Here is a 72,089-nt window from a genome sequence, read left to right on the forward strand (position 1 = left end):
TATTTCCATAAAGTGAAAGAGATGTGTTTAAATAGATTATTACTCAATCAATTAACAATTCAAGTTCTGACTTCTAACTTTGTAACAATGACTAACAACATAAAAACAAACTACTTTTAGTTTTTATGGTTGCCTAGTGGTTAGAGCGTTTGGCCAGTAACCGAAAGGTTGCTTCAGCAGTGATAAATTCATGAACTTCTTTGACAAAAAGATCATGATCATTAGAAAGCAAATTACAGACTCCACTTGAAATCTGCGAATTCCTCCAAAGCTCAGTTGTCCTGAGTCTGCACAACTCTGCCAGGACCTAGGATCAAGGGAGACACTCAAGATATTTAATACTATACAGTATCTCTTGACGCATTGATTAAAATAATCATGGACTCTAAACCTTCAAGCTGCGTACTGGACCCTATTCCAACTAAATTACTGAAAGAGCTGCTTCGTGTGCTTGGCCCTCCTACATAATAAACGGCTCTCTATCCACCGGTTGAGTACCAAACCCACTAAAAGTGGAAGCAATAAAACCTCTCTTGAAAAAGCCAAACCTTGACCCAGAAAATATAAAAAACTATCAGCCTATATCGAATCTCCCATTCCTCTCAAAACAATTTGGAAAAAGCTGTTGCGCAGCAACTCACTGCCTTCCTGAAGACAAGCAATGCATACAAAATGCTTCAGTCTGGTTTTAGACCCCATCATAGCACTGAGACTGCACTTGTGAAGGTGGTAAATTACATTTTAATGGCGTCAGACCGAGGCTCTGCATCTGTCCTCGTGCTCCTAGACCTTAGTGCTGCTTTTGATACCATTGATCAGCACATTCTTTTGTTTGGAAACCCAAATAGGTCTACATGGACAAGTTCTGGCCTGGTTTAGATCTTATCTGTCAGAAAGATATCATTTTGTTTCTGTGGATGGTTTGTGCTCTGACAAATCAACCGTAAATGTTGGGGTTCCTCAAGGCTCCGTTTTAGGACCACTATTGTTTTCATTATATATTTTACCTATTGGTGATGTCATTCGGAAATATAATGTTAACTTTCACTGCTATGCAGATGACACACAGCTATACATTTCGAAGAAACATGGTGAAGCCCAAAAATTGCCCTTGCTGGAAGCCTGTATTTCAGCCATAAGGAAGTGGATGGCGGCAAATGTTCTACTTTTAAACTCAGACAGAACAGTTCTAGGTCCAAGAAACAAAGAGATCTTCTGTTAAATCTGACAGTTAATCTTGATGGTTGCACAGTCGTCTCAAATAAAACTTTGAAGGACCTCTGTGTTACTCTGGACCCTTATCGCTCTTTTGACGAACATATCAAGACTGTTTCAAGGACAGCTTTTTTCCATCTACGTAACATTGCAAAAGTCTGAATCTTTCTGTCAAAAATTATGCAGAAAAATCTATCCATGCTTTTGTCACTTCTAGGTTAGACTACTGCAATGCTCTACTTTCCGGCTACCCAGATAAAGCACGAAATAAACTTCAGTTATTGCTAAACACGGCTGCTAGAATATTGACTAGAATCTTGAAATGTGATCATATTACTCCATTGCTAGCCTCTACACTGGCTTCCTGTTAAGGCAAGGGCTGATTTCAAGGTTTTACTGCCAACCTACAAAGCATTACATGGGCTTGCTCCTACCTATCTTTCTGATTTGGTCTTGCCGTACATACCTACACGTATGCTACGGTCACAAGACACAGGCCTCCTTACTGTCACTAGAATTTCTAAGCAAACAGCTGGAGGCACGGCTTTCTCCTATAGAGCTCAATTTTTATGGAATGGTCTGCCTATCCATGTGAGAGACGCAGACTCGGTCTCAACCTTTAAAAGACTCATCTCTTCATTAGGTCCTATGATTGAGTGTAGTCTGGCCCAGGAGTGTGAGGGTGAACGGAAAGGCTCTGGAGCAACGAACCGCCCGTTCTCTCTCTCTCTCTCAGCCAGAGAGAGAGAGAGAGAGAGAGAGAGAGAGAGAGAGAGAGAGAGAGAACTTAAAGACAGGAGAAATACTCCAGATATTACAGACTAACCCTAGTCCCCTGACACAAACTATTGCAGCATGCATACTGGAGCCTGAGACAGGAGGGGTCGGGAGACACTGTGGCCCAGTCCGACGATACCCCCGGACAGGACCACCCCTCATAGCCTGGTTCCTCTCTCCGTTTCTTCCTAGGTTCTGGCTTTTCTATGGCGTTTTTCCCAGCCACCTTGCTTCTACACCTGCCTTGTTTGGGGTTTAAGGCTGGGTTTCTGTACAGCACTTTGTGACATCAGCTGATGTAAGAAGGGCTTTATAAATACATTTGATTGATTGATTGATTGGTTGCTGGATCAATCCTTGAGCTGACAAGGTAAAAATCTGTCGTTCTGCCCCTGAACAAGGCAGTTAACCCACTGTTCCCCGATAGGCCGTCACTGTAAATAAGAATTTGTTCTTAACTGACTTGCCAAGTTAAATAAAATAAAAAATGTGTTAGTCATTGTTACAAAAAGTCTTAGGAGACATTTTTTCGCCATATCCAGTAAGGGGAGCAGGCCACACCCAGACAAATTGGGCGTGGCTTCCTGCCCTTTCGGGAAGTCGAGAATAAAGTCTTCAAAGAGTTTATAAAACTCAGGCAAGCCAACAAAGCGGTGAGTGTTGAGATAGCGACGAAGAAAATAAGTATTACGAATTTATTAAATGTAACGAGTTTGCGAGCTACAGTAGTTGTAAAAAAATATATAGTTAGCTAAACAACGAAGCTAGCGTTAGCTGACTCTTAGTCAATGGCTAGCTAACTTAACGTTATCTAGCTAAATTAATTAACGTTAGCATCTAGCAAGGGAACATTAGAGACATAATTATTGAATGGCACATGTGTTTAACTTTCAAATGAATCACATTTATGTCCCGGGAAGCCACCATGGCTAGTAACGTTGCTAAATTAGCTGTGTTTACATGTAGCTACCATGTTATCTAGTGATAGTTAGCCGCAGTATAAATTGTTTGTCTTGACCGACTAACGTGGTAGCCAGGTAAGGGCTAACGTTTAACTAGATTGACAATGGTAAACTAACGTTTAGCTAGTTAGGTGGCCAAATAAGTTTTAAAAGCCAGCTTGGGTCTTGTCAATAATCAATTGTAGCTAACTTACCATTATGTGTTTCAGTTGCGTTAACTAAACATGTATGTTGCTGACCTTTATGGAGATGCAGCTGGATTATACACTAGCTAACTAGGTAAACCTTCCACATCCTGTTATATCCCTGCCACCTAGCTAAATGTTATGTCTCGTCTCTCAACACAGGGGCAAAGATGCACTACTATCGTTATGGAAATGAAGAGGTCAGCTGCTGCTACAAGTACCTCATGTTTAGCTACAACATAATATTTTGGGTAAGTAGCACTAGCGGTAGCCCTGTAAAACTTTTAAGGTAGGCAAATGTTTAGCCTCTCTTTAGAACCCGAGAGTGTGATACTTACTCATCTCTAACATGTAGGCTCAGCATTCCCGAACAGTCCTATTACAAGTCAGAATGTTGAACAGACTTCACTTCAACTTACTTTACCTATTGTCTGCTGCTTTTCTCTGTTGTCTGAAGTAATCTGAGACAAAATATCCACAGGGAAGTGTTATCAACCAGACTGAGTACGCTGGCTTGTATTTCTGGTTGTGTTTTCAATACTGACAAAACAAACACATGCATGATATGGCCGAACCACAGACCGAACCTGTCCCATCCCAATCAGCTGGCAAACTTCACAAACACTTCAAGCTGATTGTGAGGAAACGTGCTTCGGTTGACTATGTTCTGGTAAATTCGGCTATTGGTTACATATTGTGCAATGTGTCAGGAGCGACAGATACTACCAGCACCGCAAAAAGTTGAGTTAACACATTATCCTGTGGATACCTTATCTCTACCACCTACCGTCAAAAGCACAGACAACCGGTTAAGTAAGTGTAAATATAATTGTATTCAACATTCTGGCTTGTAGACGCCTGCTTCTTTTTTAGGCAGACCTCTTTCCTCTTGAATATAGGCATACAATCACTATGACACCCCCATGTCTCATTTGGTGCTAAGCAATGAATGTAGCTATGAATATACTGTTGGCCATGAGCTATGAGTCATCCATGAACAGTACCTAAATCAGATACTAGAATACTGCAACAATAGGGTGGTGCCCATTGTTTTCTTTTCATGCAAGAATTTCTAGGAATCCCATGTAGGAAACACATTGATTCACTTCAACCATTTTCTGCCCTGGAGGCCAGATGGCAGCCTCTGCAGGCTGACCCGGTGCCACTGTCTATCTACAGAGTACTTTTTCCATAGCCTCTCCCTCTGATAAAATCCTCCACTGGTAACAGCCATGGCTTTGGTTTATTTTGTCAATTAAAGAATAGTGCAAAATATTGCTTTGTGCTGTCACTTTACAGATTTCTATCAATTCCCTGCCAACATCAAGTTGAGAATGAACATTGAGAGCCCATACTTCCTGCTTTAGAGTGAACAGGACTCAGTCTGATGGGTGCTAGTTTCCTCTCTTGGTGTCAACAGGAAATGTAGAAATGTTTCAGTTTGTTTTCTGGTTAAGTGTTACTTTGTCTCTTGATAGGGAAGGGGGTGTGGTAACCATTTGTGACTACTCATCCTGTTTTTAAAAATGTATTAATTATGTTGCTCCCCCTTTGTAATTAAAGCGGTTGTCAGTGTTTGTGGTCAGCAGGATTCCTCTTTTTCTATTGTATATATCTACGCTTCAATGTTCTTTAGTGTGCAGAGGTCTACCTAATGCCCTGGTTAAATACAAGTAAACACACCTGATGTAAATAAATGAACACACCAGGAAAAAAAGTTTCTATGCTTCTTTCCTCAGCTGGCTGGAGCAGCATTCATTGCCATTGGGTTCTGGGCCTGGAGTGAGAAGGTGAGTTAGCAGCTTCTCCCATGGCCCTGTGAATGTGTCACCACTGGACAGAGACAAATGACTGTTTGTATAATTGTGTTTGAGATTGACCTTAAACACAGGCTGTATAATACTTAAGCCAGGAATATCCAGTCACTTCTCTTCACAGCTTTTGAAAGCTTCACAATTATCAAATTAAAATGTAATTTCCCCTCTTGTTACACATGGCTTAACTTTAGCTGATAAGGCATTTTAATGTAAATGTCTGTCTAGGGTCAAACCGCTTGACTACATTAGAGGTTATTCCAATGCGTATTGGACCTATTAATTTTACTAGGTAACACATAAGCTTTTAATCACAGGTACGCTGTGATTTATTCAATGTTTGAAGTAATGCCTGCATGTTGATGCTATTCTTGAAATTATATCAGTCTCTGTGTCATCAGTGTTTAGTGCTGAGCGATTAGTGCTTTTTTAGGCCTGTTTCAGTTTGATTATTAAAAATCTGTTTTCAGTTTCTATTGAAAAAAAGTAAACATTAAATGCATTTTGTTGAATGCTGTCCCAACACAGAATAAAACAATTAATGAAATTCCAATGATGTTAGTGACTGCCCATTACTGCTTATCACTTATGAACAATTTATTCACTTTAATACAATATTTAAATTGTGTATATTACACTTGTTGGTCATCTAATCTCTAGCCTATGCTGTTTGACAACATCACTATTGTTTTAGTTCTTTAAAGTATATATGGTCAAACTTGTCACTGCTGGATACCAACCATGTATTTTCAGGTAGAGAGACCTTGTGAAGCAACAACTCTCTACCCCCTCGCACATTCTAACCTAATTTAGCAGTCCTAAAAGAGAAACCGGACAAGTAGATGGATTGTAGTTAATTACAACATTTTCTGCACAAAGTTATATAGGATATTGGCTGGTTGGAAACCATTACTCCCTACTACATCGCACAGTAAAGGCTTGATGATTTATATGATTTATATCTATATCTAGCTGTGCCACCAGAGACTCTGGGTTTGCGCCCAGGCTCTGTCGTAACCGGCCGCGACCGGGAGGTCCGTGGAGCGACGCACAATTGGCCTAGCGTCGCCCGGGTTAGGGAGCTTGTCGCCCGGTTTAGACACCAGCTTGTTAGCAAAGAGCAATCATTTTGTTAGGGCTGTTTTGGGAGTGGGGAAAACTAGCTGTTATTGTAAGATGTTTGGAACTTATTGGTCTAAACTAATTGTGACCGCCTGATGATGTCACCGTTGAAGGCCAAACCTCCATCTCACCAAAACAGGCATACTTTTCAAACAGCTCTTGGACTTAAAGAGCATTATCATTTTTGCAATACCACAGTATTATTCCAACCTCATTGTGTGGCTATATCTATATTTTAGAAATCTCATCTTTGACTGCACTAGGCCTTTAACTTGACTGCTCTCTCTCCTATAGGGTGTGCTGTTGGACCTGACCCAGGTGACACGGCTGCATGGCTTTGACCCTGTGTGGCTGGTGCTGGCTGTGGGAGCGATCACCTTCATCCTGGGCTTCGCAGGATGTGTAGGTGCACTCAGGGAGAACATTTGCCTCCTCAAATTTGTGAGTACCGCACCCCTTCAACAATCCTTTTTCTCTGTGTCTCATAGCATACTGGTAAATATATTTTAGCTACCCTTACAAACATGCACCTCTGTTGGCCCAGCTTGTGCACCATGAGTCAGACATGCTCCACAGTTGATTCCACATCCTATGACTAACAAGGGGTGTCTATCTTAATGAGTGGAAATCTATGAATAAGGGATTCCTTCATTCACCACATCCTGCATTGTAGTGTTGCACGTAAATATTACAGTATCGAAATATCACGATACCAACTCTTAAGAAAACCGTAGTAAAGTTTCATGTGACAGTACCACATTTTTCAGCCCTACCAAACTAAAGAATCTGCTGGCGCCTGTTATAAAATGTTAAGTGTTTTATAAATTCAGTTGGATTTTTTTTAAGCAACGCTAGTCTCTAGAATGCCCCAGTCCAGTAATATCCACTTCACTTTCATGCATATATCAGGTGTGGGAGCTGTAATCAGCCAGCCGGCAGCCACATCCCCTTCCAGCCACCACTCACCTGTTTCTCTGTCTGCGCATCTATTCCGCAATCAGTTTTTAAAATATAATTTAGCGGTGATGGCGAGTGGGGATGCACACCCTGATGAGTCTTCTGTTACATTGGAGCAGTGCAAGCAAAGTTGATACAATGTATCATTTCATAAAGCACATGCCAGTCTGGGTAGGCTGTGCAAGTTCACTGTCAAGCAGCCTTCGAATGCCAGAGGTCAAATACAGCTTAGTGACAGGCATACTTGCAGCTTTACAGCAGAGAAATTATTTTCTCTAGCTCAAATGGCAATAAACCATTACCCGTATTACCGGAGCAACCTTTTTTAAATTTTCTGCTCGATTTAATGCATATTTGATATACACTGAACAAAAATATAAACACAACATCCCAGAGACTTTCTATACGCACAAAAACCTTATTTCTCAAATTTTGTGCACAATTTTGTGTAATTGGCATGCTGACTGCAGGCAATGTTCACCACAGCTGTTGCTAGAGAATTTAACAGGTAGGCCTAGTGTGTGGGAGACGGAGGGAGCATCTGTCTGTTTTTAATGACGAGGTAAAGGTTTCATGCCGCGTTTTCCCCCTTATTGCCACAATGATATTCAGATCATGATGCATGTGTATTCCTCCAGCCAAAACACAGGTAGGCCCTTGACAATGTGAGAAAATCAGCCATTCTAGCCAGTATTATGTTAGTGTGATGTTGAATACTATATGTGTTGAGTGGGAGTGTGAATATCAGTGAAAGGTTGTTGATGTAGCACATGGGCATAACGTTTAGAAAACAGGAACAAGTATCACAGGGACTTGGATGAACCGGGTGCTAGGCCACTCAGAATTGTTTTCCTCTGTGGTATCGCTTTTCTTGGCCTGGTATTGAATCATTAGTAACATTTTGGTATTGTGATAAACTACTCTATTGATAGGGGTATGCAATTGTTTTTTTTTTTTTTTGTCTACTCGTGCTACCACGAACACGACTGTCCTGTCTTTGTGTCTGACTCGGATGCCCCTCTATTAGTCTCTCACCACGGGTAAATGGCTTGTTTCTGTCCTTCAGTTCTCAGGGGTCATCGGGTTCATCTTCTTCCTGGAGCTGACGGCAGCCGTGCTGGCGTTCGTCTTTCAGGACAACGTCAGGGAGTGGATCAATGACTTCTTCCTGTCCAACGTCAAGGCCTACAGGGAGGACATTGACCTGCAGAACCTCATCGACTCCCTGCAAAAGATGGTAGGAGAGAGGGAGAGCTATGCAAGGTCTGGCTGTGGGGGTGGCTAATGGGATATAGAGGCAGAGAAAGGGATTGTGAGACACAAGGTGATGTTTTAACCAGTGCCTCTTTCCCCTCCCTGATAATGTATTGCTGCTGTTTTGTTTCATGCTGTCTCTCACATCCTTTCTGTCACATTGTTTCCTTTCCTCCTAACCGCTGAGATTGTTCATACATTCCAGTGTTAGTGTGTGCTTGTTTTCACAAGTCTTGCTGCAATGCCCTGTTGTTCTCTGGGGACCTGATGAGACCTGAACTGTTGTCTACCTAATGTATATGTACTGTATGCTCAGTCCTACATTGTCAGATGTGTGGTATGAAGATGCTTCAGTGTGTTTGGTTAGTTAGAACCATCTCTGACTCAAACTCCCCTCTACTGTCTGTCCTAGAACCACTGCTGCGGAGCCAAGGAGCCTGATGACTGGAACCTGAATCTTTACTTCAACTGCACTGTCAACAACCCCAGCAGAGAGAGGTGTGGAGTGCCCTTCTCCTGCTGCCTCAGTGACCCTGCAGTAAGTACTCTCTGCCCGTCTCTCTTTTATGCTGCTATTCCACTGTTACACTAGTGTATACACCCTTATGTTATACTAGGGAAAATGTGTTTGTATAGCTAGGGCTGACCGTGAGGACTTGTGAAGAGCAGAATCAACAACCTCTGCATAATCAAAACAGCTGCTTTGTTAGATGGTGTTAAAGTTCAATTAGCCATTATGTAAATGACATCTGAAAAGTACCAGTGGCCTGGGCTTTGGCCCCAAGTGTGACACCGGGTGCTGTGCTGCGTAGGTTGAAACTGAAAAGCCTGATTTATTTTGGGTGAAACACTGGTCAAATCCGTAATGGAAATACGTCATTGGTGTCATTGCTCCTTCAGTATTTGTCTCTGAATAAATCCCTCTGTTCTCGTGTTACAACTCCCACTGTCATACTCATTTTTAGGTATGCTTCTTATTAGTCCTTGACACTGCCGGTACTAAATCAAACTGTTTCTCTCTCCTCAGGACACCGTTTTAAACACCCAGTGTGGATATGATGTCCGTCAAGGTCCAAAGGTAAGACCCTATCCAGCGCACACATCACATACATGTGTTCATAATATATGTTATTTAGTAGATGCTTTTATCCAAAGCTTTTTCTCTTCATTATATCATACTGCATGTCTTTTTAAAGGGATACTTCAGGGTTTTGGCAATGAAGCCCTTTATCTACTTCCCCAGAGTCAGATGAACTCGTGGATAAAGTGTTTGTCTCTGCGTTCAGTTTGAAGTTTCCAACTAGCGTTACCGCATTTGCTAACTAGTGTTAAATAAAGACAGTTCGGGATATGTCACCTATATATGCATCCATGTCTACTGTTTGCAACAATCTGCCTCTGTACTAGCTGTATTAAACTACTGCTGTGAAAGGAAAACATTTTGTATTGTGAGCAAATGTTTAAGGGGCAATTTCAGTGCAGAAAGAACTTCCATTTCTTAAGGATAGATGATACAGGCTTTAGTGGCAGGTCATTTAAACTCTTTATTGACGGTGTCTTTGCTCCCCATTACCCAAATGGGATAAACACATGTTGTGGTTGGCTCCCTTCTGCCCATGTGAATCTCTGTCACTACGGAGAGCGGCAGGCTGAAAATAAAGTATTCTTCATCTAGATTTTGGCCTAGTGTTTCAGTGGTCGCTCTCCAAGTTGGGGTTTAAATCTGGTCCCCTGGCTCAGAATGATCTATTTGTCTTCATTGTTATTAGTTTGGGAGACGGAAGAACCATACAGGGGTTTACAACAAGGTTAAGGCAGACTTATTTGTCGTCTTTGTTGATCAGGAAGGACGTCTTAGACACTGCAGATGCGCATAGATAAATGTTTTATTTTATGCTGAACATGAAAAGAAAAAGTCAGCTCTTCCATCATAAATGACTCAATTCATTGCAGAAGAACCAAATATTTGCCAACATTGACCTTTCCTCTGCCCTTTATGGTGCTCTATCAATTTCACTAAGATTTGTTCATACATAGGCTGTCATGGATGAAGGCTACACAATAGCAGAAAGTACTTTTTTGTTCAAATTCTGGAAACTTCTTGACAACACACACTTGGTGTTAAATCTTTAGTATTTGAAAAAGCAATCTGTTGGATCTAGCCTTTATAAGATGCATTAAGTGCACCAATGGTTGTAGTAAGGGGATTTGAGTAAGCCGGTATATACGAAGGTATGGAAGAGCATTCTATATAGCTGTCATTTCCTGTTGCAGGGGGTCTGGAGTAACGCCATTTACGTCAAGGGCTGCATCCCAGCTTTGGAGGAGTGGCTGCCTCGGAATATCTACATAATAGCTGGAGTATTCATCGTTATATCTGTACTCCAGGTAAATATAAGTATATCCACGTGTAAATGACAGACTACATGTGGATATGTTCTAAGCTAATGCTGTGATTTTTTTTTTTTCTCACTTCTCAGATGATGGGCATCTTCTTTGCTCGGACACTGATCGGTGACATTGAGAAGGTCAGGTTTAACTACTACTGAGTGGTGTGGTGAAATGCATAGGCCTACAGAGGACAGTACTGGGACTATCCACCATTCCTCCCTATCTCTGATCTCTCTCTGAGGCATGGCAAGGGACAAGAATACGTCTATACCCGTGGCTTGTTATCTTTGGACTGTTCTGTCAGTCTCTGGAGATGGGATACCTCTGCAGAGCCTGCACAGTGGACATTTAATCCGCCTTATTCAACACAAGACTCTTATGTGCCTTCTCTCACAGGATTGCAGTCGGACTTAAAAATACACCCTGGGTTTCCCTTTGTTTATGTAATTAGATACATTTTTGTATGGTTTGCCTCAGACACAGTGAATGTTTGCCTCTTTCCCGGCGACAGTCTTAACCAATAAACCCAGGTAGATTCCTGGGTCAATACATCATACCTCAATGATCCAAAAACAACAATTTAAGTCGCCGCACAGGTTTAAAGGGTGTGTTCTCTAGCCTTCAGCGTTTCATGAGTAGAATGGTAGCATATCAGACTGGAGGAGGAGGAGGAGTAGGAGGAGTTTACCACGTCAGTGCAGCTGCAATGGCTCCGTTATAAGACCTCGCCCTAGAGTTCAATCTGAAACAACAGGATTTCGGCACTGTTATGTGACAGGCTTTCAACTGGCACCACCATTGTCCCTTACCTCAGCTAAACTTGAGAAATGCAGCTCTATTTTAAAGGTAGACTCAGTAGATGCAGACAGTAAACTGCATGGTGGGTCTATTTCCACAACAAAGTGTGAGCCTCAACTTTAAATTCTCTACCTACAATGCTGTAACAGAGTGAAGTGAACCCGTGCAGATACTGTGTTGAGCACAAAGTATTGCATCCTGCTCATCTCAATATCTGTGGTGCTGCTCGTGGCAGTCATCTAGCGGAGTCTACCTTTTTAAACCATTAGAATCAGTCTGCAGCTGGTCTAAACCAAAAGTGCATAGCTGAACCTCTGACCTATTGTCCATCATGCCTTGTCTTTTCTAGCAGTCATGTGTCTCACAACTTGTCATTCCACAATGTGTACTGCATCATGCCAACTAGTGTTGCGTATCGGTCATGTAGACATAACTTAAGGGAAACAACTGTTGACGCAATGTGTGTGTAGATGACATGCTTTATTTTGATCAGTCTTAGATGACCCCTAAGTGAAGTATTAGTTGTTAGCTTGTTGACTCAAGAGTAGCTGAGTTGGATTATTTTACTGTTGTGTTGACTCCAGCCAAGGAAGCTTGGGCAAGTGCAGCAGTGGAGACAGAGCCCGGTGTCTCTCACCCAGACAAACAGGGAGACATAGAGCCGGTGTCTCTCACCCAGACAGTGAGAGACAGAGCCGGTGTCTCTCACCCAGGGAGACATCCAGAGCCCGGTGTCTCTCACCCAGGGAGACATCCAGAGCAGCATGGGCCACTTGAACCACAGGTGAGATCTGATCATAGCGCTCACATCCCATCAACCTATAGCCGGGATCGTGCTGTGATCACATCACTCGACCTGGTTATCTGCCTGCATGGTGAAAGTTTTGATTGAGAGATTGTATTCACCTATAATGTCTTGAATAATTTTTACTGTCTTATCTTGATCTGTTTTTCTAAACACATTCACAAACGCAAACCCAGTCTGCGCCTTTTTAATTTTAGCTTGAAAATGTGCTGAGCTGTTCCACTCTGCTCTTGTTAGATATTAAATACAATGCTGTCTGATCGGGCTGCCCGGAGGCACTTTATATAGAAAAGATACAATTACAACTGTACGGGATGTCTTGATGCCCAACTCGTGTCTCCTCTGCTCAGCCTTTACACCTCAACAAGACACCCAGCCCACATCCAAGTGACCTCTGGCCACAGAATGAGCACAGACTTCCTGAAACATTACTCCAAGCCTTCTGAAAGCGTTTTCAGCGGCGGTGTTTGCTGCAAGCTAGATAACTGCCAGTGCCTACACACATTGAGCTTGCTTTACCTTCATCCTGTCCAATGATGCCCTGCTCATTCCCCCTCCACTGCTGTCCTCATACCAGAATGGGGTGCGTTACAGAGCCATCTATGGCAGGTAGCCTAGCGGTTAAGAACATTGGGCCAGTAATCGACTCTCCAAGCCTGCTAGGTGAAAAATCTGATGTGCCCTTGAGCAAAGCACTTAACCCTAATTGCTCTGTATAAGAGTGTCTGCCGATTGACAATGTAATTGTTGAATGAGGATATCTTTACAGCTGATGAATGCTATACTTGAGCTATATGTCATACATTACAAGATCAAATTAAAGTGCTTTCATTCAGGCCTTCAACTCCCATTTACACATCTGATGGTCTAGGTCTTTTATGTAGTTTAACAATTTTGGGTGCTTGTGTTAGATTGCTTCCATGCGATCATGGCAGTGTTTTTAACAAAAGGGACTGTTTTTTTCCATATGTAGATGTTCTCTGTTTTACCAAATGACATTTTGTAAATGTGAATTTTCTTAATTCTGGATAGGTTTTTATAAGCAATAAAGTATGTTGTCCATTTTTGTTAAATTTCCCTGTGTAATTAATCATCATCACAGATTAAAATGGCTGTTTTTACACAGACACCCCAATTCTAATATTTTCCTCCCACTATTTGATCTTTTTACCAATCAGATCAGCGCTTGGCAATAATTGGGCAACATTTCAGAATTGGGCTTCCTTTGTAAACACAGACATATTGGCTTTGCCCCCAAAAAACAAAGGCTACTTTATTCTGAAAAGTACTGACTTCATTGTGTTTTAGAGCCCTCTTGTGTTCATAATGGGAAATTACCAGAAGTCCTGAACAGCCTTCATGTAAGAGTTATTAACATTTATTTTGGAATCTTGCAACATTTTAGACAGTGTAGATATTACACTAAATTGATAGTCATTGTTTTGTTCAAGCCCTAGAATTAGCTTGTTATCTTTAGGGTGTTGGCAACTACTTAATTGTGGCAATTATGTGAAATGTGACTACCATAATTTTGGTAATTGATTCCCCCAAGAAATTCTCTACAAGTCAAGGCAGTATACTATTCTCAAAGCAACATTTATACAATGTATATGGTCTATCCCTTATCTCAACGAAGATGAAAGTAATTTATCGCATGAAATAACAGATCTGTGTAATTTGCTGGTGACAGTGTCGCTTGCCAATTTCTGTTTCTGACCGTTTGCGTTTTGTGTCATTTCTGTAGAATGTGCTGTGTAAAAACAACGGCCACAATAGTACAGGAAGGACAGTCCAAACAATTTAGAGCAGTCTGGCAGTAACTCCATATACAGCTATTGCCTACCTGGGAAAGGTGTTGCCTGATAGGAAAACATCCCTCTATATTGGACAAGGTGTTTTATTGTTTTTGGGGCAAAGTAGTAGGAACAATTCCATCTTTGATCCCTCCCTTTGATGCCCACGGGACCTTTTTTCTGTTTTCCACAGGTTGATGAGTGACAGACTCTGATGAAGTTGATATTCAGTGTAGCTTTGTGTGTCTGTGGCTGACTACTTACTGGCTGCTCTAAACAGACTGGCCACCTAGCTCACTGATTAATGCTGGACCAACTGCTGAGAAACTGACACCTAAAGCTGGACAAAGGCTGCCTGCCACACAATCTCTCCTGCTGCGTTACTACAGCAGCCTATCTATACTAGCCAGGAAAATGCTGCGTCCCAGTGTTGTGGAAACCTGAGCTTATAATTGACTGTGTTTGCGGGGTGGGTGGGAGTGTGTGTTGATTATGTTAACTGGGGGGTGGCGGCATTAGCATAGTGCTGTTTAGTATAGGCTGTTCTAACTGCCGAATGATTCTGGCCGTAGGAAAAGAAGAGCTCTGGTTACCCACTCGGGTCCAGTGAGGCTATCACTTGCATGGAAAAAGCTGTCAGTGCTTCGACAGCACTAGTCTTGTATCATGAACAGGAGGGCAGTTGCTCCATTCATTTTAAAGATTGGTGGACCTCAAGGAATTATGAATACTTCCTTCTTATAGTACCTTTAACTGGGAGGAGGATGTGCATTCATTCGGTATATGTAATTTCTATGTCAGTGATTTCTATGCAAATTTTCTCCTTCAACTGCATTATTGCCCAGGAACAAAGCCCAATCAGGATGACAACAGATTCCCAATAGGAATGAGTGCATAAAAACAAGTCCTCTATGACTCCACTTTGAAGCTTTAGTACTCCCTAAAAGCATAACATCTGAGACAACCTTTGTTTAATCTGAATGTGTTTTGTGTCTCAAGTGGGGAAGTAGCTCTTTCTCTCTTATCATAAGTTTGCATAAGTACAAAGTGAAAATCTTTGTCTTCAACAAGAAATAGTGTCAATAGGAGTGTTTGACAGATGCAAGACACTTTGAACAATCCACCTCTGTTCCTTGTTGCCTCTGGTGTCTAGGTTTCTGTCTGCTTACCCGCGTACAAAAGTCTGCTCTTTCCCTAAGAGCTTGATCTTGTCCTGAATTGCACTGTTGCTCAACATTTGTGTAACTTCTTAGTTAGAAACAATGTATATCCCAATGGCTCACTCTTCTCTCGTGTTAGACAGTTTCCAGTTTCCAAACAGCTTGTAGCAGCAATTTGTTTACCAATAATTCCCCACTGCAACACCTAGTGGCAAGGCGCATGCAAGATGCTACTGGGGGAACGGATGTCTGTAAACAGTCCTGTGGAATGGTTAGAGTCTGAAGACATGGCGCCATGCCTGGAGAAAGACGGTTCACTCGGTGTGAATCCAGGTGGGGGAGGTCAAAGTAACATTGCAGGGAGCAGAAAGGGGTTCATAGTGACCTGACAGGGTGGGGGGGGTCATTGGAAGAGCCCCCCATAGTCCGTGGCTGAGACTGTACGTTTACATGCCTCCTGCAGAAGCTCTCCTCCTGATGTGGTGATCACCTCCTCCTAGAGACAGTCAGACAGACAGACATCATCAGAACAAACCCTACAGCAGTGTAATTCATTATTTTTTTGTAAGGCGGCCACTTTGGGTTGAGACAATCATTCAGAGGGCTGCACAGATCTTTAATTTGTTGTACTTTTTCTTCCATTATCATCAATTGAGAGCAAATTCAGAGCAATCGAGCACATGCAATTGATTTGATGTACAGCACATCACATAGGCTACATCACATGTATAAGACCCATATTAAGGGTTATCTCATTAGTTGGATAAGCGGAAATGTCCCTTCTGCTCCATGACTGAATTCATTCTACATTTATAGTCTGTAGTTGCTATCCTTGTGAGGCAATCCAGGTGTGCATTGGTCAGACTGTTTCTCTGTTTTTGTTTCACAATATTCAATGTTAAAAATGTTGATTCACATGAATAAGTGCTGACATAAAATGTCACCTTTTGCACACACTGCTTCAGAAGTGGATACTGTGTCTGACACAAGGCTCCAGAAATGGGTAACACCTGATCTTAGTTCACCTTGCAATGTGTCATTTGCCTGTAGCTCCACTATCTCACTGTATTCCAGCACTGTCAGGACAGAGGGCTGTGATGACTGGGGTCAGAGATGACACTGGCACATGAAAGGGGTTCTCAATGATGTTGAAAACCTCCTTGTACTCCATGATATCCTTGAATCTTGCCTCAAACTCCTCCAACACACGCACAAATGCATCATAGCTAAAATGTTGCAGTATGTCTGGGTTGGATGTGGTGACTGCTGAGTTTGGGGAAATGAACAAACTGTCTGTCAGGTATGAACAGTGTGGTGATTTTATTTTGAAATGCTGTGACCACATGCATCATTTTGCCCAGAGTTTTAGCTTTCCCTTGGAGCTGGAGATTCACCGTGGATCATCCAGTTCTGCCTCCTCTTTTCAAAACTCTGCCACGAGACAGCCATCTCACCTCATTGTGAAATATCAAGTCACCATATTCAGTCTAGTATTCCTCCAGCAACTCGCGGAATTTCAGGTGATTCAGTACCCTCGCAATAATAATATTCACTACGAGTACGACTTGCTGCATCACATTCTGTAAATCTCAGTCTTTGAGTTTAGCCACAAGTGCTTCCTGATGAATGATACAATGAAACGTAACAAATTCGGGAACATCCTCTCTCTTTCTCATCAGGCCTATGAGTCCCTTCTTATTCCCTAACATGTTTGGGGCACTGTCAGTGCACACATATGCCCGATTTGACCAGTCAATATTATTATCAGCAACAAATGTAACAAGGGCTTTCAGAATATCCTCTCCTCGTGTTTGCCTTGAAGGGGCAGAAAACATAAAAGTTCCTATCCGAATGACTCTTTTTGAGGGAAACGGACCTAAACACATAATTGGGGAATGTCACTTACATCAGCGCTTTCGTCAAGCGCAATACTAAAACACAGCGCCACGGATGTCAGTCATCAATTGCTTGCCGATGTCTTTTATGTGTCTTGTTATGGTCGAGTCTGAGAGTTGCAGTCCCTTAATTTGCTTTAAAATAGCTTCCTTGTTTGTAAAATCAGCATACAATATTTTGGCTGTGAGCCAAAAAACATTATTTGACAATCTCTGAGTCTGTGAAGGTCCTGTTTCTTGCGAGTATCCAAGCAATCTCATATCTTGCCTCTGCAACAGTGCAAGAACTGTCCATAATTTGTTGTTGTCCCTTGAGCTGTCCTTGCGCTATTTTGTTGTTTCTGTGTTTGCTTTGTTGCAGATATGTTTTGTCAAAGGGGGCATGGTGTGACTGAAAATGTCGCTCTAAATTTGCTTGTTTAAAACAATTGACTGCCTTCTGACAAATAAGACAAAGTGGGCTAGTCCCATTATGCAGTACAAAAAATACTTGTCTGTCCATTTCTTTTGGAACTTTCTGTGTTATTCTTGAATCACCGTATCCTTTTCTTAGCCATCGGAGCCACGTTAGCTAGCTGCATTTCCCCGCCGCCATCTTCATGATTTTCCTGATTCTCCGGTGGTTCGTTCATAGCTGTCACAATGTTCTCCAGCTCTTCCCCCACATTTTCATTGTCAGATTTTTTATTTTTTACATATAATCGATCCATGTCGACCAGACTGCAAAATTAGCTAGTAGCAAACTAACATGTGTCGGTCGCTGAAGCGGAGCAGTTTCGTTATATTTCGGCCTTTCTGTTCAACTGCTGCGCTATACTGCCATCTATCTGCCGTACAGGGACAACTAGATATATGGTTCTGGCCTTCATTTAAGTGGTTCTGGCCTGCATTAAACACCTTGAATTGAAATTGCATCATTACTACGCATTATGAATTGAAAATGGAAAATAGGAATATCACCGCACGCCACAAATGAAGGGCTCGCGCAATGAGTACCACTGCCCTACAGTCATTACATGACTGTCTCATGTCTGTGCTATACATTTTTATCAACAGCTGTTGTTTGTCTGTTGGTGTTTACTGCTTGCATATTACGTCTCTACAGTGCATTCGGAAAGTATTCTGACCCCTTGACTTTTTTCCACATTTTGCTACGTTACAGCCTTATTCTAAAATGGATAAAAAATATATATTCTCATCAATCAAAACACAATACCCCATAATGACAAAGCTAAAACAGGTTTTTAGACATTTTTGCAAATTTATTAAAAATTAAAAACAAAAATACCTTATTTACATAATTATTCAGACCCTTTGCTATTAGACTTGAAATTGAGCTCAGGTGCATCCTGTTTCCATTGATCATCCTTGAGATTGTGGCAGACCAGGGGGTTGGGTCAAAATGTTTACACAGATCAGACACGGACAGAGTAGGATTAGATCCTGCTCGATGACCTTCCGCAGCATTTGTTTGAGCATTTTATTGAACCGCTCGACGAGCCCCTCCGTCTGCGGGTGGAAGACAGAGGTCTGGATCTGCTTGATCTGCAGGAGAGCACACAAGTCTTTCATTAGGCGGGACATGAACTCAGTACCTTGGTCTGTCAGGATCTCGTTTGGGATTCCCACCCGGCTAAAGAGGTGGAACAGCTCCAGTGTGATTGCCTTGGATACCTCCGCCCGTAGGGGAATGGCCTCGGGATACCGGGTGGCATAGTCCACTATTACAAGGATCTACTGGTGTCCTCATGCTGTTTTACCAGGGGTCCCACTATGTCCATGGCGATTCATTCAAAGGGCACCCCGATGATCGGTAGGGGGACCAGTGGGTTTCGGAAGTGTGCCTTTGGGGCAGTCATTTGACACTCCGGGCAGCTGTGACAGTAATCTTCCACGGTCCTCCTCATCCCGGGCCAGTGTAACTGGGCGGCAATCCGTTCCCAGGTCTTCTCCATTCCCAGGTGCGCCCCCAATAGGTGGGTGTGGGACAAGAAGAACGGTTCCCATGTACCGGTTCCCACGTTCCCATGTACCGTTGGGGCAGCAACAATACCTCTCGAAGTTCCCCCTGTTGGCGCGACACCTGATACAAAAGGTTAGTCTTGATTTGGAAATGGGGGTATTGCCAGTCACTCACCCCTGGAAGTAGCTGTCCATCCACTGCTATCACTTGGACTGCAGCGGCTTTCAAGTTAGGATCCTCCCACTGGGCCGTGCCGAATTGTCGCCTCAGTTGGCCCCCAAGGGGTATCTTGACTGGCCCCTCGAAATCGAGGAGGGGAGGCTGGGCTCTTCCTCCCATGGTTCACCAGGGGGGTCGGGTTCCAGCCCCCCCTCCAACTCTGGACCCGTAGATACAGGTTGATTAACCGTTTGCTTCCGGGCTGCACAGGTGATGGATTGTCCTCGCTCTCGTCCTTGGACGGCTCGTACCTTCTTCCTCAGCTCGTGCCCCTACAGGGCCATGAACAGTGGACAATCTCGTCCCACTAGGAGAAGTATCGGCAACTCTGGTACTGCACCCACCATCATCTGGCAGTTCCCTTGTGGCGTCACGATGTCACGATACGTCACGATACGGTTGGATACCGCTTTGTGTCCCCGTGAACCCAGGAAATGGACATCTCCCTGCCATGTTTGGTATCCTGGTCCAGCAGGCTCGTGGTTATGAGGGTAACCATACATCTGGAGTTGTCGTTTCCGTCAACCTTCACCGGGACCATGGGTGCAGTTGATTCGTGGTGTGCCCAACAGGAGGTGACATAGTTCCCTGCGTGACCCACCTCGCCTCCGTGGCTTGCTGATGGCATCGACTCCTCTCGAGTTGGGTAATTCCAGGCAGTGTGGCCCCGGGCACCACACTCAAAACACCTCCTTTGGTCTCCATCTACCTGGGGTCATGGGTGGCGGGTCGACCCTATCCCAGCCCTGCTGACTGTCGGTTCAGGGTACACAGCATTGGGGCTGTCCTTCCGACTCCCCGAACGGGTCACCGACTCGGCCTGGCTCCCACTCAGCTGGGCCTGAGTGTTCTGATGTATCTCCACTGCTTCCAGGAGGCCCTCCAAGGTCTGGGGCGCGCCTAGACTCGCTGCCCTCTTCATGTCGTGGGGTAGTGCCCGGAGGAAGCGATCCAGGAACACTTTGGACGGAGAGGGTGGATACGTCGGTTAGGCTGGTGACGCGCAGTGGGTCGCTCATCTGGGCTCGGTGGGATGCGTCGGCTATGAACCTCCATTCGAGAGTAGTTGAGCCCGATGGGCCAGGCTGTACCCGTAGCGGCTGAATATCTCCTGTTTTTAGTTCGCCGCCTGTTCATCGTTCAGGTCCCAATACGCATTTTGGGCATTCCCAGAGAGGAACGGGGCCAGCAGACTGGTCCACTTCTGCCTTGGCCATCCTTCCCATAGTGCTGTCCGTTCAAACGTACAGAGGTAGGTTTTTATGTCGTCATCTTCTGTTAGCTCCTCCTTGTAGCTTCCTGTTTTCCTCAATGAACTTTTTGTAGCTGCTGTTCCTCCAGCGTTCGTTCTTGAACCCCTTTTGGGCTTGTTGGGCCCGGACGAACTGAGCTATCAACTCGTCCATGCTGATGCTGCATAAAGGTCAACCCTGATCTGACCACATTATCAGAATGCCCACATTCTCCACCACTTGTGGCAGACCAGGGGGTTGGGTCAAAAGGTTTACACAGATCAGACACGGGCAGAGTAGGATTAGCTCAGTTTCAAAGGTGTTTATTAAAATAAAAGTCCAAAGAAAAGAATAGGTATCCCCCAAGAAACCCTCTCCGGGATACTGTCTTCTGGGCTCCGGGTCTTGCTGTATCCTGTGGGGATCAAAAACTGAACTCCCTCCTGTTACCTCTGGTGCTGTCCCCAACTATACGGGATTCCTTTCCTCCCCCAGCCTCTCCCCTGTGTGCTGCCCTTCTGGCAGATTTATGGGACTTGTACAGCTGGTGAGCAATCAGCCCTTGATTACTCACCAAGCCCAATTAGTCCTGGCGGGAGAGCCCGTCGAGACCTGGCATGTCCAGCAGATGGAGACATCGCCTCGTGATGTATACTCCGTCTGTTACCAGGCCTCGACGAGTCTCCCCCTGGTGGCTGACCTGCTGTGCGCCACAAGATGTTTCTACAACATGATTGGAATCCACCTGTGGTAAATTCAATTGATAGGACATGGTTTTGAAAAGGCACACAACTGTCTAATATAAGGTCCCACAGTTGACAGTGCATGTCAGAGCAAAAGTCAAGCCATGTGGTTGAAGGAATTGTCTGTGGAGCACCAAGACAGGATTGTGTTGAGACACAGATCTGGAGAAGGGTACCAAAACATGTCTGCAGCATTGAAGGTCCCCAAGAACACAGTGGCCTCCATCATTCTAAAACGGAAGAAGTTTGGAACCACCAAGACTCTTCCTAGAGCTGGCTGGCCAAACTGAGCAATCGGGGGAGAAGGGCCTTTGTCAGGGAGGTAATTGCTGCCAAAGGTGCGTAAACAAAGTACTGACTATGGGGTCTGAATACTTCAGTAATATTTCAGATTTTAGATTTTTTTGTAAATTTGCAAAAATTGCTAAACCTGTTTTTGCTTTGTTATTATGGGGTATTGTGTGTAGATTGAGGGGGGGGGACAATTTAATCAATTTTAGAATAAGGCTGTAACGTAACAAAATGTGGAAAAGGTCAAGGGGTCTGAATACTTTCCGAATGCACTGTATATAGTAACAGAATGGTTTAATGTTCCGTTTTTACAGATTCAATGTGATGATCTGTGGTGAATCATATTCAAACTGTTGGTCAGTATGCTCTATCTGATCAGTATACAGTGACTCCATGTTATACTCTATGTGTGTGTAATGCCAAAGAGACATGCAAATTCCTGAAGACCAATGTGCACCCTTCTCACATTAGCATATAACTAATGTCACAGATAAACAGTTCACACATTCAGTTCTGTCAGCCTCTGCATCTGAGAATATGTTTCCATGGTAAGTAAGTCAGCGTTATTGAAGATAACGCAGTTCAGCCGTGCTTGTGATTGGTTGCTAAAATAGTTGATGTGATATGAAAAGATCACGGATGTATATCATGGAGCATTTGATTAGACTTACTCCCAGATGTTTGCTGGCTGTCACTTTGATGTTGAGTTACTAAGTAACCATTTAATCTGATTTCCACATGGAGTCTCTATGCTGACACTGACATTACTGATGTATATAGCATGCTAAGTGTCTGACCCAACCCCTGCAGTTCACTGTGTGAAACCCTGTACATACTGTAAATTGCCTGCCCACCTTGTGGAAGTCGATGAGGTCAGCCAAGGTGGCGTGGCGGTTCTGGTCCACACCCAGGAAGCTGTAGTAGTCTCCTGATGCGTCGATCAGGAAGTGTTTGAAGCCGTCGGCTGTGCGATAGGACAGCGTGTATCCCCAGATCCTGTCACTCACCCTCACCAGGAAGGAGCCCTCTGCTGTGTTCATCAGCAGGGTCTCTGACTCCTGTCTGGAAATCAGACCTGGGGAGGGGAGCGGGTCTGAGTGGTTAAATCAGACCTTAGGTCAGGAGGAGGGAGAGTCTGACAGTAGTTCAATTCGACCTGAGGAGGAGGGAGAGTCTGACAGTAGTTAAATCCAAAGCAAAGAGAAGCCCAAGGTTCTTGCACAATATTCTTGAATTTTGCCCTAAATGATTAAAGGAAAAATCCACCTGAAACTACACATTCCTATAATCAGGGTCACTAACGTAACTTTTGGTTTACCCAAACTCAGTAACGTAATCTGATTACATTCAGTTACTTTTAGATTACTTTCCCTTTGAGGCATTATTAGAAGACAAACATGTATGTTACCAATTGAACGACATCTATTGCAGGATAAATCAATGTTGAACTTTACATAGCTGGCCATATATGGATGTTAAATTTACTTTATGGCTTGGTTATGTAGGCTTCTTTCAACCCATCGCTTTCTACTACATATAATACGATTAAATTATGTATTTACATTTAAAACCAAAGTTTATCAGAATTCCAGTCATTCCAACAAATGTTATACTTGATCTTCAAGAATAGGATTTGGAAATATGGAAGTATAGATTAGCCAAATTGTTTACTTGAGCATAAACCTAAAACTAAGGACTTAATAGCCAGCCCTACACTGTTTATGATTTTGTTGTCATAGAGGACTTATTGGGCTCATTGATTCATTGATTTCTCAAGTTAGGAATATCGCAAATATATGATCAATGGCTCATTCGAGACAAGACCTCCCACGTTATGACATCAGACAGTATTGAAATCTGACCTGTCTGATAGCCGTTTTTGCAATCTAAAAGTAATCTTCCTATTAACTTCCCATGTAGTGAGAGCAACTTTTCACAATGCCACGTCATACCGGCCTGCGTAAATGGAATGAGTTCAGATACACATGAAAACATAGTTGACCCCGGGAATCGATAAAACCTTGCTCGGAGATGCAGAAATACTAAAAACATTTAAAATGCGTGAATATGCCCTTTTAATGTTGTGTAACGTTGTTACTGACAAAAGTAATCTCAGTGACAGAGAGATGATGACAGTTGCCTGAATGCATGATTTGGGAAAACGGTATTAAACTGGCATCTCTTCAATATAAAGAGTGGGTTTGGGTGTGCTCACATTGTTTAGATGCCTGATACCCTGTCTCTGCATGATAGCATGAAGTGCATGTTGCACCCCTCTTTCCAGTGGAATGTGCCACTCATAGGCCCATTCATCTGGGCTTTTGTCACTTAACCAGGAGCTACACACTGTGACCTATTATGGAGAGAGTTAGGGCTCAGGGCCACTCGCCAGTAATTAGTCTAGGGTGGCCTATTTATTATTGAAGAGCCTCATCCCTCCAGCCACACACCCTAGCATGCACGAACATACTAAAACTTCCCTTCAATGCTCAATTCCTGAGAATACTTTTTAGTTAGATAGTTTGCATGTGGCAGTGGAAGTGAAGAAAAGTAGATTGGTGCAAGAGGGGAAGCTTGGAAGGATCCACGATTGATCAAGATAACAACTCAGCACTGACCGTGGAACCAGGGGGCGATGGTGGTGCTGTTGCGCTCATAGCCAGCCTGTTTGGGCGTCTGCTCTTCTTTGAACCACAGCAAAACACACTCTCTGGAGCTGGGCCGGGGGGCTCTCACCCAGGCAGGACTGGAGAAGACAGAGAAAAAAAAAGAGAAGGGAAGCAAGACATAAACACATCATATATCATAATAAGCATTTAAGCACAGATTGCCCTAAGCTTTTTAATGCTGCCATGATAAAGGTGCATAATGCTTTAGATGAGTTCCAGGCACAAAAAAGCATGGCGGGCCTATCGGGTCTGCTTCTGTGTATCACTCAATATACAGTATTTTATATACATTTGTTCTACTTTAACACTCTATGCATCTGATCTGTATATTGATTGGTTCTTGCGTAGTAATTATGCTATATCTATCCCTATGCACATTCATGAGTAGTAGGCGTGGTGTATTAGCCATGGTATATTGGCCATACACCACAAACCCCTGAGGTGCCTTATTGCTATTATAAACTGGTTATCAATGTAATTAGAGCAGCCAATCAGCATTCAGGGCTCAAACAACCCAGTTTATAACTATCCTTATACGCATTCATGAGTAGTAGGCTAGCGCTATATCTGTACCTGTCCATCAGTGGCTGTGTAACAATGGTGCTGTGCCTTTGGCTCTGTCTACGGCGGTACAGTGGAGGAGTAGCAGGCTGGAGGCCGGGGCGGTGGGTGGTGGAGGAGGAGGACTCTAGCACGTTGCTGTATCTCCTGAAGGGGGCTGCTGTTGGTCCGTTCCCCACCACTGGGCCCTGCTGGAACAGCCCACTGAGCCCTGCCACACGGCCCTTCTCTATAGCCCGCAGGGACTGCCGCTTGTACTCATCCCGTGCCCGCCTTGCTTTTCTCTGCATCTCCTGGTCAGCCATCTTAGAGCGCCACACTGGAAGGGGCGAAATAGAGGAGAGAGAGGATTTGAAAAGGAAGTGACTTTGCATTGGACTTTCATTCTCAGATGTGGCCTGTAGTTCCACGAGAGAGCTTAACTGTACAAGTTTGAGAATAAACAACAGAAGTTTTGGAGTTGATATTTAGGGAGGGACAGTTGAAGAGGATGGTGTAAAAGGAGTAAAAATGAGGGGTGTAGAGTTGAAGGAGGTGATCACTGGAAAGGAAAACAGTTGTAGACAGAAAAGGCAGGGAAGACTTGACTTACGTTGCTCCTCCCATTCCTTGTCATCCTTCTCACTCCTTCTCTGTTCCTGCTCTAGGGAGATATACAGCTCCCTCGCTCTCTTCTCCTCTGCACGTTTTATCTCCTCCTCACCTTGCTGTCTCTCCTCCTCCTCTCGTTTCTGTCGGAGAAGAAATGTGTGAGGAATGGGAAACAAAAGACTGGCGGGCGTACACACACACATCCACGTACACACACACACACACACACACACACACACACACACACACACACACACACACACACACACACACACACACACACACACACACACACACACACACACACACACACACACACACACACACATCCACGTACACACACACACACACACACACACACACACACTGCAGAGTTATTTGCATATCATTTTGTAATAAGACACATCAGCAATAATTGTCCTGAGCCCGCTTAAGACGAAGTTAATCGTAAGAACCTTTGTAGGAGAATTGTTAAATCTGTAAGCTGTTTCCCAAAACCATCATTACTAAAGTTGCACTTGAAAACACTAGTTATTTACCGACTGCCTCAGACCACTCTTAGGTGAGAGTGGGTGAGTCGTTAGGTCGAACCAAGTTGACTACAAATAGAAAGTTGCCAATGTCTTTGCAATTGTTACAAATAAGCGAATGAATAAATTATGCTTCAAATGAACACTGAGATGACTGAAACAAATGTTAAATACAGCGGGCTACATAGTCCATATTTCAATCATATTGAGTTCTATTCAGCTAAGTGTAGGCTACAATCCATTTCATGGTATGTAACAAAATGTGCGGAATTATGGGCCAAATCTAAGATTTTGTACATTAAGCCTATTGTAAGGTAGGCTAAGAAGCCTATTGTAAGGTAGGCTAAGAAGCCTATTATAAGGTAGGCTGAGCATTAGCACAAGCCGCCTCAATATTTTCACGTTTTAATGTCACGTGCACAACTACAGTATAATGCCTTTCTTGCTAGCTCAAAACCCAAGAATGTACTAATCAATATCAATGTAGCTCTAAAAATAACATACGGTTGAACAAAAACACAAAACAAATAAAAATAAAAATAAGAAATAAGAACATGAGCAAGTAAGAAGCTATGTACAGGGTCAGTTCAAATACCATATTAACAAGGTGCAGGGATACTGGAGTGATAGAGGTGTATATACAGTATATATATATATATAAGGGTAAGGTAACTAGGCATCCGGATATATGATAAAAAGAGTAATAGCAGCGTAAGTTATGATTATATGTGAGTTTGTGTTTGAAGGGGAAACTTAGTCAGTGGCAAAACTAAATGACTTCAACTGAAATGTGTCATCCGCATTTAACCCAACCCCTCAATCAGAGAGCTGCAGGGGGCTGCTGCCTTAATCGACATCCACATCATCGGCGCCCGGGGAGCAGTTGTTGATGTTAACTGCCTTGCTCAAGGGCAAAACAACAGATTTTTCCACCTTGCCGGCTCGGTGATTCGAGTTACTGGCTCAACGGTTACTGGCCCAACGCTCTTAACCGCTAAGCTACCGACCACCCCCGTAGAGTCAGAATAAATGGGTGTGCATGTTATGTGTGTGTTGGAGGAGTGCAGTGTAGAGCCCTGTGAGTGTGCAAAGAGACAGTCCTATTTTTCATCTCAGATAGCCTGTTAGCTGTTTAGCTGTCTTATGGCTCAGGGATAGAGTGGTGCTGTTGCCATACCAAGAAGTGATGCAGTCAGTCAAGATGCTCTCAATGGTGCCATTGTAGAACTTCTGAGGATTTGAGGGTCCATGCCAAAACTTTTCAACCTCCTGAGGGGGAAGAGGCACTGTCGTGTCTTCTTCACGACTGTGAGTAGACCATTTTAAGTCCTTATTGATTTGGGGACGAATAACTTGAAACTCTCAACCTGCTCCACCGCAGCCCTGTTGATGTGGATGGGAGCGTGCTCGTCCTCCCGTTTCCTGTATTCCATTATCAGCTTGGTCTTACTGACGTTGAGGGAGGATGTTGTACTGGCAACACACTGCCAGGTCACTGACCTCCTCCCTGTAGGCTGGCTCCGTGTCGCCAGTGATCAGGTCTACCAACGACATGTCACTAGCTATCTTGATGATGGTGTTGGAGTCGTGCGCGGTCATGCAGTTGTGGTGAACAGGGAGTACAGGAGGGGACAAAGCACACACCCCTGTGGGGCCCCTGTGTTGAGGATCAGTGTGACAGAGGTGATGTTGCCTACCTTCACCACCTGGTGGCGGCCTATCAGGAAGTCCAGGATCCAGTTGCATAGGGAGGTGTTCAGTCCCAGAGTCCTAAGCTTGGTGATGAGCTTGGAGGGGACAATGGTGTTAAACAGCATTCTCACATAGGTATTCCTCTTATAGGTGGGTGAGGACATTGTGGAGTGCAATTGAGATTGCGTCATCTATGGATCTTTTGGAGCGGTATGCAAATTGGAGTGCGTGTAGGGTGTCTGGGATGATGAAGTTGATGTGTGCCATAATTAGCCTTTCAAAGCATTTCGTAATTACAGATGTGAGTGCCACAGGGTGGTAGTCATTTTAAAATGAGGGGATTAAAGACTGGGACAAGGAGAGGTTGAAAATTACTGTGAATATGTCTTCCAGCTGATCTGCACATGCTCTGAGAACCTGCCCTGGAATACTGTCCGGCCCGCGGCCTTGCGAGATCACCCAGTCCTCTGGGTTGGTGGGGGCCCTCATACACGGTACGGTGTTGTTATTGTCGAAGCGTGTTTAAAATGCATTGAGTTCATCTGGAAGAGAGGCATCATTGGGCAGATCACGGCTGGGTCTTCCTGTGTAGTATGATCCCACCTTATTCCTACATAGTCCTTGTAGCGGGACTTCTTAAACATGTTCCTGTCCTCGGCTGTAACCTCATGGTTGTATGCAAGACCTTGTATGCGGTAGCCCTGTCCTCTAGTTTAGCGCCAACCTCTGTTAATCCAGGGCTTTTGATTGGGGAAGCAGCGAACCTCCACTGTGGGGACAACGTCACGGATGCATTTCCTTACGAAGTCTGTGACGGAGGCGGTTAGCTCGACGACGTTATCAGCAGAGTCTCGGGACATATTCCAATCAGCAAATGTGTCCTGTGGCATAATCTCTGATTCTGATATTTACAGCCATAAAGATAATAATGTATCCCTAGGAGATGATCCGTATTCACTTTTGTATTAATGAAACCGGACCCTTATTTACACAATAAGAATCTAGTCTTGCTAACACCAACCTCTCTACGTCCTTACGTCGCGCATTAGCCTGGCTAATCGTAATGCACTAAAATCACAGATGGCGCACATGTTGTTACACATCATAAAATACACTACATGAGCAACAATACGTGTACACCTGCTCGTCGAACATTTCATTCCAAAGTTATTGCCATTAATATGGAGTGTGCACCCCTTCGCTGTTTTAACAGCCTCCACTCTTCTTTCCACTAGATGTTGGAACAATGCTGTGGGTATTTGCTTCCATTCAGCCGCTGCTTTCCACTAGATGTTGAAACAATGCTGTGGGTATTTGCTTCCATTCAGCCACAAGAGCATTAGTGAGGTCGGGCACTGATGTTGGGCGATTAGGCATGGCTCCAGTCAGCGTTTCAATTCATCCTACAAGTGTTCGATGGGGTTGAGGTCAATTCTCTGTGCAGGCCAGTCAAGTTCTTCCACACGGATCTCGACAAACCATTTCTGTATGGACCTTGATTTGTACACTGGGGCATTGTCATGCTGAAACAGGAAAGGGCCTTCCCCAAACTGTTGCCACAAAGTTGGAAGCACAGACTTGTCTAGAATGTCATTGTATTTTGGCATGTTAATATTAAGATCTCCCTTCACTGGAACTAAGGGGCCTAGCCCAAACCATGAAAAATAGCCCCAGACCATTATTCCTCCTCCACCTAACTTTACAGTTAGCACTATAAATTGGGGAAGGTCGTATTCTTCTGGCATCCGCCAAACCCAGATTCCTCCGACGGACTGCCAGATGGTGAAACATGAGTCATCACCCCAGAGAACGCGTTTCCACCACTCCAGCCGACGCTTGGTATTGCGCATGATCTTAGGCTTGTGTGCGGGTGCTCGGTTATGGAAACCCATTTCATGAAGCTCCTGACGAACAGTTCTCGAGGTGACGTTGCTTCCAGAGGCAGTTTGGAACTTGGTAGTGAGTGTTGCAACCGAGGACAGACGATTTTTTTACACGCAACGCACTTAAGCACCTGGCAGTCCTGTTCCGTGAGCTTGATTTGTGTGGCCTACCACATTGTGGCTGAGCCGCTGTTGCTCCTAGATGTTTCAACTTCACAATAAGAGCACCTACGGTTGATCGGGGCATCTCTAGCAGGGCAGAAATTTGATGAACTGACTTTTTAGAAAGGTGACATTATATGACGGTGCCACGTTGAAAATCACTGAGCTCTTCAGTAAGGCCATTCTACTGCCAATGTTTGTCTATGGAGATTGCATGACTGTGTGCTTGATTTTATACACTTGTCAACAATGGGACAAGGAAATAGCTGAATCCACATTTGAAGGGGTGTCCACATACTTTTGTATATATAGTGTATGCTGAGGCAAACATTTCTGTAACCTACAATTAGCAAAATAGAACTCAATTGACTGAATAAGAAATTGATTTCAATATTATTTAAATATATATGCCTATGTAAATAGTAATAATATTTTAGTCATCTAGGTTTTCATTTGAAGCATATTTTTAAACCACGTTTGTTTGTAAAAATTACAAAGACATTGGCAACTTTGTTTTGAAGTTATCTGCAGTCACAGAGAAACCAATAGGCATCTTGATTCTATGTTAAGCACAGATCTGTTGTGTGTAAAGTGATGCAGAAGGGCAAAAAACACCTAACAATGCTTTTTTACGAGTGGTCTGAGACAGTCGGTAATAACAAGCAACGATGGACTCTGAGATGAAACGATGCTCATTCAAATGTTCTTATGATGATCTTGGCCTTAAGATGCTTTTGGGAAATCGGGCCCAGTATGATATTCCATACATAAGCATTCAGCTCATCATCTGTACTGATGTGATAATAATTTACTGAATAATTTATTCCCAGGGACAAACACATGGCATTGTGGTAATTTGAACCACTTAAGCCTTGTAATTAGTTGCATGGAGTAATTGCCATTGAGTTCTGGAGTGAAAACAGGTAGCTTTTGACCGGGACCATTGTTAGCTGTTGTGTTTTGTTCGAGCTAAAAGGATTTTTCCCCCTGCTGGAGAGTGGTGAATTTCTGACAGTTGTGATGCAGAGATAATTGGTGTTTGATACTTTGGAAAGAACATACAGTGTATAGAACCTCAGTGAACATATTCATAGTTTCAGACCACACAGGGTTCTGCTTCAATACCACGATTGGGTTTCTCAAAGAGGTCAAAGGCTACTCTGCTGTGAATGTAACCAACAGGGGTTCAAACCAGGGTTTTCAGCACAATGAACCCATCAAACAGGATAGTTAAATGGTATTTTTAGACATTGTAATGGAAGCCAGGGTTCTGAATTGAAAACTGAATTGGTGAAAGACTAATGACCTAACTCTGCTATACATAGTCTAGTGACACGACTTTAGCGTCTTCTATATTTTATATTTTAGTCCCAGAGGTTCAGACAGGAAAATGTTTAATGACTCAGCACTTTCCTTCAGGCGAGATCAACAGAGGGCAATGATAAACAAGCTCTTTAATATTTCACGAGTTTCTTAAGAAGGTCTCAGTCGTCCGGGTTCTACATCACCCAGGACTGCTGATGCTCCAACAGGGCTCTATGGTACAGCAGTGATCGAACGTGCAGATGTGGTGCTGCCATCCCCCACAGATTCCAGCCCCCCCTTATTTCCTCTTCTTCTTTGAAGGTATAAAGATGATTAAATTTGATAAAGACCAATCCCTTTTCCATGATCAATCCTCATATACATATACGGTATCTCTACACCCACCCACGCACACGCACACAGGGTTGTTCTGTGCAGTGCACTCCCTGGAAAATACTTCACCCCTGCCCCACAGATCCCTCTAATAAGGCTGATTCTCCCTCTGCTAGTGTGCTTCCCAGATTGAGTATCGATCGTCCGATCCCCCTCTCTCATATTTCTTCCTCTACTGTAGAGCAGGGACTGTGGGGATGTCCTCTCTCTCTAACAGCAGTGTGGCATTGCACCATGCAACTTAAAGGCTGAAATATTTAATGGGACTGTTCTGGCAAGGTAGTCCAGCAAAAAGAATGTATGCCCTGAAGGCGGGCATCAACACAATCCCTGTAGATGACATTGATCACCTGGATTGTATGGGAAAAGTAATCCGACTCGCATTTCCAAATTACAACCAAAGATCCCCATCACTCACATACAACAAGGCACGCACGCACGCACGCACGCACGCACGCACGCACGCACGCACGCACGCACGCACGCACGCACGCACGCACGCACGCACGCACGCACGCACGCACGCACGCACGCACGCACGCACGCACGCACGCACGCACGCACGCACGCACACACACACACACACACACACACACACACACACACACACACACACACACACACACACACACACACACACACACACACACACACACACACACACACACACACACACACGTAGCCTTTGCCCTACCTTGAGAGACTCCTGGATGTGTTCCTCTTCCTGCTTGGCAGCCTTCCTGTCCTCCGTTTCTTCTTTCCACTTCCCTGCCACAAAACGGGCCTTCTCCTTCGCCATAGCATCCCGGAACTTCTCCTCGATCTCAGCCTCTTTGGTTCGCCTGAGCAAGAGGGTTGTTGAAAAACACTTTGTTGTGGAAGGAAGGGGTGAGAAACCTACCTAAAGCCCAATTTGACATGGGTTGCATCAAAGATGTCTTTGGAGAGTTTAAATCTAGTTCTGGCACTATAACACACAAATCTCCCTATCTACCCATCTCATCCCTCATACAGTATAATCTCTCTGACACATTTTCCCTTGCTTCAATAACATTTACCATTTACAATGGTTTATCCTTCCCCACTCACCAGAGCTCCTTGGCCTCCTGCTGAGCCTGCCGTCTGGCTTTCTCCCCCATCAGCTCCTTGATGATGTCCTCATAAGGCTTATCCCCAGGAGCGTCGCCCATCACCCACACCCACACGTCCCCATCGCAGCCCTGCAGCCACTGGATACTTCTCCTGCTGCCTGAGCGGGCACAGTGGGGATGTTAGCATCACCTTTGACTGTCTGTGTCTGTGACTAATAAAACCACTCCAAACACAACATCTACAGTCTCCATTTTATTTGGAATATTTTATTTAGCGAAACCTACCAGTAACAATACAAAACATCCCTATTAAGAAATTATGGAGACACAGCTAAAAGCATTTCTAAATCTACACTCCGCTTGTCAAAGACTCAGTGGAGTACACCCAGACTCACCCTTCTTTCCCTGGTCCTGGTTCTCCTGGTTCTCTCGGTTCTCCCTCTCATCCCAGCGCCTCACCTGCTCCTGGCGGATCTTATAGAATAGGATATGCTTCTGCTCCTCGTTGAGCTCCGCCAGCAGGTCCGGATCGATGTACATGTCCCTCAAAATCTGCTGCATCATCTTGGCAACACAAAGCTTCCAAACACCCAAGAGATCTGTTAACCAAGGTGGGGTTAGGTGAGTGTTAGGGGGCCATGAACCCCTTTTATCAGTTCACTTCATATTGAAGACAAATGTCATTCCCTCCATCTATGTGTTCATACAGTCCTCATAGACTCTACTGGGCTGTAGAGTTCAGATCCTTGTTCCTTTTCCCTGTTCTCTCACCATCATACTGGATCCAGCATCAGAACAAAACGCAGGTGCCATCTTCCTTCCCTCTGCTCCATGTGCTTTGAAGCGAAGGGTTTAAACCTGATCTCTGGTGCGTGTGTGGGTGTGTGTGTGTGTAAGCACAGATCCCTTTACCTGATGTGCAACATGATAGTCTTTAGTGCAGGAGTGGGAAAGAATGAAACTCATGCCCATCTTCCATGTACAGCCCATGGAAATGTTTCACATTAGTGTTGTTTTCTTTCTATCCTTCCTGCTATCTTATCATTCATGTATTCAGAGCTAAACAACAGGTAATTCAGTGTTATAATGAAATTATATAAACCGCCTAAAATCCAGTCAAATGCCTGATTCATGGAAGTCATTATACCATCCATGTCCACTGTAATGCGCCTTTTAGATTTACAACAATCTCTTATAATGGGACTTAGTTACAGCATTTCTTCTCCCTCCCACCAGTTAAATGAACCATCCACAGTACAGTAAATAGGGCAGACATAAAGTTTACCTCTCCCCGAGCTCGGTTCTGTTTCACAGTGATGTCATTGGGAGAATGACTTCCTCTACCATTCCCTGTGCTGTTGTTTGTCTGCCTACCTGTCCCACTCACACATAAAGTGAATAGGGACCTGTTCAGGGGAGGACAGGTTGGTTTTACCTTCACAGGCCAACACTGAAAATGGATACTACAGCAAACACCAGGTGGCCATGGCTGTCAGCTGTGTGTGTGCGTGTCTGTCTGTCTGTCTGTCTGTCTGTCTGTCTGTCGTCTCCCCCCCCCCCTCTCTCTTTCCTTCTCTTTATCAACATCTCGCTTTCTCTCTCTCCTGCTCTCTTTATCAACCTCTCTTTCTCTCACTCCTGCTCTCTTTATCAACATCTCTCTTTCTCAACATCTCTCTTTCTCTCTCTCCTGCTCTCTTTATCAACATCTCTCTTTCTCTCTCTCCTGCTCTCTTTCTTTCTCTCCTGCTCACTTTATCAACCTCTCTCTTTCTCACTCTCCTGCTCTCTTTATCAACATCTCTCTTTCTCTCTTTATCAACATCTCTCTTTCTCTCTATCCTGCTTTCTTTCTCTCTCTCCTGCTCTCTTTATCAACCTCTCTTTCTCTCTCCTGCTCTCTTTATTAACATCTCTCTTTCTCTCTCTCCTCTCTTTATCAACATCTCTCTCCCTCTCGCTCTCTCTCCTCCTCTCTTTATCAACATCTCACTTTCTCTCTCTCCTGCTCTCTTTATCAACCTCTCTCTTTCTCTCACTCATGCTCTCTTTCTCAATATCTCTCTTTCTCAACATATCTCTTTCTCTCTCTCCTGCTCTCTTTATCAACATCTCTCTTTCTCTCTCTCCTGCTCTCTTTCTCTCTCTCCTGCTCTCTTTCTCTATCTCCTGCTCTCTTTCTCTCCCTCCTGCTCACTTTATCAACCTCTCTCTTTCTCACTCTCCTGCTCTCTTTATCAACATCTCTTTCTCTCTTTATCAACATCTCTCTTTCTCTCTCTCCTGCTTTCTTTCTCTCTCTCCTGCTCTCTTTATCAACCTCTCTTTCTCTCTCTCCTGCTCTCTTTATCAACCTCTCTTTCTCTCTCTCCTGCTCTCTTTATCAACATCTCTCTTTCTCTCTCTCCTGCTCTCTTTCTCTCTCTCCTGCTCTCTTTATCAACATCTCTCTTTCTCTCTTTATCAACATCTCTCTTTCTCACTCTCCTGCTCTCTTTATCAACATCTCTCTTTCTCTCTTTATCAACATCTCTCTTTCTCTCTCTCCTGCTTTCTTTCTCTCTCTCCTGCTCTCTTTATCAACCTCTCTTTCTCTCTCTCCTGCTCTCTTTATCAACCTCTCTTTCTCTCTCTCCTGCTCTCTTTATTAACCTCTCTCTTTCTCTCTCTCCTCCTCTCTTTATCAACCTTTCTCTTTCTCTCTCTCCTGCTCTCTTTATTAACATCTCTCTTTCTCTCTCTCCTCCTCTCTTTATCAACATCTCTCTTTCTCTCTCTCCTGCTCTCTTTATCAACATCTCTCTCCCCCTCGCTCTCTCTCCTGCTCTCTTTATCAACATCTCTCTCTCCTGCTCTCTTTATCAACATCTCTCTCCTGCTCTCTTTATAAACATCTCTCTCTCTCTTGCTCTCTTTATAAACATCTCTCTCTCTCCTGCTCTCTTTATCAACATCTCTCTCTCTCTTGCTCTCTTTATCAACATCTCTCTCTCTCTCTCTCTCTCCTGCTCTCTTTATCAACCTTTCTCTTTCAACCTAACAGTAATTGATCTTTGTTGCTTCAAAGACCATTAAGAAGTTGTTATATTGTTGATCACTTTGTCCTTAAGCATAGTTTTAGGATAGATAATTAGGCATAAAGGGATAAAGGGATAAAGCACTCTAATTGGGTGTTCTTACTAGTGATGGGGAAAAATCAATACAGTTACTTATGGGGGTATTATTTTTGACGATGTCTCATTTTGACAATGTCGCAACAATATTTTTGTACTAGTTTGCTGTACCTCCAGCACAACTCCAGTATTTTTGTACTAGTTTGCTGTACCTCCAGCACAACTCCAGTATTTTTGTACTAGTTTGCTGTACCTCCAGCACAACTCCAGTATGTTTGTACTAGTTTGCTGTACCTCCAGCACAACTCCAGTATTTTTGTACTAGTTTGCTGTACCTCCAGCACAACTCCAGTATTTTCTCTTCATCGCTTGTTCTCCATCTTCTTTTTAAATATGGAGCCAATTTGTTTTCAGCTATTTTATTTCCATGCCTGATCAAAAATCATTTTCTCATGGCATTCTCTTGTCTCTCTGCAGCAGACATATGGCCTGCAATATGTTTGGAACATTGAATCACAATAAAAATCAGTATCAAATGTCAGTACATACTGTATAGAATTGTGGAAATCGTGAGAATCGCAATACATATTGTATTGGCACCTAAGTATTGTGATAACATCGTATTGTGAGGTCCCTGGCAATTCCCAGCCCTAGTTCTTACTGTGAAAGCCTCTCAACAGCATAGTAATAACGGAAATGAAAGGCAAAACCTCTTCATCACGGAGTAGGAAACCATTTATTCAGAAATGTAATTAATCATTGTTATATGAATAGCTGTAATGAAAACTAACCAAGGTTGAACTGGTGAAATACATACTTTATCACAAGATGAAAATATACTTTAGAAAGCAATCAGACTGAACAGAAATAGTATCATCCTCTATTGAGAGTTAATTACAGTCTTAGTGTCTTCTAATAAACGTCTCTGATGTCGTTGATTTCTGTTTGCACGTCTCTCGACTTGATGTCATTGGAGAGGTAGTTTTATACTCACGATAAATACATGCTTTCCGGAGTCTAAGTCTGTCTGACAGTCAAGTAAGCTGCCAACAACCGGGCTGTGCAATAAGTCTATTTGGTACATTTCAGCTCCATCTGCAAGCCTACCACAACACCAGACATCACTTTCTCTCTCTCTCTGCTTAGCGTTAATGAGACTTGAGATAAAGACTGCTGTGTGTGTTTGTGTGCATGTCCAACTATCCGTGTGTGTGTGTGTGTGTGAGTGTGTTTATGTCCCCCAAAGCCTTACACTCTCTACACAGCGTTGACTGATGGAGTAGTATTGGTCTTGTGGGCTGCTACGGTCCACATCAACATGGGTTCTTAACACAAAGAACTATGAGTTGAAATCCCTCGTTCTCAGGATTCTTTATTTCTCCCTTTCATCCTCTGCCTGAAGCACATGACACACAGAACATTAGGCAGCTTGATTTATGAAGGCATCGGGGGCTGTGAATATGGAGCCATCTCCCCTAGTGGCAGGCATCTGCAGCATAATTCCACTGCAGTATAATGAATCAAACGTTGGATTTCACCCGCCATTTTAGTGGGGAAGAAGCTGCTGGTGTGCATCCATAAACACTTGAATATGTGATAACACACTGAGATATACATGGCTCACAATACAATAATACATACTCACCATGGGTGGTGAAACAAGCACACACACACATGCACAATTTATTGTAAAACTTTTTCACTCAAACTTGAATTCACAGACAGAAAATACAGCTTCCCTGTTTCCATAAAGTTTTGTAAAAACCGCTTGTTTCCATAAAGTTTTGCTTGTTATTGTTAATGCTGGTTGACTTTTATTCTCATAGGCCAGCTGTAAATTCAAAATTGTATATATTGTAAAAACATGTTTTGTCTTAATTTAAGGTTAAGGTTTCACATTAGGGTTAGCAGTTTGGTTAGAGTTAGGCTTAAAATCAGATTTTATGACTGTGGCTGTGCCAACTAGTGACCACTCTGTAGAGCTGCCATCAGACCAAGTTTCATGATGAAAAACGCTAATCTGCGTTGTTAACTGTATGGACAGAGTGGTTTTTGACATGAGTGGAAAAGATAAGTGTCTGTGTGTTGATGTACCATTGCTGTAAAGAACTTGCCTCAGTGACAGATCTGCCAGACAGGGGGCATTGTTGAGCTGGGATTCTGAAGCCGTGGTGAGCCAATCAAAACCAAGGTTTTCACATGACTAGAACCAATCAGGGCCAAGGCTGCAATGGCCTGGTGGCACTACCTGCTGGTCACAGTCTGGTGCCAGAGTTTGAGTAATGATGTCAGTCTGGCTCTACTTGCTTCTCTCTTGCTCTCTCTCTCTTCTGTGTCCTATTCCCCTCCTCCTCTTCGAGCTTGGATTCACACGCTTTTCCATTCTCCACCTTGCTTAGCCATTTAAATCTAGAATCGTTAGTTGCTAAATCCATTTTTGGACTTATTAATTACTGATATATACCCATTGATTATTGAAGAATATAACTCATAAATGCCCCATGAGCTTAGTTTAACTGTCGTACCCCATCAGAACCCAAAATATAGGCTTACTCTAATGTTTGTTGGAACGTGAATGTCCTTGCATTAATAGCTATGAATTTGAGAGTGGTTACACTTCTCCAGACCCCATCCCCTAGCTTTTTAGCAAAACAGGGGCGGGGAGAATGCTTTGTTTTCTTTCAATACAGGATTATAGCTTTAATAAAGGATTGTGCAGGCTATGTATAATACATTTATGGGGAAAAGGGAGGGAGTTGGAGAGATGTGCTGGTGTGGAGGTGCCCCCTCCAAACATTATTGCCTTATTATGAGAGAGAGAGAGAGAGAGAGAACCCGAGAGAGAGAGAGAGAGAGACCCCGAGAGAGAGAGCGAGAGAGACCCCGAGAGAGACCCCGAGAGAGACGGAGAGAGAGAGAGAGAGAGACCCCGAGAGAGAGAGGAGCCAGTGAGATGAAGAGATCAATGTAAGAGCAGTGCTCCTTGGAGAGATGTGCTGGCGTGGAGGCGCCTCCTCTCAACATTATTGCATTATTATGGTGGCTTAAGTGAGGAGGCGGTATGTATGGCTCGCCTCTCCCACAGGAACACACTCTGTCCACACCCAAGCCCAGATTTGTGTTAGCGTCAAAAAGATGCATGGCCCTCAGCGGAGAAGCACGAACACACACATTTACACACACACACACACACACACACACACACACACACACACGCATCCAAACGCACTCAGAACTAACTAACTAACTAACTAACTAACTAACTAACTAACTAACTAACTAACTAACTAACACACAGTCAACACTGCTGTTGTATTCGTACTGTAGATTCCATTGCGTGACCAAGTCAGTACCCACTGTCTATTGTACGTACAGTGTAGTCCGGTCCATTATTACAATGCAGACTACCTCTTCTATTACTTCTACTCCTTTTATTATTTTTTACTTGATTCTTGTTATTGTTATTACTGTTATTGATTCATGTATTGCATTGAAGCACGTAAGCATTTTACTGCACCTTGCTGTAAACTGTGTACGTGACGAATAACATTTGATTGGACAAAACCATGATTTCTGCCTGCATATGAATAGATGCCTATACACACTCCCACATGCACACAGTGTTTTCTAACGTCTTAATGCTCTACCACCTATTCATCATGTTCCTGTAAACACCATGGTTTACAGTAACATTTGAATGACTCAATCTCTCTAGCAGTCATATAGAAGACCCATATAATTATACCAAAGAGCTGTCTGTGGGAAGACCACTCAGTGAGATTACATAGCAACAAACATACCCACAATGCTCCAACACTCTAGAGGGTTATGTTGCCCTCCTGCAAAGCCAACCTGCACAAACGGCAATCTGTAACAGCAGGTTCAGTCGTCTGCAACCCCAACGTCTATGATTCTCATCAATTATTTTATACAGTATGATTCTCATACATTATAGTGTATGATTGCTGCCTATGTAAACCAGCAGCACTTAGTCAGCACTTTGATCCAGCTCCCCCTCTCCTCCCCTCTCCTCTCTCCCTCCCGTGGCACACAAACAGAATGAACAGATCGACATAAAGGAGGAGACTAATGAGAAGAACAGATCACCACCACCTCCCCAATGTCTGCAGGAAATCAGAACACTTAGTTGCATATCAAATCTCTTCCATAAAGGAGTGTTTTATGTAACAATAATTTGTTTTTTAACCCATCGGGAGCTTCTTATGCAAGTGAGGAAGCATTTATTTTGTAAACCTTTAAAAAAAAGGGGAGACCAAGGCCTCTTTTACAAGGGTGCCCTGCACATAATCATACAAATCACAATATTTACAATTCTAATGCAATAAAAACATACAATATTTAAGGCATGTTTAGTTCATGCTCTGGTGCAGTGAGCTTCTGAACATTCTGTAGGGTACATTAGATCTCCAGAGCCAGTACTCAGTACTCTGTACTGTTTGCACAGGGACACTTCACTAGGAAAAGCAAATGGACGGGGCAACTACGCTGATATAATTTGCTCTGGGTGAGCGAAGAACATAATGTCAAATTACCGCCTGGCTGAAGACCTTTTGCACATTGATATGGCATTTGAAATGGCTGGGGTTGGCTGAGGTGTCTTGGTGGGCTAGAATGAAGGCAAGTAGAGGAACTGAACACTGAAAGGCCCGACTATAATTGATCTAGTATGAATTCAGTCATGGTCTAGACTCTGTAGACTCTCCATCAGTTACAGTATCTACCTTTGCAGATGGATGAGTATATGGATGCCATGTACAGCAGATCACATGCATGTCCAGTCTATGCGTGACACAGTCACATAGTACATCACCTACGATTCTGTTACACTATAATGACTCACACAATGAAACAGCGTGCATGCTACACTGTTACTGTTTTAAGTCTCACACGGCATGTAAGTATAATTCCACCCTGAACTACAGTACTGTATCTGCCTTGGGCCACAATATAATATTTTCAATAGGGAAACATCAAAGCAGCTCTCTGTGTAAACCCGGTGAATGTAAACGATTCAGAAACCCATGTCATCACTTTGATTGTGATGCAGTAATGGGGAGGCCTGCCTGAGGAAAGTGGCACACCAGCAAACATGTCTCCATTGGAATTCCAAAGGCCGTGGCTGCATTGGTAATCTCTTGTTGCCCAGGCATCCGTTTTCTTTTATATTACACCCAAACAAAACGGTTGATGTGACACAAGCCAGCAGGGGATGTCTTTTGATTTGTTGTGTTTTTTTAATTGGAGTGCTAGCTCTGTGGTTTAATTGTGGCTTAACGTAGTTGTGGCAACTAATGAAATGTGGAATAAAGTAAAGAAGGAAAGGCTGGTCATACCGTGCAAAATGGATGATAAAATACGAGTTGGTTAGATTTCATCCCTGTCTGTAAGACCCACCAGGCCAATGAAACATGACACCCAACATTAAAACAACTCAACATGTAAACTGAAAGAGGAAGTGTGGACCCGTTCGCACTCAACTGAGCCAAAATATGAAAGTTGGGCTCTAATGTTAACATTGTAACAGCCTTTTTAAGGCCCCACAGGCTGAAATTATATTTTTACATCCTCCTATTCATTTTGAGATTTGTTAGGTATTTTGTCCATTTAATATTAATATTTTCAAAGAGTCAATATAAAAATGTCAAAACCTTGATGCAAATGTATATTTTCTTTAGTTAATCATACTACCGTCATCAACATTTCAATACATTTTAACCACTTTAAAATGGACATACACATCATTTAAAAGGCCATTTCATGGAGAATGTTACAAAACTGGACTATATTTAGTAATTTACTTTGAAGAGATGGGGATTGGGTCCAAATAGGTGTTATTATTATATATATTGTTATTTGATAGTCTAAATTCAGCGTACTTGTCTTTAACTGCCGTTTCCCGAAAGTCAGACCCCTCCCGCATGCTAACTCCATTTTCACAGCTTCAGAAGCATCTGCATTCACCAAATGTTGTGTGGTTATCCTTAGGTATGTTCTCCAGACTTGCCCTGAGGGAATTGTTGATATGTTGTAAATAACATTTGCATATTGTTCTGAAGTATTTCAGAAACATTTTAATAGACAAAAGTATTATATTTGTGTCTACATTCAACTGGTAAAACATTATTTGTGATATGATTAAGTGAAAAAAAGTACCCTATGAGGGTGTGGTGCTTGGCCTTAAGTTGACAACTCTGCTATTTACAATAGTACTTCATTGAAAATATGGCATTGTTTTTGCCATTGGAAATATGGCCTGGAGGTGTGTCCCTTGAAGTCTTCATGGATCATGGAGCCAGCTAAACGAATTGTAATGCTGAGGAGACAGATGAATCTGGTTGATGACACCACCCTGCCAACCCAGGATTAGGAGGAGACATGGTGTAAGCCTCAAGAGCCTGATATACTAAGGAAACAAATAGCGCCATCGAAGAGAGAAAAAATGAGTGAGAGAGAACAGAAAACTAAGGAGATAGAGAAAACAAAGGAGAATTTGTAGAAAGAGAGAAAGAGAGATGGAACTGGTGGCTAGAAGAGAAAGACAGAAACACAAAGGAAGATCAAATCTAATCAAATTTATTTATATAGCCCTTCGTACATCAGCTGATATCTCAAAGTGCTGCACAGAAACCCAGCCTAAAACCCCAAACAGCAAGCAATGCAGGTGTAGAAGCACAGTGGTTAGGAAAAACTCCCTAGAAAGGCCAAAACCTAGGAAGAAACCTAGAGAGGAACCAGGCTATGTGGGGTGGCCAGTCCTCTTCCGGCTGTGCCGGGTGGAGATTATAACAGAACATGGCCAAGATGTTCAAATGTTCATAAATGACCAGCATGGTTGAATAATAATAAGGCAGAACAGTTGAAACTGGAGCAGCAGCACGGCCAGGTGGACTGGGGACAGCAAGGAGTCATCATGTCAGGTAGTCCTGGGGCATGGTCCTAGGGCTCAGGTCCTCCTCCGAGAGAAGGAGAGAATTAGAGAACGCACACTTAGATTCACACAGGACACCGAATTGGACAGGAGAAGTACTCCAGATATAACAAACTGACCCCAGCCCCCCGACACATAAACTACTGCAGCATAAATACTGGAGCCTGAGACAGGAGGGGTCAGGAGACACTGTGGCCCCATCCGAGGACACCCCCGGACAGGGCCAAACAGGAAGGATATAACCCCATCCACTTTGCCAAAGCACAGCCCCCACACCACTAGAGGGATATCTTCAACCACCAACTTACCATCCTGAGACAAAGCTGAGTATAGCCCGCAAAGATCTCCGCCATGGCACAACCCAAGGGGGGGTGCCAACCCAGACAGGATGACCACATCAGTGAATCAACCCTCTCAGGTGACGCACCCCCTCCAGGGACGGCATGAGAGAGCCCCAGTAAGCCAGTGACTCAGCCCCTGTAATAGGGTTAGAGGCAGAGAATCCCAGTGGAAAGAGGGGAACCGGCCAGGCAGAGACAACAAGGGTGGTTCGTTGCTCCAGAGCCTTTCCGTTCACCTTCCCACTCCTGGGCCAGACTACACTCAATCATATGACCCACTGAAGAGATGAGTCTTCAGTAAAGACTTAAAGGTTGAGACCGAGTTTGCGTCTCTGACATGGGTAGGCAGACCGTTCCATAAAAATGGAGCTCTATAGGAGAAAGCCCTGCCTCCAGCTGTTTGCTTAGAAATTCTAGGGACAATTAGGAGGCCTGCGTCTTGTGACCGTAGCGTACGTGTAGGTATGTACGGCAGGACCAAATCAGAGAGATAGGTAGGAGCAAGCCCATGTAATGCTTTGTAGGTTAGCAGTAAAACCTTGAAATCAGCCCTGGCTTTGACAGGAAGCCAGTGTAGGGAGGCTAGCACTGGAGTAATATGATCAATTTTTTGGGTTCTAGTCAGGATTCTAGCAGCCGTATTTAGCACTAACTGAAGTTTATTTAGTGCTTTATCCGGGTAGCCGGAAAGTAGAGCATTGCAGTAGTCTAACCTAGAAGTGACAAAAGCATGGATTAATTTTTCTGCATCATTTTTGGACAGAAAGTTTCTGATTTTTGCAATGTTACGTAGATGGAAAAAAGCTGTCCTTGAAATGGTCTTGATATGTTCTTCAAAAGAGAGATCAGGGTCCAGAGTAACGCCGAGGTCATTCACAGTTTTATTTGAGACGACTGTACAACCATTAAGATTAATTGTCAGATGCAACAGAAGATCTCTTTGTTTCTTGGGACCTAGAACAAGCATCTCTGTTTTGTCCAAGTTTAAAAGTAGAAAGTTTGCAGCCATCCACTTCTTTATGTCTGAAACACATGCTTCTAGCAAGGGCAATTTTGGGGCTACACCATGTTTCATTGAAATGTACAGCTGTGTGTCATCCGAATAGCAGTGAAAGTTAACATTATGTTTTCGAATAACATCCCCAAGAGGTAAAATATATAGTGAAAACAATAGTGGTCCTAAAACGGAACCTTGAGGAACACCGGAATTTACAGTTGATTTGTGGGGGACAAACCATTCAGGACAAACCATTCACAGAGACAAACTGATATCTTTCCGACAGATAAGATCTAAACCAGGCCAGAACTTGTCCGTGTAGACCAATTTGGGTTTCCAATCTCTCCAAAAGAATGTGGTGATCGATGGTATCAAAAGCAGCACTAAGGTCTAGGAGCACGAGGACAGATGCAGAGCCTCGGTCCGATGCCATTAAAATGTCATTTACCACCTTCACAAGTGCCGTCTCAGTGCTATGATGGGGTCTAAAACCAGACTGAAGCATTTTGTATACATTGTTTGTCTTCAGGAAGGCAGTGAGTTGCTGCGCAACAGCCTTTTCTAAGATTTTTGAGAGGAATGGAAGATTCGCTATAGGCCGATAGTTTTTTATATTTTCTGGGTCAAGGTTTGGCTTTTTCAAGAGAGGCTTTATTACTGCCACTTTTAGTGAGTTTGGTACACATCCGGTGGATAGAGAGCCGTTTATTATGTTCAACATAGGAGGGCCAAGGACAGGAAGCAGCTCTTTCAGTAGTTTAGTTGGAATAGGACAAGATCGAAGGATGAAGACAAGAGAAGAAATAGAGTGGCAAGGTGGCAGAGATGAAAAATGACTTCTGGAATGCGAGAGAGATAGATGGAGAGAGAGAGCTCTAAGGCTAAAGGAGTGAAGAGAGGGAACAGATGGCAGGACAGACTCTTTCATTGGGTGAGAGGCTCCCTCCGCCTCCAGGACCTCACCGTCTTCGCCTGGCACGGATTAAAAACAGCCTTTGGTGTGCTACCATGTCTCTTACCATGGCTGATTTTGGCCCATGTACAGGAAGAGTGGACATTAAGGCTGATGAGAATTAACGTCCATGACACGTGTCAAAGATGATCCAAACTTTGAAATAAAAGGCCTTTGAATTAAGAAATGTTCAGAGGTGAAAGGTTTCCAAAATCTAACTTTATTATCTAGTTTCCATTATAATTTCCCTTGGTCGCCTCTAGCTAACCAAGGGGAACCCAACTGTTCCACAGAAGTTACCTGGTGGTGGCCCACCTGCAGTCAGACTAATAGCTGTAGATGTGGCTTGCAAAGCATGTAATGATATTGAAGTTAACGCTGTGAAATAAAATACAAATGATTAAAGGGCATATCGTGATTGCTGGGTTGACAAAAAATACTGTAAGCCAGGTGAGAGTTGAGATTCAGGAGTCAGTGCTGGGGAGTTTGTTCATCAAGCTGTTAAATTACTTTATCCTGTTTTAGTTTCACGCTAGAGTGATAGACCACAGAGTTGGCGCCAAGTTTGGAGTCTGAGTGTGTGTGTGCGTTGGAGGTGAGGCGCGTGGTGCATAGAGGGGAGTGTGTAAAACACAGCGGCACCAACGAGCGCAGTGTTAACTAGGGTCACTACCCACCACCTCCCTTCTTCTCAGTAACACACTGATGGAAATAATGGGCCGTGAGCTCGGCAGAGTGATGGATGACAGCAGTATTTCGGAGTCCATGTGATTGTAGCACAGATAATGTTGTTCTTATTTCATTATGCTGAGACTGACACCTATGGGGTTAATGCGTTCTATTAGGTCACTAGATTGTGCCCCTGCAAGTTGCTTGGCAACAGTTCTGGAGAAAAACATGGGAGGGCAGTTAATAAGTGGTTAAACTTGATGTTCATTACACCCAGGCCAGACTTTTGCCTTTTCACCCTGTCCAATCCCTCAGTAGCCCATATTTCCCAGAGGCCTTTGCAGGACTTATCAGAGTGCAGCCCAAACAGACGATACACAACAACAAGCCTTGAGCTCTTCTTGCATTTCAGACAAAGAAGCAGCCTATATCTGTCAGTAGTTGGATATCAAATTATGGCTGACAGTGAAAAGAGAAAAACAGAAGCAGAACAGAAAGTACAGGACATTTCCTCCAGCCTTTTATATGGTGATAAGGCCTTGGCATTGAACATGGATGTCGAGCATCTCGCTGAACACACTTCAAACTCTTATCTGGTGCTCCAGCAGAGAGGACGCTTTTCAGTAGGCAAGTCGTTTCAGAAGGTACTTCTAATCTCAACCATCAGTAGTCAGCTGCAGCACAGCGGCTGGCTTGAACCAAAGGGGTCGCTAAGAAACACAATGTGATGCCTCTTTAAGGATTAAGCCAGCGTTTAAATCCCCCACGTCCTGTACTTGTAATTGATTTGGTGCTTTTTTTGCAATACCATGCTGCGTGCCATTATCACTTGTCAGAAGTCAAAGTCATAAAATATCATACAAGTGTTGGGCTTTGTAGAGCGTCGATGTCAGATCAGGGGAAATGCAGAAGAAATGACTGTGCAGCTAGAATTAACAGCATCTACTAATATCAGTATTACGGTCTACATAGGTAGATCAAAGATAGTAAGCTTGTTCACAATAATACACAAATGTGTCCTCACATTCCCTTACAACTAATATTGACTGTTCAGGGATAGGGATTCCCAGTCAGGAGATGTCATATGAGGACTATCATGATGCTCTCTGATATTGGCCGACTGAAAGTTATTACATTTGGAGTGTACTTCCCTATAATATTGCAACATCATCATCTGTAGAACACATCCCTAGATTTTAGGATGTTCTTTATTTAATTGAATGTCAGGAACAGTGTCTGTACTGTCTGACCAGTGAGTTTCACTGCATTAAATGACAGACAAAAGAGAGTTAAGGCGAAGCTTGAGCGGATACGGTAAAACAAGCCCAGGCGCACCCATGCTCCCGAGTGGCGCAGCGGTCTAAGGTACTGCATCTCAGTGCAAGAGGCATCACTACAGTCCCTGGTTTGAATCCAGGCTGTATCACATCCAGCCTTGATTGGGAGTCCCATAGGGCGGCGCACAATTGGGCATCGTTCGGGTTTGGCCCGGGGTAGGCTGTCATTATAAATAAGAATTTGTTCTTAATTGACTTGCCTAGTTAAATTTAAAAAAATTACAAACATGTCAAACACTGCTTTTAAAGAAAGGGAGCAGTCTCTTGAGCGACTACATTGAGCACCCTTTTCATTCTTCCTAACTTTTTCACCTTCCAGCCTAATTAGATTTTTTCTCTCAAAATAAATGTTGTAACAGTGAGGCGTTTAGCAGAGTAATTGTTTGAAGTTAAGCTGGGATCTCAATTTATTGGAATGGATTGATATTCATTTTAATCATTTCGTTCTCCATCAGGTGCTGTGATGGGGAAGGGAATTGTGCCCTGCTTAGCATGCAGGCTGTTTCATATTGGGGTCGTGTAGATGAGGGAGGGAACACACTGATGCGCAGACTGTCAGGATAGCTGTCAGCTTGACTTTCACTGCTACCTGAATTTCAGCTCAGTAATCAGCTAGACGCTAAGCTAGTCATTTGAGTTCAACGCTCCACTGCAGCGAAAGACTGCATCATCTTCTTGTAAATAGAATGGGCCCTCCATTTTATCATTGTATAACCTCTGCTCTTGGTCATAACGACCCTATTGGAAATAAGTCTCACTTTATTCTGTTTATCTTTGATCGTTTTTTAAAATGTAGGCCTATGTATTGTTGTTTCAGCATAGTGATGGAACAACCTTATGTATTTTTCAACACATGAAAGTACGCACACACACACACAAACTGAGGTGAGCTTAGTGAAAGAAAATGTTTCTCTACTTCAGCAAACGCACACAGAGGGAGAGGGCGGCTAGGAGATTTCAATTAAGATTATGGCAGACACTGCTGTACGCATTAACAGCTGTGTCTTCTAGGGGCCTCCATCCCACGCACGCACGCACGCACGCACGCACGCACACACACACACACACACACACACACACACACACACACACACACACACACACACACACACACACCACACACACACACACACACACAGTCTGGGTAGTGGGGGGTTCACTTCCACCCTTCTCTGAGTTGGCTGGGAACAACAACCCTGCTAATCCTCACTATGGCAGCTATGGTTTGGCAGTAGTTTGTCCTCACACTTCCAGAGTGCTTGGTTTCAGGGGCCAACCACAGTTCTGAGGGGGAACGGTGGACCTAAGAGATCTATTCCTAATTTTGTGTGTTGGACCATATAGATACGCATATATTATATTTCATTCTGTGTGGATGACCCTCTGTTGCAGCCTATCCTCTACTATGGCCCAGATGGTGTGTCAGAGGAACTACTGTATGTTGCATCAGCTGGAGTAAGTGTGTAAAATAGAGAAAGGGATTCATATCAATGCTTGTTCAGGAGAATTAAATATTAAATAATTATTAATTAAATTAAATATGTCACGTCTTGGTCAGTGAAAAAGTGGACAGTTTAGAGGTTTTGGGGGTATATACGTTTCAGGATAAGTGTAACAACAGTAGTGAATGGGCCCATCTCAACGCACAACTACAGTAGTGAATGGGCCCATCTCAACGCACAACTACAGTAGTGAATGGGCCCATCTCAACGCACAACTACAGTAGTGAATGGGCCCATCTCAACGCACAACTACAGTAGTGCATGGGCCCATCTCAACGCACAACTACAGTAGTGAATGGGCCCATCTCAACGCACAACTACAGTAGTGAATGGGCCCATCTCAACACACAACTACAGTAGTGAATGGGCCCATCTCAAAGCACAACTACAGTAGTGAATGGGCCCATCTCAACGCACAACTACAGTAGTGAATGGGTCCGTCTTAAAGCACAACTACAGTAGTGAATGGGTCCATCTTAAAGCACAACTACAGTAGTGAATGGGTCCGTCTTAAAGCACAACTACAGTAGTGAATGGGTTCATCTCAAAGCACAACTACAGTAGTGTATGGGTCCGTCTTAAAGCACAACTACAGTAGTGAATGGGTCCGTCTTAAAGCACAACTACAGTAGTGAATGGGTCCGTCTTAAAGCACAACTACAGTAGTGAATGGTCCATCTCAACGCACAACTACAGTAGTGAATGGGCCCATCTTAAAGCACAACTACAGTAGTGAATGGGTCCATCTCAAAGCACAACTACAGTAGTGAATGGGCCCATCTCAACGCACAACTACAGTAGTGAATGGGTCCATCTTAAAGCACAACTACAGTAGTGCATCTTAAAGCTAACACCTGAGGACAAGGTTATGTTAGGCTCCTGGCCTGTCCTCACATACTACAAGTGGCCACTGTCAGTCACTAGAATATTACAGGTTATATCCTTTTATCTGAGTCATCCTTGTACAAAGTTACATACAAACTTCTGTAAAGCACATTAATCCACGTCACGTAATAGTCCTCATATTACATCTCCTGAAAATCCCTTCCCTGCATAGTGAATGTTGGCTGAAAGGGAATGTGGGGACACATTAGTGGGAGTACACCTTTAATACTGTATATCATAGTACATTAAGTGCAGCTGAAACATGAAGTGTACTTTCTTCTCACTCCGGCTGGCCTCATCTACCCTCTCAGGGCATCCGAGGTAATTCTGGGCGGTCTACATGTATAATGGCCATCATGATGATTATGGTGTTTGGTTTAGGCTCTGAGACTTTTTCCAGCTCACCTGCACACGTCATCTTTCTATATGCCTACTAGGTCATTTACATACTGTAAATAGTCTGTGAGTGCCTGTCTCTTTCACAATATGAAAGAGACAGGCCCCCCCTAAATCTTGTTGTTGTTATTTTTTACTTGAGGCCAGGTACGTGCACAGATCAGAATCGATCTGTTCCCAGTAGTGACCTTTGTCCCCCACTAACTAAGTGCCCTTTTGGGTGGTGATGTACATTTTTTTTGTCCGTAACTCGTCTTGATGTCATCAAGTTCGCCACCCCCACACCTCCACTCAGCCTGGGTGAGTGTGTGTAACTAGCTACCTAGTTTAAATACCAACAGTTCTGCCACTGCAGCATAACATCGTATTAACGCTTGATAACACTTGATTTACGTCATCATCCATATTTGGTTTAGTTGGGTGATATGCGTAGCTGAGAAAGGCAGAAAGAGAGAAGAGCCTCTCCGACCCAACTCCATCCCTTCCTCAGTCTGCAGCAGCAACACAGGTAGTCTAGACTCTAGCTAACCAACATTAAGGCCTACTAAAATATCCACATAAGCCACTAGCCAACCAGCCATATATCTTGAGTTATGAATATTGTAATATAAAGTTATTATTTTAAGAGCGTTGAAGATAAATCACAATCATTTAAAAAAAATTGAGCTAGCAAACTAGCAGATTTACATCAATCATCAACGACCAGCTGGTAGCCCACACTCTTTTCCAAATGTCAATCATGTCTTTAGGAGGCATTGTATCTGGCTGGCTTACAATTTGTGAGGAGTAAGTGTGTTTTTGCAGAAATAGATAGTTCTTTGTTAAAAAAAAGTCTCAGTTTGAGTTACTCCTGAATGGTCTGTGCACGGCCCTGCTTGAAACGATTCACTTACATGCATTTAATTATCCTCTGAAGATATATCCTTTATTACAAAACACTCATACCATGTTTCTATCTTTCTTTCCTTCACCTCACTATGTTTATTTGTCATATCATAACAAAAGGACTGGAGTGCAAACTTAATTTCCGGCAGCTCCGTGACATGCTTTCATTCACTCTGTAACGCCATAGTGGCTTTGGACAAAGCTGTGAGAGGCTGACAGAAGGAGGGGTCCCTGGGTAATTGTAGTTTTGGGTGCCTTCAACGGATCTCAGCTGCAATTACAACTCCAAACGGCCATCAAGTCTCTGAGGCTGGTGGAGACAATCTGAGTGCAGCAGTGGCATCTCAGTGTGGCTGCTGTAAGGCAGTGCTTTAACACTGATGGAAACCCAGGCATGGTTTTCATTCAATATGGTTTTCAGTGCGTTTCTCTTAAGCAATCCCTTTAAATACGGTGTACCTTTAATTCAAATTTTGTCGACAGACTACAATACACCAAGAGAACAGGTTCAGAATATATGGATCAATGAAAGAATGCCATCTATGCATCTTCCTTTCCGTTTCAGCACCAACTGGTAGATAGAAAATACCCTGATCTTGTAGATTCTTTAGACACATTTTGTATGACTCATTAAAAAAAAAAACTTTGGAGAGCCTTTACGCACTAAATATATTGATGAATTAAAAATATAGTGTTTTAATTCATCCTGAAAGTTGTCATACTCAAGTTCAATATTGGAAGGTGGAAAAAAGTGTACAATAGGGATTGAACAATAATCCTATAAATCTACCCTAATCATGGAACTGTATATCAACCGTCCAGTCGTTGTGAACTGTGCGTCAGGCTCCAGGTTGAACCTGCTACAGTAGGTGTGGTCTGAGTTCCATAATGATTCAAACAGGCTACATGTTCCAAATTACTGCACAACGTCATCCTAACATTATGCACTAATAGCGACCCTCAGGAACAACTTGGACATGACAGAGAAAGGTCAACGGAATTAAATGATGCAAAATGTAAACTACAAATTGAAGAACACGAACACTAAAGTGACAGTTATAATTGCATGTGGGTATTACTGACGGTGGCTAATATTTACAAATTGTAAAATAAAAGGAGAAATGCCTGGGCATAGGCTATAATTAATACATTCTACAGCGCATACATCAACTCCGCAGGTTCAGCCCTACAGAAGCCTATAGCTTGGGTGTCCAAATTTCATCCACGCAAATTATGAGTGCACACAATTAAAATACTGAATAACGGCACAGCTATCTAGAGCCTATTTCTCTGTGGATAAGGGGCCGTAATACATGTCATGTTGATTTGATTTTCAGTTTGCTTCCATATGGCTGGTTTCACATTAGTTTCCAGGGATCTGTGTATTTATAGTCCCCTTCTCCAAATGAATTACTGATTTATCTAGCTCTTTGTAATAGTTCTTATCCATTTATATATTACAGTGCATGGAGAATTTGTATCGGGAAAAAATAAAGTAGATGCCTTTTCCACTTGGAACCGGCAGGTTTGGTCGATGTTATTGATGGTTTCCTCACCCGTAAAGGTGGTGGAATTATGAGAGTCAGAATACGGTTATCAAGGTCAGAATACGAATTATCTATAGACACACCTCCGCCACACCTTAATTCTTTAGATCTCCGCCCCGAGCGAATAGTTGGTGAATAGCATACTATTCTCATGCTTAAGTTCAAGATAAGAATACACATAGAGACTACTGCATAAAAAGGGAATATTATCAATTTATGCTTTCTTAACTCGGGTCAGAATCAGGGCCTGTGTGGTTTACTAAAGCCAGTACACAATAGCTGCATTCACACAGGCAGCCCAATTCTGATTTTCTTTCCACTAATTGGTCTTTTGACCAATCACATCAGATCTTTTTCAGAGCTTTTCAGATTGGTCAGAAGACCAATTATTGAAAAAAAGATCAGAAATGTGCTGCCTGTGTAAACAGGACATGTGAAACCCCCTATTTGTGTCAGTAGACGATCAGATTTATCCAATAAACATTTTTTCATGAGAAAAAATATTTAATTGAAAAAATATATAGCTGTCAATCAACAAGGTGGGTTTGCTAAAGAAGTTATCATCCACCTGTTGTCCGCTATGAAGTCTTCTCTATAATGAAACATACTGTAAATGGACCATATTTGTTGCCTCTTTTGCAGAAACAATAACCCTCCCCAATGGACCTTACTTTGCTCATTATAACACTTTAATTCCATGCATATTAATTTTCATAAACTGGAACCCTGGAGCCCCTGTTCACTGTGATGTATTGGGGTGAGGACCTCTCCTCCTCTCATTGTTAATTGCCTCCAAATCACCTCATACATGCTAGACTCATTAGAAGGGAATGCATTCCCATATCTTTAAGGCAGAGAAACATTTCACCAATTGAGCTGAGCGATGTGAGGGACCTTGAGATCAGTGGAGGCTGCTGAGGGGAGGACGGCTCGTAATAATGGAACGGCGCAAAAGGAACGCCATCAAACACATGCAAACCTTGTGTTTGATGTATTCGATACCATTCCACCAATTCCGCTCCCGTCAACACAACTGCCTTCAGAAATGCAGAAAATACCGTGTGTGCGTATGAACTCTCCAGTGAGATCTTTCAAATGTTATTTTGCTTATATTCACAGTCAACAGTGTGAAGTAAGTGGCTGTCACTCTAACTTTTTGACAAACTGTCCCAGAAAATGTGTTTACTTTGCATCTGCCTTCTCTGGCAGATAAACCAGAACAACGTGCCTAAAGACCGTAAAATGCCCTTTTCCATTCACTGACGGGAGGTTTTTAGCAGTCAGGAATTTATTGAACACAACAACTTTGATCACCACTCTAGGGAGCCTCCGGCTTGGCTTTGACTGTTACTGATGCATGTCTCCTGGTGGTTCCTAATGACAGCCCTTCTATCATTCATCAAAACAACATCAACGCCAGTCAAATCATTGTGCTGTTACTCTTCATCCAGTTGAACGTTCACAAATGTCACAGACATGCATACGGTAGCAACACCAGTGTTGAGTAGCTAGAAAGAGCTGATTCCAGAAGAGGACTCCAAATCATCCAGAGTTGTCCAACACGATGTCTCCCCCCTGCAGCTGTGTTCACTAAACCCTCTTTAGGGCCTGTACATTTCCTGCTTTGGCGGTGGGGAATAGGGCCTGAGATGAGCATGGAACAAATTGGTTCATCACACTGGCTGTCATCGCGGCTGCATCCCAAACAAGCTTGGCTCAGTAGTGACAGGGAGATGCTGTGTTGTGTCTGTGTGGTCAGACAGATTCTCCACACTGAGCCAGACTAAACCTTCCCTCTATTACACACATCTAAGGACTGGGGAAAACCAATACCTGCACGGGAACAAGACATCACAACGCTCGATTAAAAAACCCACTGGCCGTAAGCCGGCCCTGATTAGCTTGTGACTATCGCAGCCTTATCTAAATGATGCTGCACTCTGAATAAATAATGTTATCTCTGTCTGGAGACGGGCTGAGGCTTTGGCTGCAGTGAGTGGTGGTGGCCACTGGGGGCTGCTGTTTTAAAGCCCATAGATGCTGGTTCTGCAGTCAGCCCCTGCCCAAGGAGTGCAGGTAGAGACTGTGGTAAACTCTTCTGCTATTCGGGGTATCTCTCTGTCGCGCTCTCTCTCAATTCCAATTAAGGGCTTTATCGGCATGAGAAACATATGTTAACATTGCCAAAGCAAGTGAGGTAGAAAATAAACAATATAAATTAACAGTAAACATTACACTCACAGAAGTTCCAAAAGAATAAAGACATTTCAAATGTCATATTATGTCTATATACAGTGTTGTAACGATGTGCAAATCGTTAAAGTACAAAAGTGAAAATAAATAAATATGGGTTGCATTTACAATGGTGTTTGTTCTTCACTGGTTGCCCTTTTCTTGTGGCAACAGGTCACAAATGGGTTTGTTATCAAAATTGGATTTGTTTTCAAATTCTTTGTGGGTCTGTGAAATCTGAGGGAAATATGTGTCTCGAATATGGTCATACATTTGGCAGGAGGTTAGGAAGTGCAGCTCAGTTTCCACCTCCTTTTGTGGACAGCGTGCACATAGCCTGTCTTCTCTTGAGAGCCAGGTCTGCCTTCGGCAGCCTTTCTCAATAGCAAGGCCATGCTCACTGAGTCTGTACATAATCAAAGATGTCCTTAGTTTTGTGTCAGTCACAGTGGTCAGGTATTCTGCCGCGGTGTTCTCTCTGTTTAGAGCCAAATAGCATTCTAGTTCGCTCTGTTTTTTGTAAATTCTTTCCAATGTGTGAAGTAATTATCTTTTTGGTTTCTCATGATTTGGTTTGGTCTAATTGTGTTGCTGTCCTGGGGCTCTGTGGGGTTAGTTTGTGAACACAGCCCCAGGACCAGCTTGCTTAGGGGAATCTTCGGCAGGTTTATTTCTCTGTAGGTGATGGCTTTATTATGGAACGTTTGGGAATCACTACCTTTTAGGTGGTTGTAGAATTTAACAGGTCTTTTCTGGATTTTGATCATTAGCGGGTATTGGCCTAATTCTGCTCTGCATGCGTTATCTGGTGTTTTACGTTGTACACAGAGGTTATTTTTGCAGAATTCTGCATGCAGAGTCTCAATTTGGTGTTTGTCACATTTAGTGAATTCTTGGTTGGTGAGCGGACCCCACACCTCACAACCATAAAGGGAAATGGGTTCTATAACTGATTTAAGTATTTGTTTTGCCAGATCCTAATTGTTATGTCAAATTTTATGTTCCTTTTGATGGCATAGAAGTCTGTCTGTCTGTCCGTCCGTCCGTCCGTCCGTCCGTCCGTCTGTCCGTCTGTCTGTCTGTCCGTCTGTCCGTCCGTCCTTCCAAAACACACCATCATCTGGGTGTGATGATACTATTTAAATAATGTGTCCCAAAAGCCACAGAATGTATAATCCTGAAGGGGTAAGCCTTGTATTTAACCAGACATTATAGGGGAATATTTAACCAAGAAAACAGGGCAGTCAGAAAAGCCCCTTGTTAATCAAGCTCACACAGAAATATCAGTGAGGCTCTGAACTATGAATGTGGTGAATGTTGTGAGGAAAAAAGTTGTGAAAAAAAGAATTCAACACCTGCCAGAGATGAGGAAGAAGAGAGACGGATAGGAAACAGCTGAGACCTTAGGGACCTGGGGAATTGGAAGGCAGAAGCTGGTATTCCCTCTGCCTCTCCCCTTCTCTCTATTTCTCTCCCTTATCCTCTTCTGTCTAGCTCTCCATCTGTGCAAGAGGCCATGAGTTCTTTCAAATGCCTAGAGGAGAAGTCCTTGGCAATGTCACACAAGGACCATTGTTGTAGAAGAACCTATCCACCAGCAAGCTACTTATCTTATACTGCCAACCTCCTACAGACCTGAAATATTGTCTGCTGGTTATGCCAAATGTAATCCAATGAGAGACAATTGGCATTGGTACTGAAGGACTAAAACCAAGAGAAGAGAAGAGGAGAAAAACACACAACCAATTGATCAACGACAACTTCTTAATTAAGATGTTCATGGGGTGGCAGGGTAGCCTAGTGGTTAGAGCGTTGGACTAGTAGCCGGAAGGTTGCAAGTTCAAACCCCCGAGCTGACAAGGTACAAATCTGTCGTTCTGCCCCTGAACAGGCAGTTAACCCACTGTTCCTAGGCCGTCATTGAAAATAAGAATTTGTTCTTAACTGACTTGCCTGGTTAAATAAAGGTAAAATGTAAAAAAAAATTACAATCCCAAAACACAGTTTTCTAATGGGTGGTAGCTGAAGGAAGAAGCTAGCACTGCAGATGGGCACACAATACACACGTAAAGCCTGTAGTCATTTGTCTGAGGTGAGTTGTACTCCTACAAACATCCCCTGCTAGGTTGCTTCTGTTGCCTCTCTGCTCTTTCCAGATCTCCTTGTGTTTGATGGCTAATGCTAGCTATCACCACAACCCTAAAGATCTGTGGATATGATGAGGGCCACACAGGCCTGGGACTGGTCGTTAATGACCAAGCCTACCTCAGAGCAACTCGATTGGGTTTGCCAGACATTGGGGGCTGGTGAGGGTGGGAGATGATGAAGAGAGCTGGTGCAGGCCCAGCCAGAGGAAGATGGAGTAAGCCATGTTTAGATTTGCTATGGTGAGTGGGGCTTGGACTGGTTCCCTCTTCTCCCTTTGTGATTTGATGTACATCAACATCCTACCTCCTACCTAGTTGCTTTAACAGTGTGCTAGTTATGATTTTTGCTTTAGTTTGTTGTTTGAATCAATCAGGAAATGTTCCTGCAACATTGTTGGAAGAAGGACGGTCAAATTGAGGTAGGTGTTTCCTCAGTGGAAATTGTATACATAATGTGATGTGTGTTCTCATTTTTGTAACATGAATGTATTCCAAATATATTAACTTTATTCTTTTGACAGTACTTTTGCAGGAACAGAGAGACCTAGCATAGGCATATCTGAGCGAGACCGAGGGATGGATGGAAACAATGAATCTCTCTCTGGTCAACAAAGTAGTACTGCACAATATTCCCCAAGAAGCACTTCACCTCAGCCTGCCCCATCCCCCAGTGTTCCACTTTCTATGGGTGTATTTTTGTCAAACACTTTTGAGTCCTGGTAATTGGCACACACCTGTGTTTAAGTGGAGAGCTGTGTAGATTGGAGGCAGCGCGGGTTTGCCACTCTCTCAGGAGGGAAACGAAGCTTTGCTGGATCTCCTCCAGCCATTTTCTAAGACACAACATCTGTTAGATCACCCTGGCTCCATCGCTCCCTCCTTTACACACTCACAGACATCTTGAATGCTTTCCAGACGTCCTTGTGGCCTGTATTCAAATTCTGGCTATCTGCACAATGTCCCTACTGAAAGTTACCAAGATTCCCCTCTGTCCCCCCTTCCTCCATTTTTCTCTCTTTTCTGCATGAGAGAGTCATTTTAATCACCTCTCTCTCTCTCTCTCTCTCTGTGTTTTTCTCTCTGTGAGTTGGGGACATCCCAAGTACCTCCATCTCTCTGAGGCCCAGACGAGACAGATAAAGACCTGGCCACCATGCACGGGATGGGATTTACTAATCCCTCTCGATCTGGAGAGAGTGTCTATTCTCGGCCTCTCAGACGGACATGATAGGCTAGAGGGCAATTCCACGGTAACAGAGTGACACCGAGATGTTTCACTTTAAAATGTATGTCAAACAAAAAAAACTATGTTTGCTAAGTAAATTTATAATGACAATTTATAATTTTCAAGTGAAAGTGTCACCGAACGGTGAAAGTGAGTCAGTGTCACTCTTACCGTTGAATTGCCCTACAAGAGTCCTCATGTGTGTTAGGACACTGATAGATAATGTATCATAATGTATCAAACAGTCACATGTAGTAGAAAGGAAAATACCTAGTCAGTTGTTTAACTGAATGCATTCAACTGAAGTGTGTCTTCTGCATTTAACCCATCCCCTCTGAATCAGAGAGGTGCGGGAGGCTGCCTTAATCAATATCCACGTCATCGGCACCCGGGGAACAGTGGGTTAACTGTCTTGCTCAGGGGCAGAACGACAGATTTTGACCTTGTCAGCTTGGGGATTCAATCCAGCAACCTTTCAGTTACTGGCCCAACGCTCTTATCCGCCAGGCTACCTGCCGCTTAAAGCATTGTGAATTTAAATAACGTTTTCTAACTGGGGTCTCAAAGCTCTTTGCGTCCTGGGAAATACTATTCCATCTAAACCACACTTCTTAGAAGAATAGCTGTTGCATGAGACCTGATTTAACCAGCTAGGAGTGAAACCAAACCACCATTAATTCAGCAGGGAATAGACATCTCTCATACTGACTGTCACCAAACAATAGTGCCACTGGTCAGCTCTGTAGCCCACTGTCATGACCCTGAAATAGAGGCAAGGACTTCCCTGCAGGACACAGTGAGTATAAGGGCTAGGATAATTGTGGCCTGTTACAGACATGTATGAATGCACAATATATACCCCCCCCCCACACACACACACACACACATCTTGACTGCCTGTCATCTCTACAGTTCACATAATTTCCCCTCCATCCCAAGCCCCTGCCTGTGCCCTGAAATACAGGACATAATCTGTCATGCCCCCTCCCACTGTACAGCTCTAAGGTATGTTTTTCCCCCTCTACATCAGATCATACCCACCCGATGTCTGTAATCAGTGACTACTCTGTTCCCCTCCCAGTTACCCACTAGAGGCTTTGCTTTCGGACAGGGTCAAGCCAAAGATGGTTAAGTATAAAGATGCCTATAAACTGCTTCTCCAATAGAAATCCCCAATCATGCTTGTAGGCGATGTCATGCACAGAAACACATCATGGCGTCTAACAGTCATGCCATCAAATGCCGTCAAATCAAAGGCACTCCTTCGAAATTAAGTGTTTTTTTACGAAAATGAAAATGTGTAGCTGTCCAGTGTTTCCAAATTTCTATGAAATATGACCTATAATTACTTACAAAATGAATGAAATAGTTTTCTGTGTTGGAATGGTGTGGGGGTAACCCAACAACAGAATTACCAGGCATTAAAAATATTTATGTAAGTAGACCGCTGATTGGCCAGCTCATTCTCCTCTAGAGCGCTGATTGGCCAGCTCATCCTCAAGCATTTGTTAAACTGTCTGTTAAAGATACAACTTTGAGGTGGGATTTTGAAGTGTTGTTTTTCTCCATCTATAGGATGAGACAACCACATTACTTGGGTATGAGTTAACAGAATATGAACTTTTAAAAGTGAGATTTTTCTGGACAGTTACTTCAAGATATTGGCTCGAATCTAGGTTGTTCTTTTAGAAATCGAGAAAATGAACAACTAAATAATAATTTTACGCTTCTCTTATTGACTTCTCAAACCTCAAACCCCAGTCTGGCCTGTTGAGTCTGCTTTGCAAAGCGTTCCCTGATGTATTGCGATGTTGGGCCTCTAGGTTTTGAAACTGTTGGGGTCTCCCTGTGCACCATGGGAGCTGACCAGTTCAAAGTGTGGATTGGATGGAGAGAGCTGTCCCAGAAGGAGCTGGATCAGACAGGCACAGGCTGTACCGTTGTAACTTGGTGGCGTGTTGCAGACCAACAGAGGAGAAACCACGCTAAGGCTAATGTCCCTCCCTGTGTTACTTTAAGCAGTAATTCAATTCATCTTGATTTGAAAGACTAAATTGTCATGTTAAACATAACTCAAGTATCTGTCATAGGGTTTGCTCTCCAGTTAGCCATTGATTGGTAATCTTGCTGCGTGCAAGTCTCATAAGATCTTACCCGAAACTCTTTCATTTTCCCTCCTTTCGTGTCAGGAGTAATTTTATTGATGATATTATCTCCATGACGAAAGGACGAAGAATCAATTTTGTGCAATTGGATGTATAATTTTTTTTCCCAGTCACATACACAACTACCTGTATGTACATTATAATTAGTGGGAAATTTAAGCCAAAAAGGCAATTAAAATCACTGTCAGAGAGCAGAACCTTCTAAATGTCTGTCACTGAAACACAGTGGAATTTAAGTGAAACTCCTAATTGACTGCAGTTTCAAAGGAGGGTTATATTTTTCTCGACTTGGTTCAGGCGAGTTAACTTTCCAAAAAAGAACAAGAGTCCCTGCATGAAAAGTAACAGCTGTGTGTCAGTAATGACATAAGGAGACAGTCTAATTGGGAATTAATTGACACTTATTGCAGAGACTGTACAGCGTAATAAGTACTGTCACTTAAAAAGCACAGCCGTGACATTATGTCCATACAGGACCGAGAAGTCATTTCATGTCTATTTTGGTGAATGATTAGAGGCAGTCTGCGCTCTTTTAAAGCCCTTACTACTGAATAGTGTCTGTTCCAGGTCCATAGGAGTCAAAGTAAGAATACTGGATGAGATAGAGAGCTGTTGAAAAAATAAATAATCCTAAACCTCTGGAAGCAAAGTCAAAATATGAACTGTTAATCGGGAGCTTCATGAAATGGTTTTCCGTGGCCGAGTAGCCGCACACAAGCCTAAGGTCACCATGTGCAATTCCAAGCGTTAGCTGGAGTGGATTAATGCTCACCGCCACTGGACTCTGAAGCAGTGGAAACACATTCTCTGGAGTGGTGAATGACTCTTCACCATCTGGCAGTCCGACGGATGAATCTAGATTCGGCGGAAGCCAGGAAAACACTATCTGCCTCAATGCATAGTGTAGGAGGAATAATTGTCATGTCTTGTTATGTCTGTTCCTGTCCTTTCTCTTCACTCTGTCTCTCTCTGCTGGTCTTTTTAGGTTACCTTCTCTGTCTCTCATTCTTCAGCTGTTCTACATCTCCCCTAACTAGCTCATTCACTCTTTCACACCTGTTCTCTCTTCCCCCTCTGATTAGGTCTCTATTTCTCTCTCTGTTCCTGCTACTTTCAGTGTCTGATTCTTGTTTGTGTTTTTGATGCCAGAAGCAAGCTGTCGTCTCGTTTGCTTCCACCTTGTCCTATCCTGTCGGAGTCTGCCTGGCAGGTGCATCCTGCACTATACTACGTTCTTTTTGTTCCATTGTCAACGTTGGAAGAGGATTTATGCCATTCCTGTTTTTCATTAAAGAACTCTGTTTTCTGTTAAAACCGCTTTTGGGTCTTCACTCAAGTACATAACAGAAGAATCAGACCAAGAATGGACCCAGCGGCTCCGGACCCTTTTCACTCCGCCGTCGAGATCCAGGGAGCGATGCTAGGCAGACACGAGGAGGAATTGTCTGCTGCTCGACATGCCGTTGAGACCCTGGCCGTCCAAGTCTCCGACCTCACAAGACAGGTTCACCAACTCCACCTCGATCCACCGCCCACTTCCAGGGTTTCCGAGTCTCCGGAGCCCAGGATCAACAACCCGCCCTGTTACTCTGGGGAGCCCACTGAGTGCCGCTCATTCCTCACTCAGTGTGATGTGGTGTTCTCTCTCCAGCCCAACACTTACTCCAGGAGCGCAGCCCGCATCGCCTACGTCATTTCTCTCCTTACCGGACGGGCGCGTGAGTGGGGCACGGCAATCTGGGAGGCGAGGGCTGAGTGTATTAACCAGTTTCAGGACTTTAAGGAGGAGATGATACAGGTTTTTGACCGTTCTGTTTTTGGGGAGGAGGCTTCCAGGGCCCTGTCTTCCCTATGTCAGGGGAATCGATCCATAACGGATTATTCTATTGAGTTTCGCACTCTCGCTGCCTCTAGTGACTGGAACGAGCCGGCTTTGCTCGCTCGTTTTCTGGAGGGTCTCCTCGTCGAGGTTAAGGATGAGATCCTCTCCCGGGAGGTTCCTTCCAGTCTGGACTCCTTAATAGCCCTCGCTATTCGCATAGAGCGACGGTTTGATCTTCGTCGCCGAGCTCGTGGAAAGGAGCTCGCGTTCTCCGTTGCTCCCCTCTCCACATCACTGCCACCTGCCGCATCACTGCCACCCTCCTCCGCCGGCTCGGATGCTGAGCCTATGCAGCTGGGGGGTATCCGCATCTCGGCCAAGGAGAAGGAACGGAGAATCACCAATCGCCTCTGTCTCTACTGCGGCTCCGCTGGTCATTTTGTCACCTCATGTCCAGTAAAAGCCAGAGCTCATCAGTAAGGGGAGGGCTACTGGTGAGCGCAACTACTCAGGCCTCTCCTTCTGGATCACGCACTACCTTTCCGGTCCATCTCCGCTGGCCCGGTTCATCTGCTTCCTGCAGTGCCTTGATAGACTCTGGGGCGGAGGGCTGTTTTATGGACGAGACCTGGGCTCGGGAACATGACATTCCTCTCAGACAGTTAGGGAGCCCACGGCCTTGTTCGCTTTAGATGGTAGTTCTCTCCCCAAGATTCAGCGTGAGACGCTGCCTTTAACCCTCACTGTCTCTGGTAATCATAGCGAAACCATTTCTTTTTAAATTTTTCGTTCACCTTTTACACCTGTTGTTTTGGGTCATCCCTGGCTAGTGCGCCATAACCCTTCTATTAATTGGTCTAGTAATACTATCCTATCCTGGAATGTTTCTTGTCATGTGACCTGTTTAATGTCTGCGATCCCTCCTGTTTCCTCTGTCTCTTCTTCACAGGAGGAGCCTGGCGATTTGACAGGGGTGCCGGAGGAGTATCACGATCTGCGCACGGTGTTCAGTCGTTCCAAGGCCACTTCTCTCCCTCCACACCGGTCGTATGACTGTAGTATTGATCTCCTTCCGGGAACTACTCCCCCCGGGGTAGATTATACTCTCTGTCGGCTCCCGAACGTAAGGCTCTCGAGGATTATTTGTCGGTTTCGCTCGACGCCGGTACCATAGTCTCCTCCTCCTCTCCCGCCGGAGCGGGGTTTTTTTGTTCAGAAGAAGGACGGGTCCCTGTGCCCATGCGTGGATTATCGAGGGCTGAATGACATAACAGTTAAGAATCGTTATCCGCTTCCTCTTATGTCTTCAGCCTTCGAGATCCTGCAGGGAGCCAGGTTTTTCACCAAATTGGACCTTCGTAACGCCTACCATCTCGTGCGCATCAGGGAGGGGGACGAGTGGAAGACGGCGTTTAACACTCCGTTAGGGCACTTTGAATACCGGGTTCTTCCTTTCGGCCTCGTTAACGCTCCAGCTGTCTTTCAGGCACTAGTTAACGACGTCCTGAGAGACATGCTGAACATTTTTGTTTTCGTTTACATGGACGATATCCTGATTTTTTCACCGTCTCTCTCGATTCATGTTCAGCACGTGCGACGCGTCCTCCAGCGCCTTTTGGAGAACTGTCTTTATGTGAAGGCTGAGAAGTGCACTTTTCATGCCGCCTCTGTCCCTTTTCTCGGTTCCGTTATTTCCGCTGAGGGCATTAAGATGGATCCCGCTAAGGTCCAGGCTGTCATTGATTGGCCCGTTCCTAAGTCACGCGTCGAGCTGCAGCGCTTTCTGGGCTTCGCTAATTTCTATCGTCGTTTCATCCGTAATTTCGGTCAGGTGGCAGCTCCCCTCACAGCCCTTACTTCTGTTAAGACGTGCTTTAAGTGGTCCGTTTCCGCCCAGGGAGCTTTTGATCTTCTTAAGAATCGTTTTACATCCGCACCTATTCTTGTTACACCTGACATCTCTAGTCAGTTTGTTGTTGAGGTTGACGCGTCAAAGGTGGGCGTGGGAGCCATTCTTTCTCAGCGCTCTCTCTCTGACGGCAAGGTCCATCCTTGCGCGTTTTTCTCTCATCGCTTATCGCCGTCAGAACGTAACTATGATGTTGGTAATCGCGAACTGCTCGCCATCCGCTTAGCCCTAGGCGAATGGCGACAGTGGTTGGAGGGGGCGACCGTTCCTTTTGTCGTTTGGACTGACCATAGGAACCTTGAGTACATCCGTTCAGCCAAACGACTTAATGCGCGTCAGGCTCGTTGGGCTCTGTTTTTCGCTCGTTTCGAGTTTGTTATTTCTTATCGTCCGGGCTCAAAAACACCAAGCCTGATGCTTTATCTCGTCTCTTCAGTTCTTCTGAGGTCTCCACCGACCCCGAGGGGATTCTCCCTGAAGGGCGTGTTGTCGGGTTGACTGTCTGGGGAATTGAGAGGCAGGTAAAGCAAGCACTCGCTCACACTCCGTCGCCGCGAGCTTGTCCTAGGAACCTTCTGTTCGTTCCCGTTCCTACTCGTCCGGCCGTTCTTCAGTGGGCCCACTCTGCCAAGTTAGCCGGCCACCCCGGCGTTCGGGGTACGCTCGCTTCCATTCGCCAGCGTTTCTGGTGGCCCACTCGGGAACGTGACGCGCGTCGATTTGTCGCCGCTTGTTCGGTCTGCGCGCAGACTAAATCTGGGAACTCTCCTCCTGCCGGCCGTCTCAGACCGCTTCCCATTCCCTCTCGACCGTGGTCTCACATCGCTTTAGATTTCATCACCGGACTGCCTTCATCAGCGGGAAGACAGTTATTCTTACGGTTGTCGATAGATTCTCTAAGGCGGCTCATTTCATTCCTCTCGCTAAGCTCCCTTCTGCTAAGGAGACGGCTCAGATCATTATCGAGAATGTTTTCCGAATTCATGGCCTTCCGTCTGACGTCGTTTCCGACAGAGGCCCGCAGTTCACGTCTCAATTTTGGAGGGAGTTTTGCCGTTTGATTGGGGCTTCCGTCAGTCTCTCGTCCGGCTTTCATCCCCAGTCTAACGGTCAAGCCGAACGGGCCAATCAGACTGTTGGTCGCATTTTACGCAGTCTTTCTTTTCGTAACCCTGCGTCTTGGTCAGAACAGCTCCCCTGGGCAGAGTACGCCCACAACTCGCTTCCCTCGTCTGCTACCGGTCTATCTCCTTTTCAGAGTAGCCTCGGGTACCAGCCTCCGCTGTTCTCATCTCAGCTCGCCGAGTCCTGCGTCCCCTCCGCTCAGGCTTTTGTCCAGCGTTGCGGCGCACCTGGAAGGGGTCAGGTCGGCACTTTGCCGTAATAGGGCGCAGACTGTGAGGGCCGCTAATAAGCGTAGGACCAAGAGTCCTAGATATTGTTGCGGTCAGAGAGTATGGCTCTCCACTCAGAACCTTCCCCTTAAGACAGCTTCTCGCAAGTTGGCCCCGCGGTTCATTGGTCTGTTCCGTATTTCCCAGGTCATTAATCCTGTCGCAGTGCGACTTCTTCTCCCGCTATCTTCGTCGCGTTCACCCGGTCTTCCATGTCTCCTGTGTTAAGCCCGTTCTTCGCGCCCCCGCTCGTCCCTCCCCCCCATCCTTGTCGAGGGCGCACCCATCTACAGGGTTCGTAAGATTTTGGACATGCGCCCTCGGGGCCGTGGTCATCAGTACCTAGTGGATTGGGAGGGGTACGGTCCTGAGGAGAGGAGTTGGGTTCCCTCTCGGGACGTGCTGGACCGTTCGCTGATCGATGATTTCCTCCGTTGCCGCCAGGTTTCCTCCTCGAGTGCGCCAGGAGGCGCTCGGTGAGTGGGGGGGTACTGTCATGTCTTGTTATGTCTGTTCCTGTCCTTTCTCTTCACTCTGTCTCTCTCTGCTGGTCTTTTTAGGTTACCTTCTCTGTCTCTCATTCTTCAGCTGTTCTACATCTCCCCTAACTAGCTCATTCACTCTTTCACACCTGTTCTCTCTTCCCCCTCTGATTAGGTCTCTATTTCTCTCTCTGTTCCTGCTACTTTCAGTGTCTGATTCTTGTTTGTGTTTTTGATGCCAGAAGCAAGCTGTCGTCTCGTTTGCTTCCACCTTGTCCTATCCTGTCGGAGTCTGCCTGGCAGGTGCATCCTGCACTATACTACGTTCTTTTTGTTCCATTGTCAACGTTGGAAGAGGATTTATGCCATTCCTGTTTTTCATTAAAGAACTCTGTTTTCTGTTAAAACCGCTTTTGCGTCTTCACTCAAGTACATAACAATAATGGTCTCGGGCTGTATTTCATGTTTTGGGCTAGGCCCCTTAGTTCCAGTGAAGGGAAATCTTAATGCTACAGCATACAATAACATTCTATACAATTCTGTGCTTCCAACATTGTGGTAACAGTTTAGGGAAGGCCCTTTCTTGTTTCAGGATGACAATGCCCCCGTGCACAAAGCGAGGTCCATACAGAAATGATTTGTTGAGATCGGTATGAAAGAACTTGACTGGCCTGCACAGAGCCCTGACCTCAACCCCATCAACAACCTTTGGGATGAATTGGAATGCTGAATGCGAGCCCACAGCAATGTTGCAACATCTAATGGAAAGCCTTCCCAGAAGAGTGGAGGGTGTTATAGCAGCAAAATGGGGACCAACTCCATTTTAATGCCCATGATTTTGGAATGAAATGTTTGACGAGCAAGTGTCCAGTCCATCTACTTTTGGTCATGTAGTGTACGTGTAAAACAAGATATATTTTATATTTGAGATTCTTTAAATGTCCACCCTTTGCCTTGATGACAGCTTTGCACACTCTTGACATTCTCTAAACCAGCTTCATGAGGTAGTCACCTGGTATGCATTTAAATTAACAGGTGTGCCTTCTTAAAAGTTAATTTCTGGAATTTCTTTACTTCTTAATGTGTTTGAGCCAATCAGTTGTGTTGTGACAAGGTAAGGGTGGTATACAGAAGATAGCCCTATTTGGTAAAAGACTGAGCCCATATTATGACAGGAACAGCTCAAATAAGCAAAGAGAAACAACAGTCCATCATTACTTTAAGACATGAAGGTCAGTTAATACAGAAAATTTCAAGAACTTTGAAAGTGCAGTTGCAAAAACCATCAAATGCTATGATGAAACTGGCTCTCATGAGGACCGCCACAGGAATGGAAGACCCAGAGTTACTTCTGCTGCAGATGATAAGTTCATTAGAGTTACCAGCCTCAGATTGCAGCCCAGTAAAGGCTTCATAGAGTTCAAGTAACAGACACATTTCAACATCAACTGTTCAGAGGAGACTGTGTGGCTTCACCATGTTTCATTGAAATGTACAGCTGTGTGTCATCCGCATAGCAGTGAAAGTTAACATTATGTTTTCGAATTACATACCCAAGAAGTAAATTATATAGTGAAAACAATAGTGTTCCTAAAACAGAACCTTGAGGAACACTGAAATATACAGTTGATTGATCAGAGGACAAACCATTCACAGAGACAAATTTATATCTTTCCGACAGATAAGATCTAAACCAGGCCAGAACTTGTCCGTGTAGACCAATTTGGGTTTCCAATCTCTCCAAAAGAATGTGGTGATCGATGGTATCAAAAGCAGCACTAAGGTCTAGGAGCACGAGGACAGATGCAGAGCTAAAGGACACCAATAAGTATAACATACTTTATTGGGCCAAGAAACACGAGTGATGGACATTAGACCGGTGGAAATGTGTCCTTTGGTCTGTAGTCCAAATTGGAAATGTTTGTTTCCAACCGCTGTGTCTTTGTGAAACGTGGTGTGATTGAACGGATGATCTCTGCATGTGTATTTTCCACCTTAAAGCACCAAGGAGGTGTGATGATGTAGGGGGTGCTTTGCTGGTGACACTGTCTGGGATTTATTTAGAATTCAAATCACACTTAACCAGCATGGCTACAACAACATTCAACAGCGATACACCATCCCATCTGGTTTGGGCTTAGTGGGACTCCCATTTATTTTTCAACAGGATAATGACGCAACACACCTCCAGGCTGTGTAAGGGCTATTTTACCAAGAAGGAGAGTGATAGAGTGCTGCATCAGATCCCCCGACCTCAACTAAGTTGAGATGGTTTTGGATAAATTGTACCGCAGAGTGAAGGAAAAGCAGCCAACAAGTGCTCAGCATATGTGGGAACTCCTTCAATACTGTTGTAAAAGCATTTCAGGTGAAGCTGGTTGAGAGAATTCAAAGAGTGTGACAGGCTTTCATCAAGACAAAGAGTGACTATTTGAAGAATCTCAAATATAAAATAACACTTTTTTGGTTAATACATGATTCCATATGTTTTATTTCGTAGTTTTGATGTCTTCACTACTATTCTACAATGCAGAAAATAGTAAAAATAAAGAAAAACCCTTGAATGAGTAGGTGTTATAAAACCTTTGACAGGTAGTGTATTTCCTGAGCTTTCTGATATCTCCAGACACTTTAAAACCTTACGCCCCCCCCCCAAAAATAGTTTAGACTTTTAAGAATTACACAACGCTGTCTCTCTTCTTGTTGTTGCTACTTATGTTTGTTTTGAAACATATGATTGATTACTTTAAAAGGCCATAATGTGTTCTGTTTTCTAAAATGTTGAATATAAAATATATGGTAAGCATATCACGATGGGCATGAAATATGAATGCAATCTTCTGTTGTATGTACAAGTACCATACAACTCCTAAAATTGTTACATAGAATACTTGATATATTCATTTATTTAAATAATATTCTCCTTTTGGAATAACTTTTAAGTTTAATGTAAACACCATTGAGGTGTCTGCCATGGTTGTCCTTGGTGTGCACAGCTCCAAAGGACACAGTAGGAACCAAGGACTGGTTGTTCATCCGAAGGAAAGAGGCTTAGCATATAGGATACTGTAGCATTTTTATATAGGGTGCGTTTGTAAATTCACTTTGGCTATGTACTCTGATTTCAGAGCACTCTCGTCTGAGTGTGCCAGAGTGCAGAATAACTGATACATTTATGAACGCTCAACACCCGTTGAATATGACTGGTGTCGGTAAACGTCGGCAAAAAAGCATAATTAAATTGTTGCCAACAGCACAGTTACAATAACATGAAAACAGCCTAACCAGCTCTGCTAGTGCGATTAAAATAGTCGGAGTCTCTATTGTGTCTGGAAGTAGCTAGCAAGCTAGCCAACGTTAGCCAGTTAGCTTGGGTGCTTGACTGCCACTGTGAGGTCAGAATGCTTGGATCAACCCTTCTCCTCGTCCTGAGCGTCCAGTGTGCGCTCTGAACACTCCGAGAGTGGAACCCTCTGAATTTACGAGTGCCCAGAGCGCACTCTGAACGCACTCTGGCACTCCAGATTGAATTTATAAACACACCCATATTGCTGATGCAAGCGTATTTATTTATTGGAAACTCAGTGTCCAGCTGCCCTCCCATTAAGCAACTCTAGGCAGTCACATAGGGTGGCAAATGGGCAAGAACTTAATCACAGTGAAATCTCTTACGATCATCAAAAAATAATGAACACTCAATCATTCCATTCTATGAAAAGTCATCCCCTGGCAGGGCACAGTAGTATGCCTGTTAACCTGCCCATGACCATGCAGATGTAATATTCTGAGATATGAAAGTCAAAGTGCTTCACCTGTTGCAAGGCATGATCTCTTGCTGGAGTGTTGGCCGAGTTCTGCTCTCTGCACTCCTGTTCAGCGAACTCTCCTCAAGGGCCTTGGCTGATTATGGGTAATGGACTCCCAGCCTGCTCTCTGATAGCCTCCCCTCTTGCCTTTCTTAAATGATGAGCTTGCAGCCATGACAGGTTTCCTTCCTAGTAGTAGAGACTTGTGGCATCCCTAGACATTCTCCCTGTGTGGTTTCTGGGCACAGTGATTAGTTTGCTAACAGGATTATCCTTCTCTCTCTACCTCCCCCTTCCTCCTCTCCTTAGTCCCTGCGACGCTGGCATTAGGCCACCCTCCACAGGTGCTCAAGGTGGTGCAAGGGCCTGTAAGATTAGGGAATTCGACAGGGAATTGAACAGCACAGGAAACAAAGGCATGAATGCTAGTGTGTAATAAATGCCCCATTAGGGAAAATAGGGTTAGGCTGCCTCCATGCTGTGTAACGAAAATACATTGTAAAAACATCCCTACCTGTTTGTTGGGTCAGTTTAGTTTGGTGCGAAAGTGGAAGGAATGAGAGCTGTGAACCTATGCTGATTGGGACAGGGTGGTTGATATGCTGACTAGTTAGTATCAAACACCACAATTTCCTGCAGCCCGGGGAGGTTTGATGGGCCAGGTTCCCAACTCAGCTGATTCAAGAGACTCTCTGACTGTAGCCCAGAGGCAGAGATCTACAACAGAACTGCTATCTGACTTCCACTCTTCCCTAAGTTATGGTAGCTGTCTTTTGGGCGTATGTTTCCAAATTAGACCTACTGTAACTCTCTGCTACGAAACATTATTCCTTCATCCTACTTGTGTTTTATTACGTCAATAGGGACCCCTCTGTGTATTCTGGCACAGGTCATGATCGCCGAGCTCCTGCATTATTAGCTTTTAGTCAGGGTTGATGTGAATTAGACTGATGAAATGGGACGAGTGGAGCGGTGGTGGAGCGCATGGCGGCTGTTAACTAACACAGAACAGAAGAGACAGGCATCTGCCTTGCGTTGGCCCTCTGGGGCCGGGCACTGAGGCGGGCAGAGGTGGAGAGAGGAAGGTTAGCCAGTCTCCTCTTCACCATGTCTTTAGTGAGGAGGAGGCAGAGGAGGAGGAAATGCACAAATTGCGTCCTTATGTGCTAGCTGTTCTCACAGGGCGAAATTATTTCAATGTTTTAGTTATTTGACTGAATCTAACAATCATGAAATCACAATTTGTCCTCTAACTCTTAAGTGAAAGGATCAAGTTCTAAGTTAAGGTTGATGTCATTGAGAGAAGATTTGGGGATATTATTTATGGGAATTGATTAGATTGAAGATGGTAAATCAATGGTATTGATGGTGAGACATTGATTCCATGATCCTTTACCCCTTTAAAGTCCTTCAGGTCATTTATCATGCTGTTTTGTCATTATTTTGATGGAACATACCAACTAATACATTTTCTATATAGATACTGTTTCATAAATTACACATGAGACGTTTCACCAAAGCAAACAGTGAAAAAAATAAAAATGACTCAGAGTTGGGTTATTTAGTAAAAGATAGCATGACCCAGGTGTGTTTTTTACATGTTGAGCATGCTGATGCTAGGTGTTGTTTAGCGTATGTCTCTGCTAGTAAGAGCCTAGTTCTATGGTGAGTCAGAGGGCAGTCACGGGCCACTGACTCACCAGAACCCACAGTGGATCTGACAGCCATGTATGAGAGTTCCTCTCGGGGGAATAGATTCTCTCCCCTGCCTGCTGGTGGATGTTAAATACAGCATGGTGGTGCTGCCTGGTCAGCGTCTGTGTGTTCCCCGAGGGCCCCTAACAAGCCGAATACATACCAACACAGCTAGCTTTTCTGCTTCTTATGCAGCTCCTCTCTTCTCCTGGGTCTTGAGGTTCTCTCTGCAGTGTATGGTGAGTGTGGATATGATGTCCAACTCGCATGCATTGCTTACAGTGCCTGTAAAGCCCTCATCGCCCGGAAGCCGACGAGGGCTGGCACAATATTGTTTATCATTCATTGGAAAAGCAGTGGTTTCTTTGTTAATTAGAGAGAAAGAGAGAGAGAGAGAGGACGTGCATTACATTAGTAGCTCAGAGTCTTGCTGCTGTCTCCCAGATGGGTGACTGGCTAATTTGAGGGATTAGCACTGAAGCAAACAAAGATGGCCCAAATCCCTCCTCAGTCCTGTGGGAGCAGACTGAGTCAGGCATAAAGGCTCCCCAAGCACTAACCCCTTCTCCCTATAAAGTAGACAGTATCTCCTGCTGGTGGTCCACTCCCACTCATGGCCGTAGAGACTATAACATACAGTCATTTTAGATCTACAGTGAAACAGCTTTAGGTTGTTTTTCATCTCTCTAATATTACAATTTATATCATGTTTATATTTTTGTCATTTAGCAGACTTATCCAGAGCAACTTACAGCTAGTAATTAGGGTTAAGTACTTTGTTTAATGGCACATCAACATATTTTTCACCTAGTCAGGGATTTGAACCAGCAACCATTCAGTTACTGGCCCAACACTCTTAACCGTTAGATTACTTGCCACCCCCAAATGCCTACCACTCCTATCTATTTAAACTCTGACTGTCAGCATGTCTCAAACTTTTCAGGTTGTGTTTCAGGATGCATTCTAGACAGGATTTATTCACCCTGAACAACCAAATAAGGAATTGTGGGGCATAGTTAAGCTGAGAAAGTTAGCGTTCCCCAGGGGTCTGTGTGATGTCCACTGTGCTTTGGCTGTCCACAGTGAGCTTAGGACAGACAATACAGGAAGAACGACTGCCAGTAGAAAACACAGCCTCCGCTGACCTAATTCACATTCATAACACACTTGGGTAAGTCAAGTGCAC

At 43.9% G+C, this 72,089-nt stretch overlaps 2 protein-coding genes across 3 annotated transcripts; one reads left to right on the top strand and one right to left on the bottom strand.

Annotated features, from left to right (window-relative positions):
• The first annotated feature begins 2,552 nt into the window (after positions 1-2,552).
• On the top strand, positions 2,553-13,347 carry LOC135511105 (tetraspanin-14-like). Of its 2 annotated transcripts, none has more exons than XM_064932641.1 (9): positions 2,553-2,645; positions 3,302-3,390; positions 4,879-4,929; positions 6,370-6,516; positions 8,099-8,269; positions 8,699-8,824; positions 9,314-9,364; positions 10,561-10,674; positions 10,767-13,347. In XM_064932641.1, exons 2-9 carry the CDS (start codon positions 3,310-3,312, stop codon positions 10,833-10,835), a joined length of 810 nt encoding a protein of 269 aa, XP_064788713.1. In that variant the 5' UTR covers positions 2,553-2,645; positions 3,302-3,309; the 3' UTR covers positions 10,836-13,347. The 2 variants fall into 2 exon arrangements, with proteins under 2 accessions (XP_064788713.1, XP_064788714.1); XM_064932642.1 differs by lacking the exon at positions 2,553-2,645 and adding an exon at positions 2,661-2,676.
• A 2,289-nt stretch (positions 13,348-15,636) lies between these two features.
• Positions 15,637-33,017, bottom strand: sh2d4ba (SH2 domain containing 4Ba). The gene is made up of 8 exons (XM_064930843.1): positions 32,839-33,017; positions 32,452-32,607; positions 32,057-32,204; positions 25,399-25,537; positions 24,819-25,125; positions 24,195-24,322; positions 22,431-22,651; positions 15,637-15,729 (listed from the first exon to the last, which is right to left on the bottom strand). Exons 1-8 carry the CDS (start codon positions 33,015-33,017, stop codon positions 15,637-15,639), a joined length of 1,371 nt encoding a protein of 456 aa, XP_064786915.1.
• Between the last annotated feature and the right edge of the window lie 39,072 nt (positions 33,018-72,089).

The sequence above is a fragment of the Oncorhynchus masou genome, chromosome 23, assembly GCF_036934945.1.
Source record: "Oncorhynchus masou masou isolate Uvic2021 chromosome 23, UVic_Omas_1.1, whole genome shotgun sequence".
NCBI classification, from domain to species: Eukaryota; Metazoa; Chordata; class Actinopteri; order Salmoniformes; family Salmonidae; genus Oncorhynchus; species Oncorhynchus masou.

Bases quoted from the DNA above. Each gene is read 5' to 3' on its own strand.
- LOC135511105 (XM_064932641.1), top strand. From the start codon at position 3,310: ATGCACTACTATCGTTATGGAAATGAAGAGGTCAGCTGCTGCTACAAG. The intron at 6,517-8,098 runs GTGAGTACCGCA...TCTGTCCTTCAG, and splicing joins ACATTTGCCTCCTCAAATTT to TTCTCAGGGGTCATCGGGTT. The intron at 10,675-10,766 runs GTAAATATAAGT...CTCACTTCTCAG, and splicing joins TCGTTATATCTGTACTCCAG to ATGATGGGCATCTTCTTTGC.
- sh2d4ba (XM_064930843.1), bottom strand. From the start codon at position 33,017: ATGATGCAGCAGATTTTGAGGGACATGTACATCGATCCGGACCTGCTG. The intron at 32,205-32,451 runs GTGAGTGGGGAA...CCTCTTGCTCAG, and splicing joins CAGGAGGCCAAGGAGCTCTG to GCGAACCAAAGAGGCTGAGA. The intron at 15,730-22,430 runs GTGGGCAGGCAA...GACTGTCTCTAG, and splicing joins ACCTCATCGACTTCCACAAG to GAGGAGGTGATCACCACATC.